The sequence below is a fragment of the Cucurbita pepo genome, chromosome 10, assembly GCF_057944985.1.
Source record: "Cucurbita pepo subsp. pepo isolate OVF chromosome 10, ASM5794498v1, whole genome shotgun sequence".
Classification (NCBI taxonomy): Eukaryota; Viridiplantae; Streptophyta; class Magnoliopsida; order Cucurbitales; family Cucurbitaceae; genus Cucurbita; species Cucurbita pepo.
In genome coordinates, this window is record NC_141807.1 from 8,091,058 (window position 1) to 8,163,146 (window position 72,089).

The 72,089-nt window shown below is 35.8% G+C and overlaps 5 non-coding genes across 5 annotated transcripts; 3 read left to right on the plus strand and 2 right to left on the minus strand.

The window, feature by feature from the left end:
- Window positions 1-6,060: 6,060 nt before the first annotated feature.
- On the minus strand, window positions 6,061-6,132 carry TRNAP-AGG (transfer RNA proline (anticodon AGG)). Its single transcript has one exon. It is a non-coding gene; the product is annotated as a tRNA-Pro (tRNA).
- Window positions 6,133-22,583: 16,451 nt separating this feature from the next.
- Window positions 22,584-22,655, plus strand: TRNAY-GUA (transfer RNA tyrosine (anticodon GUA)). Its single transcript has one exon. It is a non-coding gene; the product is annotated as a tRNA-Tyr (tRNA).
- A 12,462-nt stretch (window positions 22,656-35,117) lies between these two features.
- Window positions 35,118-35,190, minus strand: TRNAA-AGC (transfer RNA alanine (anticodon AGC)). The gene has a single exon. It is a non-coding gene; the product is annotated as a tRNA-Ala (tRNA).
- Window positions 35,191-44,093: 8,903 nt separating this feature from the next.
- Window positions 44,094-44,165, plus strand: TRNAC-GCA (transfer RNA cysteine (anticodon GCA)). The gene has a single exon. It is a non-coding gene; the product is annotated as a tRNA-Cys (tRNA).
- Window positions 44,166-45,915: 1,750 nt separating this feature from the next.
- Window positions 45,916-45,987, plus strand: TRNAQ-UUG (transfer RNA glutamine (anticodon UUG)). Its single transcript has one exon. It is a non-coding gene; the product is annotated as a tRNA-Gln (tRNA).
- Window positions 45,988-72,089: the final 26,102 nt, after the last annotated feature.

A 72,089-nucleotide genomic window follows, 5' to 3' on the forward strand; every position in this document is an offset into this window, starting at 1 on the left:
GAAAAATGCCTAGTAGTAACGGAGTCTAACCCAACGATCATTCAGACAAACATCCATCAACCAAGAGGGGTGAAAATGATGACGATAGTACAGTTGAGAAAGAATCTTAGCCATGATGAATCAACACTTGCTGCCATTGTTGTATTTGAAAAGGAGAGCTCAAGTGTGCCAACCTCAACAAAAACTTTATTGCCACTACATGAACACCACGACCCAAAACAAGAAGGTCAGATATTGGGTCTTAACCCTACCAAGAGAGATAAATCACAAGATTAGTTTTATGTCGCCTACCACAAATAGATGTCATGCGGCTCAGCCTGAGCTAGTTGAATTCTACAAATAGCAAAATGGCATGTTCACAGTCGGGTTTATTTGACCTGCAAAGGCTCTTGTCAGTGATCACTCAAATGCTTGGCAAAGCCACCAAGCCAACACCTCTACTGAAGAAGGGAGACCAAAACAAACCACTAAAGCAACACATGTTCACTCAAAAATACCATCCAAACGGATGTAGAGAAGGGTCGACCATGATAATTTCAAAGCAAATAGAGAGTTATGATAAGTTAAGGTCAGATCAACTTTGAGTTCAAAGCAACAAGAACCAAAGACTGGTGCGAAAATTCTATGGACTAGTCGAAGTTATCCACAAGATTAGGAACACATCATATAGGATCCAATTGCTCCTATAGACACAGACTAACCCTGTTGTCCACGTCAGTAACTTGATACGTTATTATTCCGACCAAGAAAACATCAAGTAAAAGCAGGTGGTATAACATCATGCAAAGAAGAAATTGTTTCAAGCGAAGAAAGTAGGATAAACACCAACAGAGAAGACTTGATGACTTAACAAACCGAGAAGTGATTTTCAATAGCTCCTAGTAGGTTGGAAAAGACTCCTTAATACTGTGATCAGCTAGAAGTGCGTCGGGAGACCTAAAGTCAGCCTCATCCTACAACGTTGAGTTTATGAAGAGCCGGTTGATAGAGATATTGACAAATTGTGTAAGGGCAGATGTCGCGGTCATGATTGGCCGAGGAATGTTGCCTGTGGCTGCATGTTAGATGTCTCAGCTATTCTTGTAAACGATTTGTGGTTCATGGTGGCATGCTCATTCCAAACTCCTTTTACTTGCTTTCATCTTAGATAGGCTTTTACTATTATTGTTGTGCCAATACGGGGTGTATGATTAGCCCTCAAAATCATATCTACACCCATCAGGACTAAAATGTCCCAAAATGTACTATTATGAGAACGTGACCAGTTGTTGTTTCTTCATTTTTAGCTTATAACATTGCTTTATTTGAAATTGTTTTTAACGTATTTTCTCGCTCACGTTTTCTAAAATATTTCTTCTAAATGTGATTCGAGCATACACTGCTATTGTTCGTTCAGTCTAAATTTTGCATGGTTGACTTGTTCATTGGATTAGAACAAATGTCACATAATCATTGTCTCACTACTGCAAGAGTGCGATGGTGACACTTGTCTTCCGTTCAGTTGTGGGCCGCATCTTCTAACTAGTTACATGAGTTTTGCCTGGAGCATACGTGTAGGTTGAAAAAGAAATGATTGGATGCGGATTGCAAATAAGGGTTGGGCCACGGAAGGTTTTTTTTTTTACCACATATGGACTTTGGGCTAGTGAGTCTTGAATTTGGGTTCGTTTGAAAAATTTGGTTAGTTTTTTAGTTCAATCGAACCCAAATTAAACCTACTAGTTCCTTCTTCATTGCACGACTCACTCCTATTCTCTGTTCTGCCTCTTCTTGCTCTCTGAAACTTCTTTAAAGACTATTGTTCACCGATTATTTAGGAGCATCTTCCTTAAAAGGATTGTGACCACAGATGACCTATGTAGAAAATTTATACCCCCTTTCTTAAAACCTTTAGAGGACAACATACCCAAAACAGATGCGCTGACAAGACTGCGCTACACCTCGTCTCACCCCCCCCCCCCCCCCCGGAGCAAATGGATCCACCCAATCGATGAACACTCAAACCAAACTCGCCCATTCTTTTTGGCACAGGGACGCGAGAACCAATTCGAGTAATCTACAGTGGGGAGACCCCTTAAAGCAACAAGCGAGAATGGCTAGGTTGATAGCAAGATTAAAGAAAAGGCGAGTATGAAAAGACGTATCGCATAACCGTCCCTGTAAGTAGCTTCATTCTTTCTTGATCAATGAACCGACTTTATGAAAAAAATCAGTCTTTCGGCTGAAAGTGTGACTGTTGGGTATAGATAAGTAGGACCTCTTGGTTCGAGGGATAGCAGGGCTAAGCAAGCAAGTACAGGACGGACAAAATGTACATACAAATTGATTGACATGATCCCTCTCCCTCTCTCTTTGGCTAGTTGGCTAGTTGCACGATAAGCGAAAAAAGCATACCAGGTAGGGAAAGAAAGGCTGCTCGATCTCCTGTAAGGCACACCCTCAACGGCGAGCTCACCAGGCAATGCTATAAGTCCGATAGAAGTCCAAGGTTTCGTCTACTACGGACCAGGAAGCTCTTGGAGGAGCTAACATGAAATGAGAAATACATTCGATTACGACAACTAATAGATAGCAAACTTTTTGGTAGAAACTGAATGATCCCTTGGCTCGGGCAAGAAAAGGAAAAGGTAGTCGTACTCCTACCTTTTCCGTCGGACGATAGGAAAGTTTGAGCTGAAAGATTGAATCACACCTGGTAAGAAAGGCGGGCTTAGCAGGTTTCTCCAAACGTATAAACAAAAAGAGGAAGCAACCGGTCCTAAAGAGGTCAATGCATACGTGCTTTTTCCTTTCGTTTAGCGAGATAGCTTACCAGCTCTTTCGGCTCATAGCAGCAGTATGAAAAACGAAATCCTCATCCTTAGTCAAGTTTGCATTGCCATACGAATCAACATCGGCCAAACTAAGAGCTACTATTTTTTCTTTTAACGAAAGCGGATCTAACAGTTTCGATAAAACCAACCTCTTTTAAAGAAGGAGTCGCTCTGCCTTCATCACCGTGGATATATGCAGCTCCCGCTTTACCTTTTCCTACCGTGAAAAGGAAAGTTCCCTCACGATAGGCCCTCCCAGCTCTTGAACGTCTTTCTATCAATCGAGAGAGGTATAGAATAGTACAACAAACCAACAAGACAAGAATGAACTCATAAGATGGGCGGTCAGGGAAACGATTTCATTTGTGTTATCCGCCAAGGAAATGATCAAGGAATTCTCTATACACGACTGAGAGATGATCGTATTGTTGCACATCCTGAATAAAGTACCGTAGGCAAGCGAAGCTTTTGAAAATGAAAGCGCGTAGAACTCAGATCCACTTTCTCTTCGATTCGTAAACTTCGGATCTGATCATCCTTTCGTCTCCGGGTGACTGAGAGAGAATTTAGGCCTGGCGTGCATCTGATTCGGTCAACAATAAGGTACAAAGCGGATTGATTAAATGGGCTTGAAGTTCCATTGTCGTTAGGTCGAAGATCTCTACTAGGTTTAGTGCACTTTGGTAGTTGCGAATGTTGCCGTAATCGAATGTCTTTCTCATTCGACATTCTCTCTTACCAAGCACTCATACTCGCCAGGGTTGAGGAGACAGTTCGTGAGCTAATTGGGTTTCGAGATTGCTACGCGAAAAGAGCTCGCTTTCAACTTTCTCCTCGGCGTTTTATGCCCAGTTCTGGTTCAGGAAAGGGTCTCATCTCTTTCATTGGAGCACATTGATGCCGAAGGAGTCTTCAGAACCGGTGGAGAGGCTATGATGACTTCAGGCTATTCAAATAGCATGACTGATACCACAAAGAAAGGGTATCTAAGTCACATTAGTGGAATAGATTTTTTATAATAATTATCTCGATATATGATACCAAAAACCTGCCTGATGATTGATACGGTAAGGGGTTTCAAAAGACAAAAGAATGACAATTCTACGTGTGATAGAAAAAGAGATCTTTTTTTTTTTTTTTTTTTTTTTTTTTTAGTGTGCGTGGTTCGCCTGCCTTCCTAACCACGAATAGGCTTTGGGGCTTTGCACTTCGGCCCCTTAGAATACCACATCAAGGTGACAGGATTCGAACCTATGGCTCTCTGAAACTTTTTCATCGGTTATTTGGGCGCATCTTTCTTAAAAGAATTGTGACGACAGATGATCTATGTGATGATAGCGGACAACATGCCTGCCTTCCTGACCACAGATAGACTACGGGGCTTTGCACTTCGGCCCCTGAGAATACCACATCAAGGTGACAAGATTCGAACCTATGGCTCTCTGAAACTCTTTATTCGGTTATTTGGGCGCATCTTCCTTAAAAGGATTGTGACAACCGATGATCTATTTGACGACAGCGGACAAGATAATGAAAAGTTCCTAGAAAGAATACAATAGAACAATTTGTGTAATGCTCTTTTTGAAGTCCTGCCCTTCCAAGAATATGTTTCATTCTCTATTCTCATCTTCTTGGTTCAATGTTTAAAAACCACATTTTAAAATCATATTATCTTGCATAATTCATTTTGATATAATATTGTTGGGGGCATTTTGAGAATCGAACTTGAGACCTCTCACACCCAAAACAATAATCATACCACTTAGACCAAATGCCTTTGCACTAGATTTATAATTCTTAGTTGCTAGTCTATATATTTTCCATGCCTCAATATATGAAAAAATAATACAGGTTAAAGGTGCATTGCCACGAATTCCTTTGGGTTAGGCCCCCATTGATAACTAATTTATATTTTTATATTTTTTTTGTTTTTTTTTTCTTTTGGAGGGGCACAATCCGAGAATCGAACTCAAGACCTCTTGCACCCAAAGCAAGAATCACATCACTAGACCAAATGCCTTTATTAACAATTATATATTAAGTTGTTTATGGAATGTATCATCATTATTTCATTTATTTTCTTTGTTAATGAAATCCATGAGCAATTATTATTATACTTTTAGATCTTTTAGATCTAGACCGCTGTTAAATTATTTACATAGGGTTTGCGATAATTACTGTAAAGAGAAGAAAAAAGAATAGAAGTTAATTACTGTAGAGAGAAGAAAAAAGAATAGAAGTTAATTACTGTAGAGAGAAGAAAAAAGAATAGAAGTTAGTTAATTACTGTAGAGAGAAGAAAAAAGAATAGAAGTTAATTACTGTAGAGAGAAGAAAAAAGAATAGAAGTTATTTACTGTAGAGAGAAGAAAAAAGAATAGAAGTTATTTTGGATATTTTATTTTTTATTTGGAGTTTTTATTTTTTATTTTCTAGTGTAAGTTTTAGTTTGATAGTTCCATTTTAATTACCGTAGAGAGAAGAAAAAATAATAGAAGTTAATTAATATAGAGAAAGTTATTTTGGATATTTTATTTTTTATTTGGAGTTTTTATTTTTTATTTTCTAGTGTAAGTTTTAGTTTGATAGTTCCATTTTAATTACGGTAGAGAGAAGAAAAAATAATAGAAGTTAATTACTATAGAGAGAAGAAAAAAAAATGTAGAGAGAAGAAAAAAGAATAGAAGTTATTTTGGATATTTTATTTTTTATTTGGAGTTTTTATTTTTTATTTTATAGTGTAAGTTATTTTGGATATTTTATTTTTTATTTGGAGTTTTTATTTTTTATTTTATAGTGTAAGTTATTTTGGATATTTTATTTTTTATTTGAAGTTTTTATTTTTTATTTTATAGTGTAAGTTTAGAGAGAAGAAAAAAGAAGTTATTTTGGATATTTTATTTTTTATTTGGAGTTTTTATTTTTTATTTTATAGTGTAAGTTATTTTGGATATTTTATTTTTTATTTGGAGTTTTTATTTTTTATTTTATAGTGTAAGTTATTTTGGATATTTTATTTTTTATTTGGAGTTTTTATTTTTTATTTTCTAGTGTAAGTTTTAGTTTGATAGTTCCATTTGAGACATATATTACACAAGTAAATGATATTAAGAGCATTATCATTAAATGATAATATACTTGGTTGAGACATATATCGTGGAGTACACAAGTAAATGATATTAAAAAAGAGAATTATCATTAAATGATAATACACTAGGTTGGCTCATCTTTTGATGACACGATCATAGGGGCATTCCGAGAATTGAACTCGAGACCTCTCGCACCCTAAGCGAGAATCATACCACTAGACCAAATGCCCTTTCTAAAAAAAATGCAACATTTTTAGCTCCTACTCAATATATTTCTTTCTCTCAAGTTTGAAATCTATTTTCTTGAGCGGTTGTTGGACTATAAAACAAAGAGTTGATGGTCTAGTATTTTACTTGTAAGTAAGGCTTGTAATATTGAATTGTTCTAATATGCAAGTGTTATCAAATAAACTACAACCCAACAAATGAATCAAACTATTCCGTTTGGGTTGGGTTGGATTTATTCGACTCAGTTCATCAGTTTGTTTGATTTAATTCTTCTATTTTGCTTCGTATGACAAGAAAATGAAGTTGTATTGATTGTACCATAGTTTGATTTATGACAAACTCATATGAAATATAATTGCATTAATAGTACTAAGAGTTGGAGTCTATAAACATTTCATGAACTTAAGTTGTATTGATTGTACCATAGTTTGATTTATGACAAACTCAAATGAAATATAATTGCATTAATAGTACTAAGAGTTGGAGTCTATAAACATTTCATGAACTTAAGTTGTATTGATTGTACCATAGTTTGATTTATGACAAACTCATATGAAATATAATTGCATTAATAGTACTAAGAGTTGGAGTCTATAAACATTTCATGAACTTAAGTGCAACTCATGCTTCATTAAAGACGAGATAAACTTTAGTTAAGTAACTGGAACTTTAAATTACTTCATGTGGAGCTTCAATTACTCTATGTTAGCTACTATCTTTAGGATTTATTGATTGGACAGAGTTCTTGGATTTAGGGGATTGTTTTATGTAATTTTCAACTACAACTTATGTTTTCAAATTTTTAGGTCATAATTTAGGTAGTGGTTGTATATTATGGATGAACACTAGAGTTTCTATCCTGTTCACCACAACTATTCTAGTTTTTGTTTGAAGGCTATAATTGTCATCTATGTTGTATGGCAATAAAATTTGTTTAGATGAAATTTTAGTTAAAGTTGCATATTTTACTTCTAGTAAAAAATTTGTTTCTTCGCATAATATGAATTTAGTTGCAAAGTTTTTAGGAATAAGATGGAGAAAGAAATTTTCTTTAAAATAATAAATAGACCCAAGTTCATCTTTGTTGTTGTCTAATTGTGATTTTGCAAAAAGCTTAACTAATATGAAATATCGAGGTAAATCAAGAATATATCCTACACGTCATTCAAGATGACAATAAAATTGAGTTAAATTGAACGCAGTTTTAGTTTCATGTTTAGTAGGTTCAAGATGAAGCATAATTGTATTAATGATATTAAAGAGAAATTCGTGTTTTAATAGAAGAGACCAACTTCATTTAAGGTACTAGGAGTTTAAACTACTTCCATTGTAATTTCAATCACTCCACAATGATTACAAATTTAGGGTTGGCTAATTGGACATCAATTATCAACTTTAGGTTATAATTTAGGTAGTAGCCATTATAATATTGATAACTCTCTAAAAGTAGAGTTATATCAAGTCTTTTTATAGTTAATATTGCACCCTTATTCACAATTTTCTCATTTATTACCCATTTATTCTACTTAGTGAGCATGAAATCGTTTATTGCGGTCTAACATGAAAAAAAAATTGATTTGGCATAAATCGATCTTAATTGTATATTTAGTTGAGTTATATGGTAAAATTTCAGACATTTATGCTAAACCATTTGGGAGTAGCAAATTTGGAAACAAATGGGGGATGACATGAAAATTTTAAATCCACATCATCAGTACAAGTGGGTCATTGACTACCCAATGAGGAACATCCTATGTGGACTACTTATTCCTTTTCGGCCCTAAAAGGGAACTCAAGCTCAATATAAAAGGAAAAGGAAGACCAAGAGGAGAGGAGCCACATTTTGGGGAGAAAATCGAATTACAGCAGCAGTCTCTACTGTGAAACCAGAGAAGAAGAAGAAAACACTAATCCAGCAACTGTTGACAGCAGAAAGAAAAGGAGACCAACAAGAATTGATTAGGGCAAAGAGGTGGACGTGAGAGCTCAAGAGAAGGGAACTTCCATTGACGAACGACAACAAACCGGGATAACTCTCTATTTCCTTATTCTCTTTCCTTATTCCATCAATCTTACATGATGAAGATGCGGATTCCTCTGTTTAATTCAGTTTGTATGGAGAGCTAAACTTAATAAGGGAGGCGAGAGAGTTTTATATAGTTTAAGTATGTTGACGGTATGATTTTAGTTTATTAAAGAGTTGTTGTTAATAGCCCTAAGCAATGCTCCTAACGTTCTATTAACCACCTTAGTTTGCTCGTTAATATGAAGATGACATGTAGTTGAAAACAATAATTTGTTACCCAATTTATGACTTAATATTCTTATAAATAATAGCCCTAAGCAATGCTCCTAATATTTTGTTACCCAATTTATAACTTAATATTCCAAAAGTGGCTTAAAAATTTAACATCCCTATCTTTTTTTGTGTGCAGCAAACATTAGCAACATTGACTACAAAACTTATAAACATCGTGCTTCATGGCAAAGGTCATATGGATCGTGATGAGCATTTTATCCCATATCTTGGTTTCGCTAACTAAAGTTTTCCAATAACTCCCAAACTTCATTACGTTATATAACCTCTTGGGATAAGGATTCATATAACATTTCATAAAATAAGATCTACCGATGAATTTCATAGCATTTGAAGGTCATCTAGGTCATGAACCGAAGGTAAATTACCTTAGGGGCACTATGGTCATTTTACACCGTTTCTTCGTTTACCTACTTATCCTTATCCAATGACCACCAAATTTCACTTCTGGCCTCAACATACTATAATATGCTCTGTATTAAAATTTGATAGGTAGCGGAGCTCATAGTGGGTTATTTTAACGTTACTTAAATCTCGAGCTATTTGATCGGTTCAGGGTCTTAACTCACGGTTCTTTGGGTTTTTCTTTCATATATCCTTAATTCATACTTGGTTTAGGGTTCATATGAAAATCCAAGCGATTTCTACAAGTGTTTCTTAACAAAAAGTCCAAGGTGGCTACTTGCCTCGTCATCGACGTTTGGGACGTCAATTCTTGAGCTTCCAATATCTAAATTACTTCAAAATTTCCTTCCACGTACTCCTTATTGTGTCTAGATTCTGAAACCATAAGATTTTCTATGAGAACCGGTCTGGAATGGGGTTAAAATTGAGAAAACTCGAGAAAATTTCAAATTTTGAGTTGACTTGGACAGTTTAGTTGAACTGGCCATATCATCATTTTCTTCCTCTGAACAGGAAGAAGATGCGCATTTTTCGCGTCGTCGCCATCTGAAACTCGGCCTGTATAGCCACATTTACAGCGTTTCTCTCTTTGATTTCTTCATGAAACTTAAAGATTGTTATTACAAGGAAGGGCTAGGGATTGATTTGATACCTTCTCGTGAATCGTAGCCTAAGATATTCGCTTCCAAAGTTCATCCAAAATCTGATTTATCGCTGGAGATAAAACAAAGGATTTCTTATTGGGTAGCCGATTCTAGGGGTTTCAAGGCCCTATTTCTTCATCGAACCTCTTCCATATCCTTTCTTCAGGCTAAAGGAATTGGTTTGGAGGAACGTCTTTGAATGTAAGACCTTAATTTCCAAAAATCGTTCTCGGTATGCAACTCACTCGAAACGCCAGAATTTTCGATCTCTTGGGTAGCTTGTTTTACGATGTTTCCTCTCTCGATTCCTTCATCTAGTTTACTCAACTTCTTCCTCTAAAGCTAGAGGATCCTTAATTTGAAGGAAAAGAGATCGTAGATAGGAATTCGACTCTTATCCCCAATTTAATTTTGAAACCTATTTCCTTCAATTCGACGCGCTCTCGAGGTTACTTTTCTTTGTGGTCTTCTATGGAAGCATTCCTTGGAGGTGTAGAAACTGATTGGAATCATTCTTGCAAGACGAATCATCATGTATCCTCAGATTGGATTTTCAAGTTTTTCTTGAAGTTCTTCAATGGTTGATTGAATTGGGGGAATGGTTTCTAGGCTCTTTCAGCACTATATTCCTCATAGAATTTGTGGGTAATCTTGTTGAGAAACGGTAGGAATAAGTTTGAAGAGAAATGGTGGAGGATTGTTCTCAAATTTGGAAGAAATCTGAGAGTAGGAGACCCATAATCTAAACGCTTATTACCCTCGATTGGGGGATCGACCTTTCTCAATTCTTATTCCGTATTGTTGCTCCTACTTAAGACTTTATAGGAGGAGCTTAAACCGACATTGAGAGCTCCAGATTCTTCGTTATTTAGAAGTTTGAAGAGAAATGGTGGAGGATTTCTCTCGAATTTGGAAGAAATCTGAGAGTAAGAGACCCACAATCTAAACGCTTATTGCCTTCGATTGGGGGATCGACCTTTCTCGATTCTTATTCCGTATTGTTGCTCCTACTTCTGACTTTATAAGAGGAGCTTAAACAGACATTGAGAGCTCCAGAATCTTCGTTATTTAGAGATCGAACTTTCTGGATAATTTTTCGGAGATATCAACTCCGATCATAGCCTTACCGACCTTGGCTTTGAATACTAGTCGTTGGATGTGATGATCCGTGCGTGTTCGTTCTAGATCATATCAAATTTTGGAGGAGATCCGACGATTGAAATTTGTGTTCGAAGGATTTTGCTCGGATTGTCACGGTAGATGCTCTGATTCTAATTAGAGTGGCATTTCTGTAATTATCCATTCTTCTAGGGGTATTTTGGTAATTTGCCACTTTTCGAATATTTTATTATTATTTTTCTTGAAAAATCTATAATTTTTCTACAAATTCCTCATCGCTTTTTTATCATTTTCCGCTTATTTTGAATCTAGAGAAGAACAAAAAATACTAGATTAAAAATAGAGGTTAGTCCATGGACCACACTCCGAAGTCCACTCTCATCCACGACCAACTCTTAGTTACTTGAAAGAAAATGATAAACATGGAGTGAGTAAAACTTAGTAAGTAGCCTACTCGTAGGTTCTTAATCGCGACCTTAAGCTAGGATATTACTTCTTGTTATGTTTTCAGGATATTAGAACTTAGAGGTCATCGTGTCATGTATCATATACTGATCCTGAAAACCTTCCGCTAAAATAACCTTCAATTTTCTCCCCATGAACACATGAGTGGTGTCGTCATAATCATGTAATCCTACTGGTAAATCGTGGTGCAGGACATCTCGTTTAGCTGATGGGAAAGGTAGGCCTATCATAACATCCAGCTCCTGATACATATTGTAGGACATCCTACCTAAAGAGGAATAGGGGCCTTTTAGTACACATCGTAATGCAGATAATGGTTACTTATGGGTATGGATCCTAGCAACTTATTTAACATGTTATTCATATAGTTCTAGGTACTTGATACATGGATTATTGATGAACCTAGGTTTATACATAATGTCATGGATTAGGCTTTAGGAGTTGAGGTTTTAGCTTAGGAAAACATTAAAGGGTAACCTAACGTGGACTAATTCGTGTGAAAACCTACTAGCACTTTGAGGACCTCTTTCCTTCACCAAACTTATGGGTAAACTTATTTAGAAGGTGCACGAACAAGTTTGGACATGAATAGTGGACTATAGTTCTCGAATTCTAGGTAAACCCATGAACACGATACCCCAAAACAAAAAACTTGTATCTCTCGATTGGGTACTCGATTAAGCTTGCTTCTTTCCCCTAATAGTCTACCCTTATTCATAATTTATAGACGGATTTTCCACTATCAATGAAACGTCTAGAATTTCTATAATTTCATTCTTGATTTTTCTGAATCTTCTACCAGAAAAGTCTTCTCCGATCGGAGCCTTCCTTTTTTAAGCAACTTGTAATTCTTATTCTATAAAAAATTTAATGATTCGGGAAGTTTATAAAAATTAGAAAAAGTACAATTTTCTCAATATTTTTTCAATTTTACTTGTTCTTTACTTCTAGATACAACCTAGTAGGGATTATACACTGTCTCTTATTGGAGACCTTGAGTGTTGCAAATTCTCCTCTCCTTTGAAAACTTTCAGTCATCGAAAGTGTTTATTCTCAAATAGGTCAAGGTACAAGGTTCTTATTTGCCTTCTGTTTCCCAAGTGGCTTCTTTTACTCTATGATTCTTCCATAGGACCTTAACAAGAGAGATTTCCTTGTTTCTCAATCATTTGACATTCTTGTCTATTATTTGAATCGGGTCTTCTTTATACGTTAGGTCATCTCTCAAGAAGAGAGTTTCATGAGCCAGTACGTGCGAACGATCTAGGGTATACTTCCGTAGTATGGATACATGAAAGATATTATGTATTGCAGACAAGTTTGGGCATTGCCCGATTCTATAGGCCACAGATCCAATCCTTTCTAATATCTCAAAGGGACGGATAAACCTAGGGCTTAGCTTCCCCTTTTTACCCTACCTGAGCACCCCTCTCATGGGGTGCTACCTTTAGGAATATATGATCCCCTACATACAATTCCATGTTCTTGCGCCTTAGGTCTGCATAGCTTTTCTCTCGGCTTTGTGTGGTTTGTATCCTAGCTTTAATCTTCTGGACTGCGGCGTGGTACTTTGCACCAACTGTGGCCCAATAGTTGTCGTTTGCCCCCCTTCTTCCCAAAAGATAAGGGATCAAAATCTTCGTCCATAGAGAACCTCGTATGTGGCCATTTGTATGGTGGCTTGACAAGTATTATTATAAGTGAATTTCATAAGGGGTAGGTAATTATCCGAGCTTCCTGCAAAATCCATCACATATACCCTCAACATGTCTTCCAATATTTGCTTGAGCATTTCTGTTTGACCATCTTTTTATGGGTGGAATGTCGTACTATAACTGCGTACTTAATGCCTTAGTTGAATTTTCCAGAAGCGAGATTTAAATCTGGCATCTCGATCTAATACTATTGCATTTTGTTGAATTTCCAGAAGCGTACCCGATACCTTTACTGATAAATATTAATTTTTAATGTTAGCAAGAGTATCTCAGTTGGGAGATTGTTAGACTGAAGATTTGAAGGTCACACGTGTTTTATCCACGTTCAACGCACCTAATACAAGTTTATTACCTGACTATACAATCTAAAAACATAACTTGCTTATTCAATCTAAAATTAGTGATTATTTCTTTTTTAAATATAATGAATTAGCGGAAATACCTTTACTTATGAATTTTCATTTATAATATTAGTAGGGATAACTCTGTTGGGAGAGCGTCAGACTGAAGATTTGAAGGTCACGTGTTTGATCTCCACGTTCACCGCACCTGATTCTAGTTGCATAACCCAACTATTCAATCTAAAATTAGTCATTATTCCTTTCTGAAATCTAAATGAATTATCGGAAATACCTAACGTGTTCTAGTTCACCGCACCTTATACAAGTTGGATAACTTGAATATCTTATTAAAAATTAGTGATTATTTCTATTTAAAATTTCAATGAATTAGCGAAAATACCTTTACTGATGAATTTTAATTTTTAATGTTAGTGTGAATAGCTCTGTTGAGATAACGTTAGATTGAAGATTTGAAGGTCTCGTGTTCGATCCATGTTCACCACACATGGTTCACGGTGCATAATTTGACTATTCAATCTAAAATTAGTGATTATTTCTTTCTAACATTTCAATTAATTAGTGGAAATACCTTTACTTAAAACTTAAAAACTTTCATTTTTAATGTTAGCGAAGATAGCTCAGTTTGGAGAGCGTTAGATTTAAGATTTGAAGGTCACGTGTTCTATCTCCACGTTCACCGCACCTGTTTCTTTTTGCATAACCTGACTATTCAATAAAAAAATTAGTCATTATTTCTTTTTAAAATCTCAATGAATCAGCGAAAATACCTTTACTGATAAATTTTCATTTTCAATGATTGCAGGGATAGCTCAGTTGGGAGAGCGTCATGCTGAAGATCTGTGAAAGTCATGTGTTCGATCCACGTTCACCGCACTTTGTTCAGGTTGTATAATTTGACTATTCTTTCAAAAATTAGTGATTATTTATGTTTAAAATATAATGAATTAGTGGAACTACCTTTACTTATGAATTTTCAATTTTAATATTAGCGTGGATAGCTTAGGGAGAGCGTCATATTGAAGATTTAAAGGTAACTCTTGATCCACATTAGCGATTATTTCTTTTTGAATTTTTAATTTTAATATTAGCGTGGATAGCTCAGGGAGAGCGTCATATTGAAGATTTAAAGGTAACTTTTGATCCACGTTCACTGCATTAGCGATTATTTCTTTTTAAAATCTCAATCTCAATGAATTAGTAGAAGGAAGATTTAAAGGTAACGTTTGATCCACGTTCACTACATTAGCGATTATTTCTTTTTAAAATCTCAATCTCAATGAATTAGATGAATATGGATTATTTCTTTTTAAAATCTCAATGAATTAGCAGAAGATCTGTCACGTTTTTTATCCAACTGGCATAAGTTGACTAAGTTGCATATCTTTACTATTCAATCTAAAACATGTGATTATTAGAAGGTCTTGTGTTCAATCTGCATCCATTGCACCTTATAGTTTTATGAATTTTTATTTTTAATGTTAGCGGGGATAGCTCAGTTGGGAGAGTGTCAAACTAAAGATTTGAAGGCATGTTTAATCTCCACGTTCACTGCACCTGTTTCCATTTGCATAAGCTGACTATTTAATAAAAAATAAACTAGTTATTATTTATTTTTAAAATTTCAATGAATAATGAATTAGCGGAAATACCTTTACACATGAATTTTGATTTTTAATGTTAGCGGGGATAGCTTAGTTCGGACTGAATATCTGAAGGTTACATGTTTAATCCACGTTCACCACACTTGGTTTACGTTGCATAAAAAATAAACTAGTTATTATTTATTTTTAAAATTTCAACGAATAATGAATTAGCAGAAATACCTTTACACATGAATTTTGATTTTTAGTGTTAGCGGGGATAGCTTAGTTCGGACTTAATATCTGAAGGTTACATGTTTAATCCACGTTCACCGCACTTGGTTTAAGTTGCATAAGTTCATTAAGTTGCATAACTTTATTCAATCTAAAATTAGTGATTATTTGTTTTTAAAATATAATGAATTTGCGGAAATACCTTTACTTATGATTTTTTTTTTTCAAATATTAGCAAAGATAACTTAGTTTTGAGAGTGTCAGACTGAAAATGGGAAGGTCACGTGTTCGATCCACGTTCACCGCACCTGAGTCAAGTCACATAACTTCACTCATGACTATTCAATTTAAAATTAGTGATTATTTCCTTTTAAAATATCAATGAATTAGCTAAATACTTTACTAATGAGTTTTCATTTTTAATGTTAGCCGGGATAGCTTCGTTGGGAGAGCGTCACTAAAGATCTCAAGGTCACGTGTTTGATCCACGTTCACTGCACCTGATTCAAGTTGACTAAGTTGTATAACCTCGCTATTCAATCTAAAATTAGTGATTATTTCTTTTTAAAATCTCAATGAAGTAGTGAAAATATCTTATTAACCGATGAATTTTTATTTTTAATGTTAGCGGGGATAGCTCAGTTTGGAGAGCGTTCAAGTTGACCAAGTTGCATAACCTGGCTATTCAATCTAAAATTAGTGATTATTTATTTTTAAAATCTCAATGAAGTAGTGAAAACATCTTAACCGATGAAATTTTTATTTTTAATGTTAGCGGGGATAGCTCAGTTTGGAGAGCGTCACTGAAGATCTGAATGTCAGGTGAGAGCATCACTAAAGATGTGAAAGTCACGTGTTTGATCCACGTTCACCGCACCTAATTCAAGTTGACTAACTTGCATAACCTAAATATTCAATCTAAAATTAGTGATTATTTCTTTTTAAAGTTACTTGACAATTTAATCTAAATTTAGTGATTATTTCTTTTTAAAATTTCAGAATTTTCATTTTCAATGTTATAGGGGATAGCTTAGTTGGGAGAGCTTAATATTGAAGATTTGAAGGTCAGGTGTTGTTGGACCTTCACCACACCTGATTCAAGTAATATAACTTACTATCTTATCTAAATTTAGAGATGATTTCTTTTTAAAATTTCAATGAGTTAGCGTAAATAATTTTACTGATGAATTTTCATTTTAACGTTAGCGTGGATAGCTCAATTGGGAGTGCGTTTGTAGATAGCGTGGATTCCTAATTCTTTATTTGACTATAAATGCTCTATAAGACATTTAGTAAAATGACTCATTTTATTGCATGGAACAATAAAATTGATCTTCCCTTAGAATTGTCAATACATTCTACTTTCAATGTTGCTAAGTTGAGTCCTTCTGATGTAGGTGATGATTTTTCTTATTCGAGGACCAATACTAAAGAGGGGGATGATGATAAGAATCACAGTGTACATTCTACTTTCAATGTTGCTGAGTTGAGTCCTTTTGACGTAGGTGATGATTTTTCTGATTCGAGGAAAAATCCTTTTGAATAGGGGGATGATGATAAGAATCACGGTGTTCCAACTAGACCTATTACACAACCCAAGGCCAAGAAGATTCAACAAGCATTCATACTTCATCTACAAAATTGGATAGGCTAGGTTCAACCATCATTTCATGTGTGACAAGCTGAGTCGTTTGAGTCAAGACCATTTGGAGATTCAAAAGTAAATATTTGCATGGTTGAAGTAGCGGATGAAGTTGCAAGCATCATTTCATGAGTCGTTAGAAAACTTTATTTCTTATTTTAATTTCATAAAGTTTGTAATGCTCAAATTGACTTCGTCTATTGTGGAGATCTAAAGGGATCGAGATTAAATCATGGCCACTAACTTCTTTTGTGGGGAGACTATAAATACCCACACATTATTATGTAAAAGCATATTTGTGATCAATGAAATTGATCTCTCAAGTTGAGATGACCCCTCCTGTAGAAATTCGAGCATATCTTTGTCATTTCTAAGTTTTATGCAATTCTTGTGGTAGATTGCATCTGAGTCATTCAATCAAAACTCGATGAAGTTCGATTGTGGAGTGACTCGATTTAGAAAAAGGTTCCATAATCTAATTCTAGCTTTATCTCTTGGTTGATCCAAATTTTCTATAAGAAGGAGCGTCGATTGCATCGATTCTATCAACAGTCTTCTCATGAGTTTATGGTGCATGACCAATTTTTTATACCATTCACCTTCGAGCGCCACCATAGTTTTGCATCGTCCATGAGATGCATTGCGACCAACGTAATTCTTAGGTGCTATGAGTAAGTTCAAGTAACCTTCAAGTATTTTTCTACGTCAAAAATAAAGCTTTTTAATTCCTTAGCATCCCGGTTTCCATTTAAGGGGTTGTGTTCTTGGATTTTAAGTTTGTTAAGCCCACATGAACGTGGCTTGAGGTGTGGTTCTCTACAGCCCAACTTGTCAAACTCACTCGGGTGCTCATCAACCATTTGAAATTAAACAAAATATCTATAAAATGAAATAAGAAAATAATATTCCATTGCTGGGAATCAAACCCGGGTCTCCTGGGTGAAAGCCAAATATCCTTACCGCTGGACAACAATGGATTTTTGGTGTAGATGTCCTGAAGTCTTTTGTCAGATCGCTGAAGAGTTTTAGCATGATCTTTTGCTTAATGTCTAACTCTTCGACACGTCCTTCCCTATGTGTGTTAGAGTTCTCAGGGCTACCACGACGTTTCAAGCTGTTCGATTGTGTGGCTCTTTCTTCAAAAGAGTCAATATAAAATGTTAGGTCTTTGATTGGCAACCCATCCAGGGGAGTGTCGATTGCATCAATTCCATCAACGATCTTCCCATGAGTTTATGGTTCATGACCCATTTTTTTATACCATTCACCTTCGAGAACTACCATAGTTTTGCATCGTCCATGAGATGCATTGCGGCTAACGTAACTCTCAGGTCGTATGAGAAAGTTCCTGTAGCCCTCAACTCTCAGGTCGTATGATAGAGTTCTTAGAGCTACCGCGACATTTCAAGATGTTCGATCGTGTGGCTTTTTCTTCAAAAGAGTCAACATCAAACGTCAGGTCTTTAATTAGCAACCCATCAAGGGGAGCGTCGATTGCATCGATTCCATCAACGGTCTTCCCATGAGTTTATGGTGCATGACCCATTTTTTATATCATCCACCTTCGAGCGCCACCGTCCATGAGATGCATTGTGGCCAACGTAACTCTTAGGTTCTATGAGCAAGTTCCTATAACCTTCAAGTATTGTTCTACGTCAAAAATAAAGTTTTTTAATTCCTTAGCATCCTGGTTCCCATTTAAGGGTTTGTGTTTTTGGATTTTTAGTTTGTTAAGCCCAACATGAGCTTGGCTTGGGGTGTGGTTCTCTACGACCCTCCTTGTCAAACTTACTCTGGTGTTCATCTCAGTCATCTCAGTCATCTCAGCCATGATGGCGTTCAACAAAAGAGACCTTGAAAATGACCGGATTATCACATTAACCATTTGAATAACCTCAACCTCACTTGTTGAAATTGAACCAAATATCTATGACATAACACTATTAAAGGTTCAAAGTTCATAAAAGTCTTTTTAATCTAAGATACTATTGAACTTGACCATTATAGTGCCTCTCAAACCAAGTTCATAAAAGTCTTTTGAATTTAAGATACTATTGAACTCATCCATTATAGTGCTTCTCAAACCTAGTAAAGTTTAAATATAATTGGTGACAAAAGATGAAACTATAAAATAAACGAAATAAGAAAATAAAATTTCATTTTCGAGAATCAAACTCGGGTCTCCTCGATGAAAGCCAGATCTTCTGTGTAATGTCTAACTCTTCGACATATTTTTTTTATGTGTGTGATAGAGTTCTTAGAGATACCGCCTCGTTTCTTGTTGTTTGATCATGTGACTCTTTCTTCAAAAGAGTCAACATCAAACATTAGGTCTTTGATTGGAAACCCATACAGGGGAGCGTCGATTGCTTCAATTCCATCAATGGTCTTCCCATGATTTTTTGGTGCATGACAAGTTTTTTATACAATTCACCTTCAAGCGCCACCATAGTTTTGCATCGTCCATGAGATGCATTGTAGGCCAATGTAACTCTCAGGTCCTCCGAGCAAGTTCCTATAGTCTTGAAGTATAATATCAAAACATATTAACGTATTTGATATGTTAAATATTAAAATAATTGATGTGTATCATAAACATTAAATAAAAATATATATTTGAAATTTGAATGAGATTCATATTAATTAAACATATATTATGATATTCTACGACATTTTAATATTATTGAAATAAGATATTATATCTTAATGTATTAGGTATTCAAATATATAATTTGACAAAAATTATCACAAGTTCACTTAAATAGAACCCTAGGGTTAAGTCAAAAAGCATCGAACACTAAATACTGTGACATTTTAGGTGATATTTTGCAGAGGAAGCTGATAAGGTCTTCAAAGAGCATGTGGTCATGTCTCGCATTTTAGGTTAACAACATGGTGAAAAGAAACTAGAAATTCTGATACTGGTAATTAATTATAAACCTTTGAATAAGGTTTTAGAATAAATAAGATATCCAATCCAAAACAAAAATGATTTGATAAAAAGAATTTAGAGTCAAATGTTTTTATAAAATTCAACATGAAATTGGGATTTTGGAAAATTCTAGTTTCCTAAAAGGACAAATATAAAATAGCATTTAATGTCCAATTTAGAAAATATGAGAGTAACGTCATGCCATTTAGGCTAAATAACGCTCCATCCGAATTTCATAAGATTATGAATGATATGTTCAATCCTTTCAAAAAAATTCGATAGTTTATATCGATGATGTGTTGATATTTTCTAAAACCATTAAGATCAACACTTTAAACATCTACATACATTCATTAATGTAATCAAAAGAAATCAGCTAGTTGTGTCCATACCCAAAATCAAATAATATCAAACTCAGATACGTTTTCTTGGATTTTAAATTTATTTGAGCCTTATTAAAACCCATCCAATGGTCTTTGTCTCAAACTTTCGTGATGACGTATCCTAGAAAAGCAAACTTCAAAAAAAATTTAGGTTCTCTCAATTACGGTGTCTTATATCCTTTATTTGAGCCTTATTTCCATGGTACTCTGTGTACAAAAATTTTAAAGAAAATTTAATTAACAAAACTATTGAAATCTACTCGAGAGTCAAATTTAGTTTTAGAAAAAGAAGGGAATAATCTTGTTTCAAACAAAAAAATAATTTTGCTAGATAGAAGTAAATTTTGTTGTGGTTTGATTTTAAAATTCGACCTATAAAAGAAGTTGAAAACACCTTGGGGGATTACCTATGGGAGAATTTCTAACAAAGTCTCTCTTCTCTCCTCTGTCTTCTTAAACTGATAGTAATCCAACCAATCATTTACATGGACTCAAAAGTTCAATTACCTATAAAAGAAGTTGAAAACACCTTGTGAAAGTATCTAAGGATACTACGACCTCTAGCTTTGCAAAATCCAGCGTTGTTGGCGCTTATCAAAATCGCTGCCAAAATAAAGTTTAACAAGTGGTTCTATGGTGTAGTGGTTAGCACTTTCGACTTAAAAACTCCGGCAGGAAATGATTGGACATTAAAGGATGTCAAATATATTCCTGGTCTCTGAAGAAACATGATCTCTATTGGCCAGTTGGACAGCACAAGTTATGCAACAAAGTTAGGGAAGAGTTCGTGGAAGATTATGAAGGGTGCTACGGTGGTAGCACGTGGCTCAAAATCTGGAACCTTATACACCACTGCAGGGTGTATGAACACAGCTGCTGTTGCTGAGAGTGCTTCAAATTCAAGTCTACAGCCCAATAGACTTGAACCTATGAGTGCGAAAGGAATGAAGAGGCTGGCTGCGAAAGAAGTTTTAGAAGGTCTGAAATCTGTTGATGTGGGTCGTTGTGAGAACTACGTTATGAGCAAGCAGAAACGAGTTAGCTTCACAAGAACCGCAAGAGAATTGAAGAAAGTGTGATTGGAAATGGAACCAGATGTGGAGCAAGGTTCCAAGACCACGAAGCAAGTGGGAGTTGAGCTTGAGTTGCAGGGAAACTCACCTAGTGATGTTGTAGCAGATACTCAAGAAACTCCTGAGACTACGGCTGAGGAACCATATGTGGAGCAAGGTTCCAAGACAACAAAGCAAGTGGGAGTTGAGGTTGAGTTGCGGAGAAAATCACCAAGTGATCTTGTAGCAGATACTCAACAAACTCCTAAGGTTGTTGCGGAGGAATCAGCAGTGGAGCAACTGACACCTGAACTAGTGTTGAGAAGATCATCCTATACTATCAGAGTACCAGATATGTATGTACCTTCATTACACTATCTGTTGCTGATGAAAGGGAACCACAACCCTTTGATGAGACCCTACAGTTGGAGGATACAACCAAGTAGGAGCAAGCCATGGATGATGGGACATCTAGGCTTCAAAAATGCGTTGTACTGAGATTGAGTACGTGGCAATAGTTGAAGCTGGAAAGAAGACGATATGGATGACTGACTATCTGGAAGAATGGGCAAGAAGCAGCACGAAGATTCTTAATAGAAATAGCCAGAGTGTCATATAGTTGGCGAAGGAACCCAGTCTATCATTTAAAGAGAAAACACATAAGACGATACCATTTCACTTGCAGGTTAGTGAAAGATGGTGATGTGTTTGGAGAAGATAGAGGGTGCAAAGAATCCAGCAAACATGTTGACAAAAATGTGTTGATGTTGGAATATTGAGGTTGTGCAAAGCCTCAATTGATATGGTGTTGACAAAAATGTGTTGATATTGGAATATTGAGGTTGTGCAAAGCCTCAATTGATTTGGTGCCATGAAGACCATGAAGATGCTCAGGGTCGTTTGAGAATGAAATTCTTGGTTGACTAGATCAATCTCCAAGTGGGAGAATTGTTAGGTTATAGAGCCTGCGGCTTATTTATAGCTTGGTCAACGATTATATCCGGTAAAGCTATATTTGGTAAAGCTATATCCAATACAGCTATATTTGGTAAAACTATATCCGGTAAACCTATATATGGTAAATAGCTATATATAGTAGATGGTTAAATCGGGTAAAGCTATATATAGTAAATGGCTATATATAGTAGATGGTTAAATCTGGTAAACCTATATATAGTAAACTGAACTATATATATATATCCCGTCCGCTAGAGCTTTGAAAAGTACTTTCTATTCTCTGTAATTCTCTCTGACTGTACATACGTGAAGTCATCAATAGAAAAATTCTTTTAACCAGAGTTCTCCTTGCACTTTTCTCTATCTTGTTCTTTGTGTTCATCTAGATCGAGCGTGTGCGTTGTTGTGCGATTCTAACAGGCCCTTCTATCTTGGATAGAAATTTGTTACACTTTTTGGACCGACACTATGTCTAAGGGGTCACTAAGGTTAAAATCCTACAAAATGGATCCATGGCTCAGTGGTAGAGAATTTGACCGGTCATCGTTTGAACTTGGTTGGGCCCTTTTATTTTGGAGAGACACTTTTTACACTTTTAGACTGACACTCTGTAGAAGGGGTCACTCAGGTTGAAATCATGCAAAATGGGTCCATAGCTCAGTGGTAAAGCATTTGACTGTAGATCAAGAGGTCACCTGTTCGAATTTGGTTGGGCCCTTTCATTTTACTTTGTTTTCCACTCTTTTAACTTGCAATCCGTGCTTGGAGAACCCACCAAAATGTGAGTTTGTAACCCATCCGTTAGGGTTCTTGGAATGATTCTCGGACCATGGTCTTGGGTGAAGGAACGGTTGGTTTTCTCATTGTCTTTGAGATAACAATTCTTTTCTATTTTATATAATTTTTTTAAATATGGGTTCATTTCCAAATGCATGCTAACACCCTTATTGTTGAATAAATGACATGAAACTAGTTTCACATAGTAACGTTGCCTTTTGCTCCTATTGGTGGAAGGATAATAGGTCGATTATACCTATAGGGTAGTTTTAAGCGTGACAACGAGACTATTTTTTTTTTTTAGTTAAAAATTAGAATTATAACAATCTGCCTAAAACCCTCAGACTAATTTTGCTTCATTTCTAAATGCAAGCAGACAAAGTAGAAAAATGAAAACATGTAAATTATAAACTCAAACATTTCAAAGAAATAAATAAGTTTTGATGGTACCCCAATGCTAACCAGAAAACAATCAACCAAATTTATTTCGAACATAGAAAACTTCATGTCTCCATCTTGTAAAGCCAATAAACCAAAGGGCCTAATATAGTAGAGAAATAAAAATAATGTTACCCTCATCTGTGTTGTGTTGTGCTGTGCCATAAGTGACCAATGGATGTTTACTTTGACCAATTCCTACTATTTTTTTTTTCTATATTTTGAAACTATTTTAAACACTTTTTTCTTGTACTCCTTATAATTTTACCTTTTAAGGTTGTAAATATTTGTGCACGGGTGACTATTATGATTATTAGTCATGAGTTAAGTGGAAATAAATTTTGAAGATGAAATTAAAGTATTAATTTTGATGTCATCTTTACCTATCCATTAGTAATTCACAATGATAATATTCAAAATACTTAGACAAAAAAGAATGGTCCACGTAAGATATTTGAAACAAATAAATATTTTATCCTCTGTGATATATCAAATCACTCATTTGAAATTAGTTAATAATAAACATGAAGTCTTACATCTTTTATAGTGAAAAGTTCCTTGAATAGAAGTCTTATTAGATACTTCTTCTAAGCATTTAGAGATCAACTACACACAAAGCTAAACATTCTAAAAAAGATTAGGGGTTAAACTTTTAAGTTAACTTAATTTAAGAAACTTATGATTTTTATATTATCAAGAGTTTAATTGAGCTACGTCAATTCAATCTAGTAGACCCAAGAATTGAACCAAACCAAACCAAATCAAACCAACTAGTTAGTAACACGATTTAGTGGAAGCATTTTCACGCAAAGTAGAAGCAATAATGGAGGGTTTAAAATAATATAGTTTTCACCCCTTGTTTCTCGAGTGAATATTGAAATAATATAGTTTTCATGTTAAGTTTTGCACGGAAGAAAGAAAGACGGGGATGTAAAGTATTATTTCAATTTGTTTGTAATATACAACATTATATAAATTAACTATAAGAAATATATAAAATTACATGTTCTCCAAGAGCTTCAATCAACACCGGAGGGTTACTTCTGCAACCACTCTAAAGATGCTCAAGATCACAACGAGTTAGATAAAATAGCTCTAGAACTTTGAATCCAATAACTTAAGTTTGACTCATGATAGGATCTCTCCCTTCTTGTGGAATCTGCATAAAATAGGAAACCCACTCCAAAATAAATTTTTACAAGGGGTTCTATGGTGTAGTGGTTAGCACTTTGGACTTTGAATGCAACGACTTCTTGGGTTCTACTCCCGGTAGGACCTTTGACAACACAAGACATTTTAAAACAAAATGGTGTTACCACTTCTCCCATGAGTGCATAGGTGGCATTGTCATAATCGTGGGATCCTGCTAGCAAATCGTGGTGCAGGCTCCTCATGGTACATAGGAGGTACCATAGGAGGTAAAGTCATATGGATCGTGATGAGCATTTTCTCCCATATCTTGGTTTCGCTAACTAAAGTTTTCCAATAACTCCCAAACTTCATTACCTTATATAACCTCTCGGGAAAAGGATTCATAGGATTCATACAACATCTCATAAAATATACAACATCTCATAAAATAAGATCTACTAAGAAAACCCGAGCAAAGGTCAAATTTTGAGTTGACTTGGACAGTTCAGTTGAACTGGCCGTATCATCGTTTTCTTCCTCTGAAAAGAAATAAGATGCACATTTTTTGCATCACCGCCATCTGAAACTCGGCCTGTACAGCCACATTGACAGTGTTTCTCTCCTTGATTTCTTCGTGAAACTTAAAGATGGATGTTACAAGAAAGGGCTTGGGATTTATTTGATAACTTCTCGTGGATCGTAGCCTAAGATATTCGCTACCAAAGTTCATCCAAAATCTGATTTATAGCTAGAGATAAAATAAAGGATTTCTTATTGGGTAGCCGATTCTAGGGGTTTCAAGGCTCTATTTCTTCATTAAACCTCTTCCATATCCTATCTTCAGGCTAAAGGAATTGGTTTGGAGGAACGTTTTTGAGTGTAGGACCTTAATTTCCAGAAATCGTTCTCGGTATGCAACTCACTCGAAACGCCCGATTTTTAATCTCGTGGGTAGCTTATTCTACGACGTTTTAGCTCTGGATTCCTTCATCAAGTTTACTCAACTTCTTCCTCTGAAGCTAGAGGAATCCTTAATCTGAAGGACAAGAGATCGGATATAGGAATTTTGACTCTTATCCCCAATTTAATTTTGAAACCTATTTCCTTCAATTTGGCACGCTCTCGAGGTTATTTTTCTTCGTGGTCTTTTATGGAAGCATTCCTTGGAGGTACAGAAACTGATTGGAATCATTCTTTCTCGACGAGTCATCAAGTATCCTCGGGTTGGATTTTCAAGTTTTTCTTGAAGTTCTTCAATGGCGGATTGAATTGGGGGAATGGTTTCTAGGCACTTTCAGCACTCTATTTCTTCATAGAACTTGTGGGTAATCTTGTTGAGAAATGGTAGGAATAAGTTTGAAGAGAAATGGTGGAGGATTGCTCTCGAATTTGGAAGAAATTTGAGAGTAGGAGACCCATAATCTAAACGCCTATTGCCTTCGATTGGGGGATCGACCTTTCTCGATTCTTATTCCATATTGTTGCTCCTACTTTAGACTTTATAGGAGGAGCTTAAACCAACATTGAGAGATCCAGATTATTTGTTATTTAGAAGTCTGAAAAGAAATGGTGGAGGATTGCTCTCGTATTTGGAAGAAATCTGAAAGTAGTTGAAACACAATCTAAACGTTTATTGCCTACAATTGGGGGATCGACCTTTCTCGATTTTTATTCCGTATTGTTGCTCCTACTTCCGACTTTATAGGAGGAGCTTGAACCGACATTGAGAGCTCCAGAATCTTCGTTATTTAGAGATCGATCTTTCTAGATAATTTTTTTGGTGATATCAACTCCGATCATGGCCTTTCGACCTTGGCTTTGCATACTAGTCGTTGGATGTGATGATCCGTGCGTGTTCGTTCTAGATCATATCAAATTTTGGAGGACATTCGACGGTTGAGATTTGCGTTCGAAAGATTTTGCTCGGATGGTCACGGTAGATGCTCTGATTCTAATTAGAGTGGCATTTCTGTAATTATCCATTCTTCTAGGGGTTTTTTTTGGTAATTTACCACTTTCCGAATATTTTATTATTTTTTTTCTTGAAAAATCCAAAATTTTTCTTCAAATTTCTTATGGCTTTTTTATCATTTTTCCCTTTTTTTTTTTTTTTTTTAATCTTGAGATTCCTTCTACATAAGGAATTACGAATCGGGAAAGATTTTTGATAATTGATAAAAATGACTTTTTTGCCCTTTTGATTTACTTTTTCGTTTCCAATCCTTTTCAAAAGGCCTTTAACTCCGTGAAATCACTTGTTAGGGTACACGAGTGACTTGACTAAGTCCTTTGTTCTTGCTTAATCCTTTAATTTTTTTCCTTTCTATCCATTGGGTCTTTCATGAGTGGCTTATTCTTATGGGAGATAATTTCCTTCATTTTTTGGGTGTTATATATACATACTCGTTACAAACACAAAATAAGAAGCAGACTTCAAAGAAGAACAAAAAATACTAGATTAAAAACAAAGGTTAGTCCATGGCCCACACTCCAAAGTCCACTCTCATCCACGACCAACTCTTAGTTACTTGAAAAAAAATGATAAACATGGAGTGAGTAAAACTTAGTAAGTAGTCTACTAGTAGATTCTTAATGGATATTACTTCTTGTTATGTTTTCAGGATCTTATGCTGATCTTGAAAACCTTCTCCTAAAATAATCTTCAATTTTCTCTCCATGAACACAATTTTCTCCCCATCAATCTTTTTTTAAACACTTTTGAAAGTTAACGAGTAGTTTTGAAGTTTTTTTTTTTTTTTTTTAGAAAATTCAACTGTATTTTTTTAAAAAACAAATTAATAGTTTCTATAGATTTTTTTTTTTTAAAGATTAAGTGTATTATTGAAACTTCTAAAAAAAAATATGAGTATTTTTTTTTAGATAAAATGCAAAGTTCAATGGTATTTTTATTAATTTAGCTTATAATTTTTAAAAAAATACAAATTTTTGTTGATTAAGTTAATATTGATTTTATTAAAATACATAACACCACATCAAAATTAATTTATTAGGAATAAAATTAAAACTAAAAAATCAATTTATTTTAAACTAAAAAATTAATTTATTTTAAAACTAAAAAGTATACTTAATTTGACTAAAACATCCCTTATCCCAACTATAAAGAATTTAATTCCAAGCTCTCTTCTAATAGACAAACGATTTATTAACATCTGTTGTAAAATTTCACTTCATCAATTTAAGTAGCGTTCAACTATAAATATCGAATTTTAAAGTATTCCTCGGCAAAGTAAATCTGTTGAAACTATCTATCATAGGTGTTCCAGAATGAGTTGTGGAGAAGCGTTTCCTTCAATTCTAATTTCCTTCAATTCTAATTTGTAGTGGAAGAAAATAACAAGAGTCATGGACATCGTTTTGTTTACAAAAAAGTGCAAAGTAAATATCGTGTGTCTTATTCATGGTTACTTAAATCTCGTTGAATTGGTGCGCCTTTCACATCAGAGACATTTGTGCCTTAAACCGAGCTCTTTGCAATAGCAAACTTATTAAAAACTCTTTGCTTGCTACAACATTTGCTTGACATAATTGGACCAAAGGACGTTATGGACGACCATAGCTCACTGTATTGGTCTCCAATCATGAAGTGTGACATCAGATCTTTGTGCATACCATATTCATTAACTATAACATGGCAAGAAATTTTTTATGTTTTGACTGGGCATGCCATATTCCGTTGTTCTTATATATATTTAGTTACGTGTGATTAAAGCAAAGAAGTATAGACATGGTTTCCAACCAACCCTTCCTTTATAGTTAGTTCGACGAATGGGTTTTTGTTATCATTTTATCGTTAACCCTTCCGCTCGATTTTGTGTTATGATATCATACAGGGAATGAAAAGCGACCTTACTTGGACAAAATTATATACCGTTTGATAATTATTGTTGATAACAAAGATATATTGAATTATAAGCATTTTAAGTTCAAAAGTAACAAATTACTTGTACATCTTTTACTTATAATCTTCATATTCTTTATATAGCGATAAGGAAGGGAGGGATAGAAAAGATACTCATAATATCATTATGACTATGCCATATTTCATTAATAAAAGAGAGTAATACATCCACAAACACATACATATATATTTCGAGAGAGAGAGGGCTTTATTTTAAGTAGAGATAGCATTCTAGTAGTTGTATGCTACTTGGGGACAAGGAACTCGAGAACTTCTTTAAAAGTTCTGCACCTTTGTAATAAAAGACCAAGGAATATCATCGTTATTTATAACTTCTATCACAATAATATAAATTCTGCGAGGACGACGTTCTCTAGTCATACCAACCAGACCGTTCACCACACGCTTGTAAATGAAACGATGTCCACTATTCTCGTTATTCTTTTCAACTACGAACCTTCCTGCATTCTGCACTACTAGGATATTGACATCCTTAATTGGTACTAAAGCATCTAAAGGCAACCCTTCCACACGACTCATTCTAACACCTTTGGTAAATAGTTCCAAGAGACATTGTTAGGCCGATTTTGTTCATGAATACTTAAGAATTTGATATTTATAGTTGTAGTTGAACGCTACTTAAATTGATGAAGTGAAATCTTACAATAGAGTCTAATAAAGCGTTTGTCCATTAGAATAGGTTGGAATTAAATTCTTTATAGTTCGAGATAATAGTTGTATTCTTTAAGTCATTGTGACTAGTGTTACTAGTACTTGTTAGTATCTTTGAGTATAAATATTAAAATGATTAGTTATTAAATATTGTATAAATTAAAGCGTTTATAATTCAAATGATCTTCATAACCTAATTCATAAAAAAAATAAATAAAATAATTAGGAAGCATTTATGTGCTAGATCAAAATAAGATGCATAAAAAGAACTTGCCGTAATTATTTTATTCATGGACCTTTAATCTTAAAAGTAACTTAAAATATTGCAATATTGTAATTCAATAGGGAAATTAGGCACGAACTAAAAAAATAATATTTTTAAAAGATGGAAAAATTCATGAGCCAACCAAAATTTGTATTTAAAGATGAAGAATTCACAACAACAATCACAAACAATATTAATTAGCATCTTGTCTTTTGGTTTGTCACATTTTCAAACATGAACAAACCTCAATTTCGAGGCGGTGAGTATTATGGATCATAATCAACAGTACTTTGCAAGTAGCTTTGAGCATTCACAAAAGGTCGAAAGTTGAATTTCTTTAGAATGGTAACCAAATAACCGATGATTATTGTTGAATTTCCAAAAAATACACCACAAATTTCATTTATAGATATAAATGGAATCATTGATATAAAACCCTGATTATATAATTGCATCATCACTAACAAACCCACCTCGGAGTGATCATCTTCACCAGAGGCTACAAATTAAGAAGCCTTCCAGGATTACTCAAAAGTGAATTTTTAAGACAAATGAAGCTATATTTGAGCAAGAAAAATCATGTTACATGTGTCTGGGATACCACGGAGACACCAATGCAAGCAATCGCTACCACCCGAAGTTTCTTTGATATTGTAGTTGGATCTTTGAGACTCATCCCTCCGATGTGAAAGAGTAGTTATATCCAACATTCTTAATTGTGTGCCTCTTACAGTACTCTCAACAAATGGATCGCTTGATCTATTCTACTCTACTTTACTTCCTCCTGATAACGGTGTGGTATTGACACAACTCATATTGCTGATAATCATCACTTACATCCAAAACAAGAGTATAGCGGTTGACTATCGTCAAGGACCCATTCACCATTTCCATTCCTACCGACGGAAAAGTTTTATTACATTCATTTCTTTCTCCTTTCTAAATTCTTCATTCTCACATTAAACTTTTTTTTATTTAAAAAAAAATAAACGTAAAAAGGGAGAAAGAAGGAAGAAGAAAAGAGAAAACCCTTCATTTTGAAAGCTTATCAAATACTCTTTGACCGATGTAAAGAAAGCTCGAGAATAATTTATTCTCACGTCCCTCTTAGACACTTGTTGGATATATATCCGTCCTTCACATGTCGTATCATAATCATATCATGTCGTAAAAACTTTGTGATTATATCCTTCCCTAATTTATCATAGCCTTAACGTTCTTAGACATATCATAGTTGTGTCGTTACCTGAACGTACCTTAGTCTTAACGTTACAGGAACGTATCCTAACGCTATCGTTCTATCAATCTATCATAATCCTATCCCTTTCTACCCATAACCTAATCGTATTGTTTTATGAATCCATCGTGACCATATCGTTGTTATCAATTTGTCATACCCATAACACTTCGATACGTAACCAAACCATAACGTTTCATGAACATGTCTTACTCCTATCGTTACATTACGTTTAGTGCATCCTTCTCGTATCCTATCTCAAATATACCATTGAACACATGGTACCGTAAGTATTATCATACAATTCACATATTATAACATATCATAAGCATATCGATTCACAAACATTTCACACATATCAATATATATGACACTTGCAGAACCACGAGCACAGTCAACATCAAATATAACCATATGGATGGTAAGGCAACCTACCTGATTAGCTTAGGCTGGTGTCCCCAATTTATCCTTAACAAAGTTCGATTTGTCTTTTGTATTAAAGTCAACCTATATGAACATGACATCAATTTCAATCATTTCTCTAAATTTTATGATGCTCTAGTGTTAGATTTCATGGGAAAATTGCACGAGTAAGATCTTGAAATGTCTATATATCAAAACTGTTTAACACTTTCCAAATCTTGATTTTTTGGCTGTTTGTGTGTTTTTTTTTTTTTACTTGTGTTCCTAATCTTACTTCGGTGCGTTTGTTACATTTTTTTTTTAATTATGTTAGCAATTAGCCAATTGAATCAATTCATCCTTTGTGTTTTTTTTTTTTTAATTATGTTAGTGGCTAATTTAATCTATTCTATTTATTTTATTTTTTTGCTATTGATGGACCTATCTTTCTAAAACATACTAAATAAAACTAAATAATTGGTTACGAGAGGATATGAGATATAACTTAAGGTTAAATCTCTTTCCCTATGAGAATAACTCATTCTCATGTCCATCTTTGCTACCATGTACTAAATTAAGGATTTTATTTCTCTTGGGTCAAAACCATCCTTAAAGCACAAAATTGAAGTTGTAGTTAGTCAATTATAATATTTGACGTGCTAGTTTTCAAACTACTTTAAATGGGTGTAAAGAGAGCATGAGAATAACTTAGTTTCACTAATCTGACACGTGTTGGGCATGTACTGAACACTTGTTAATACAATGGATACATTACAAATTTATAATCCATCGTATCAGATACTTGACTTTAAATATATTTTGAGAGTGAAACATACATTAAGCTTTTTTTTAAGTATACAAATATATAAACTTATTTATATGAATTTATTTCTAATATAAAATTGATAAATTTTTTGAAATAATTCTTTTTAATTAATGTATCATTGTCACATCGGTATCCTAGTTTTTTAAGAATGACATGTTACTGTTAGTAACAGAAAAAGAAATTTTTAATTAATGTATCATTGTCACATCGGTATCCTAGTTTTTTAAGAATGACATGTTACTGTTAGTAACAGAAAAAGAAAACGGTAAGATTAGAAGAATTGGGAGAAATCTCTCATCCAATGGAAGAATGACTAAATCAAATCTAATTCAAATAACTAGATCAAATCTAATCCAAATAACTCAATCAAATCTAATCCTAACAATCCCTCCCTTAAACTAAACACGAATAGTAATCAGTTTATATCTACGACCTCATACCAAACTTACACCAGGTAACTTCATCAACTCCCATGTGCCATTTCTGTTTATTGCTCCAGATCCCTGGCTTGCCTCAATTTCTCACTCTTCAATACTTCTTTAAAGTTTACAAAGTTTGCAGGTTCAGTAGGGGTAAACATGGCTGAGCTTCATCATCTTCTTTACAAAAAAAAAAAAACTTATCCTATTGCATAGTCTCTCATCCGGACTGGTGGTCTCTTATTCCTTGCCTTATTCGAGCTAGGAGAGCTTGCTTCAGCCAAAGAGCCAGATGAAATATTTTCCTCTACAGTATTTTCATCTGCCGCTTCTATATCATTATTTTCATCTGCCGCTTCTATATCCTTATTTTCATCTGCCGTTTCTATATCATAGAGTCTGTAAGCTTTTGACTCTTCACTAACTCCCAGCAAAACATAACTCAAACTCTTATCATCTAGCTTAGTTCTCTGAGCTGCCTCCTCTTTTTATCTCTGAATCAACTAAAGCTCACAATATTGTTCTTCTTCCTTCCGCTGCAGCTCCAGAACTAATCGTCGCTGTGCTTTTTCTACCCTTCTTCTATTCTCTTCCAGCATTTTATCTAGCTCTTCTCTCTCTTTTCGTGCTTGTTCTTCTTTTTGTCTTGTAGCAGTAAGAGCGGCTTCTTTCTCTTTCTCAAGCTGCACATCAACATCATCAAACAACTTCGTGCGACCTTCCTCTATTCGCCTCTGTATTTCTAATTTAGTCTCTTTAGAGTTTAGCCTTTCTTCAACATTCTTCTGAATTAGTTCTTCCATCCTCCTAGTTGCATCTTCTTCTAACTTCTTCAACTCTATTTCACGCCTTTTCTTCTCTTCTTCCTCTTTCTTAAGCTTCTCTATGGAATGATTCCGATCAGTGGATGCACGACTAGGACTGAAACTGGACGATTTGGGGAAGGGAGATAACGAGAAAGACCTACTTTTGCGTTGGCGGCTGAGGGAACTTGAACGGCTGCTTCTCCTGGAATTGGTAGTGGAATGATAGGGGGAAGAACTTGGGTTCCTTCTGCTTCTCTGACTATGGCGATAGGAATTGGAGCGGTGAGTGTACGACAGAGACCTTGAACCACTTTTCCCCATAAGTTTCAATTGAGTTTGAACGGCTGCTACAGGCTGAGATATAGCATGCAATACGAACATTCGATTCAAAAACATCTTTGTCTCCATGATTAAGCCTCTCTCAGGATGAAACACCTTGCATGTTCCATTTTAAAACAAAAAGGTAACCCCTTTGCTTGCAATTTACCAATACTCAACAAATTGTTCCTCAGGTCTGGCACATAGAACACTCCTGTGATTATCATTATAATTCCATTCACTTCCAGTAGTACATTACCCTTTCCTGTTACAACCATGCTTGAGTTGTTGCCCAGCTTCACTGAATCTCTGAAACTTCCATCAAAATCTGAAAAATATTCCTTCTTCCCACACTTATGATTGCTACATCCCGAGTCAAGGAACCACATATCTTCTCTATTGGCCTTATTCATATTCACGTAAGCCCCAGCGACATCTCTTCTTGACTCTCTGCATAGTTTGTCTCCTTCTCCTTGCTTTGACATTCCCATTGAAAATGTCCTAGCTTGTGACAGTTATAGCACTCCACTGTGGCCTTGTTGAAGGTTTGTCTGCCTCGTCTGGTATTGCTTTGACATTCCCATTGAAAATGTTCTAGCTTGTGACAGCTATAGCACTCCACTATGGCCTTGTTGAAGGTTTGTCTGCCTCGTCCCCTTCCTATGCCTCTAAAGCTTCCACGACCTTGACTCCTTCCTCCAGCAGACTGCACAAGTGGACTCTCCATCGACATACTTTTATTATGTCACACATAGAAGACTGTTGCTTCTAGTTTTAACTAGTTTAGGGCATGACTCTAATACCAAAATGTTAGGAACAGAAAAAGAAAACTGGAAAGATCAGAAGAATCGGGAGAAATCTCTCATCCAATTGAAGAATGACTAAATCAAATCTAATTCAAATAACTAGATAAAATCTAATCCAAATAACTCGGTCAAATCTAATCCTTACAGTTATCATATCTATTTGGTATAATATTTATGTCTCGTATCTATATCTCATTTTTATTTTTGTGACTCTGAGATATTTTGCTTTTATAAATAGATATCTTCACGAAAATAAGTTTAATTTATGTTGAGATGGAGAATAAAAATTGACACTCAAGGACGTTGATACTTGGGACTTTGATTTCTCTTGGTGTGAAGCTTGCATCTTGCAATTACTTGTGTAGAGAATGTGTTTCACTTAAAATTCACTCAAGAGAAAATAATCAAATAACGAACCATATTTGAGAGAGGATAACTTTTTTTTTTAATCTTCGAGAAATAAGAAAGAATAAAAATTAAAACATGGCCGGAATGACCTCTTCTTGAATCTTTGTTTTGTTCTCCTAAATGTATATAAAAAAAATAGAAAATAAAAATCTTATATATTTTTATATATAATTTAAGTACCTATTTAATAAAACTCCATCCAAACTTCTACTCATAAATTTAATTATTATTTGTATACAATTGTTAATATGTAAGAAAATACACGTACAAAATGTCTATACTATTGGTAATACACTAGTCTCGGTTGTTTGACTAAAACAATGCAACCATTGCCCAAACTAAAGAATTTGATTCGAGGCTATGACCATATCAATTTGAATAGCGTTCTCCAACTATAAATATTGAACTCCAAAGTATTCATTGGTCAGATAAAGTTCTGTCATATGCATCTACCGCCACCATCCTATAAGCTCTTATCTTTTGAGGAATTCATCAAACCATCCTATAAGCTCTTATCTTTTGAGGAATTCATTAAATTCCCTTCACAAGTAGCAGTATAACTACTAGATTGTTTTCTTTACTTACAAAGAGTCCTCTCTCTATATGTCCTTGTGGGACATTACTCTCTTTTATCTATAAAGGCATAGCCATAATGATATAATAATCTTTATATAAGTATCTTTTCTTTTTCTCTCGTACCCACGGATACATAACATGTTAAATTAACTCATACTTAAGAAAATAATTTCTCTCCTTTGGAGATGCGGGGTATCGATCCCCGTACCTCTCGCATGCTAAGCGAGCGCTCTACCATTTGAGCTACATCCCCACAATTTTTGCATCACAAAACCCTGAATTTCCCGTCATCAATAATAGTGAAAATGAAGAAATATTGCTACCCAATATGTCATGAATAAGGAAAATTGAAAAGAAATAATATATTTAATAATAGATAGTCCTATTTTTGGAGGTGCGGGGTATCAATCCTCGTACCTCTCGCATGCAAAGCGAGCGCTCTACCATTTGAGCTACATCCCCATGATTTTTACATCATAAACCCTAAATGTCCCATCATCAATAATAGTGAAAATAAAAAAAATATCAAAATATTAATAACAAATAGTTTGGATTGGTGATGCGGGGGATCGATAATTGTGAAAATGAAAAAATATAATAACAAATTAAATACTTTCTTCTGGAGATGCGGGTTATCAATCCCCGTACAACTCGCATGCAAAGCGAGCACTCTACCATCTAAGCTACATCTCCACAATTTTTACGTCACAAAACCCTAAACGTCTCGTCATGAATAATAGTGAAAATGAAAAATATCGCTACTCATTATGTCATAAATAAGGAAATATTGAATAGAAATAAAATAGTAATAACGAATAGTTTCTTTTGGAGATGCGAGGTATCGATCCCCGTATCTCTCGCATGCTACAATCCCACGATTTTACATTTTACATAAAAAAAACTCTAAACTTCCCGTCATCAATGATATTGAAAATGAAAAACTATCCCCGCTCATTATGTCATTAATATGGAAAAATTTAAAAGAACTAATATATTTAGTAATCGTTTCCTTTGTTGATGCATGGTATCGATCCCAGTAATTCTCACATGGGATGCAAACGCTCTACCATCTAAGCTATATCCTCAAGATTCTTACGTCACAAAATCCTAAACATCTCGTCATCAATAATAGTGAAAATAAAAAAATAACGCTATTCATTATGTCATAAATAAGGAAAAATTGAATAGAAATAAAATAGTAATAACGAATAGTTTCTTTTGGAGATATGGGGTATCGATCCGATCCCCGTACCTCTTGCATGCTAAGCAAGAAATCTACCATCTAAGCTACATTCCCACAATACTTATATCAAAAAACCCTAAATGTCCCGTCATCAATTCAAGTGAAAATGAAAAAATATCTCCGCTAATTATGTCACAAATAAGGAAAGGTTGAATAGAAATAAAATATTAATAATAAATAGTTTCTTTTGGAGATGCGAGGTATCGATCCTCGTACTTCTCGTATGCTAAGCGCAGCTACATCCCCACAATTCTTGCATCACAAAACCCTAAATTTTTCATCATCAATAATAGTGAAAATGAAGAAATATCGCTACTCAACCTGTCATGAATAAGGAAAATTTGAAAAGAAATAATTTTCAATAATATATTTAATATAGATAGTTTTATTTTGGAGATGCGTGGTATCTATCCCCGTACCTCTCGCATGCAAAGCAAGCGGTCTACCATTTGAGCTACATCCCCATGATTCTCACGTCACAAAATCCTAAACGTCTCGTCATCAATAATAGTGACATGAAAAACTATCCCTGCTCATTATGTCGTAAATAAGAAAAAATTGAAAAGAAATAATATATTAGTGATCGATTCATTTGGAGATGCAAGGTATCGATCTCCGTACTTTCCACATCGGAAGCGAGCGCTCTACCATCTGAGCTACATCCCCACGATTCTTACATTAAAAAATCCTAAACCTCCCGTCATCAGTAATTGGGAAAATGAAAAATATCTCCGATCATTATTTCATAAATAAGGAAAGATGTAATAGAATAAAATATTAATAACATAGTTTTCATATGTGTCACTTGTGTTATTTTAATGTATTTATTTACTTGGTAAATGTCTTTCATACTACAATCTCTTGAAGGGGCATTTTGATAATCGAACTTTCATAGCACTAGACCAAATGCCCTTGTTATACCACTTGAAACGTATGTATGAAGCCATGAAGCCTAATGCCCTTGTTATACCACTTGAAACGTATGTATGAAGCCTTAGGCCTAGGTATTATACCACTTGAAACGTATGTATGAAGCCTTAGGCCTAGGTATTATACCACTTGAAACGTATGTATGAAGCCTTAGGCCTAGGTATTATACCACTTGAAACGTATGTATGAAGCCTTAGGCCTAGGTATTATACCACTTGAAACGTATGTATGAAGCCTTAAGCCTAGGTATTATACCACTTGAAACGTATGTATGAAGCCTTAGGCCTAGGTATTAAGGCCGTATTGCAGGAAACACGTGAAGTCCTTGGATGTAGAATTTGTCTTCGAGAATACCTTGGATGTAGAATTTGTCTTGGAGAATAAAGCCTTGGGATGAGATGTTAAGACTATGAGTATTAAGAGCATGATGGTAAGTGTAAAATGTCGAATATGAAGTTAGGTTGATTTCGAATATGATGTCCTTAGATAAGAAAAGTTTTTAACATAGGGGCATTTTCAAGAATTGAACTCCAAACCTCTTGCACCCCAAGTGAGAATCATACCACTAAACCAAATGCCTTTTCTTGAACACCAAATATTTTTAGCTTCTACTTAAATATATTTTTCTCTTTGAATCGTTATAATATACAAGGGTTATCAAATAAACCAACAACCCAACAAAAGAAACAAACTAATCAATTTTGGTTGGATTGATTCCGTTCAGTTCATTAGTTTGTTTGATTAAATTTTTCTATGTGTCCATACCAAAAATCAAATAATATCAAACTCAGATACGTTTTGCTAGATAGAAGTAAATTTTGTTGTGGTTTAATTTTAAAATTCGACCTATAAAAGAAGTTGAAAACACTTTGTTACCTGGGAGAATTTCTAACAAAGTCTCTCTTCTCTCCTCTGTCTTCTTAAACTGATACTAATCCAACCAATCATTTACATGGACTCAAAAGTTCAATTACCTATAAAAGAAGTTGAAAACACCTTGTGAAAGTATCTAAGGATACTACGACCTCTAGCTTTGCAAAATCCAGCGTTGTTGGCGCTTATCAAAATCGCTGCCAAAATAAAGTTTAACAAGTGGTTCTATGGTGTAGTGGTTAGCACTTTCGACTTTGAATCTAATGACCTGTGTTTAATTCCCGATAGGTAATCCACCAATTTATACAAAATTGGTCGATAGCCGATTCAATAGGGTCACTTTTGGACCGATAATCTGTAGAATGGGTCACTAAGGTTGAGATCATACAAAATGGGACCATAGCTCAATGTTAGAGCATTTGATTGCAGATCAAGAGGTCACCAATTCAAACCTAGTTGGGCCCTGTTAGGTTATGGAGCCTGCTGCTTATTTATAGCTTGGTCAACGGTTATATCCGGTAAAGCTATATTTGGTAAAGCTATATCCGGTAAAACTATATTTTGTAAAGATATAACTTGTAAAGCTATATATTAAATAGCTATATATAGTAGACGGTTAAATCGGGTAAAGCTATATATAGTAAATGGCTATATATAGTAGATGGTTAAATCTGGTAAACCTATATATAGTAAACTGAACTATATATATATACCCTCCACTAAAGCTTTGAAAAGTACTTTCTATTCTCTGTAATTCTCTCTTACTGTACATACGTGAAGTCATCAATAGAAAAATCCTTTTAGCCAGAGTTCTCCTTACACTTTTCTCTATCCTGTTCTTTGTGTTCATCTAGATCGAGCGTTTGCGTTGTTGTGCGATCCCAACAATTGGTATCAGAGCTAGGCGAAATTCACCACGATCTGTGAAGATGGAAAGTTCAAAGATTGGAATTGAGAAGTTCGATGGATCCGATTTCGATTTCTGGATGATGCAGATTGAAGATTATCTGTACCAGAAAGATCTTCACGAACCTCTGTTGGGAGTGAAGCCGGAATCCATGACCATGGAACAGTGGAAGCTCAAGGATCGACAAGCCTTGGGGCTGATTCGGTTGACGCTATCCAGAAACGTGGCGTTCAACATTATCAAGTAGAAGACAACGTCAGATCTATTGAAGAAGCTGTCAAATATGTATGAAAAACCATCGGCTATGAACAAGGTGTATTTGATGTGGAGATTGTTCAATCTACAGATGTCTGAAGATGGACCTATTGCTGATCATATAAATGAATTCAATATGATCATGAGCCAACTGAGTTCGGTGGAAATTAATTTCGAAGATGAAATTAAAGCGTTGATTTTGATGTCATCCTTACCCGAGTCATGGGATACTATTGTTGCCGCAATCAGCAGTTCCCGAGGATCTGATAAACTGAAGTTTGATGAAATTCGAGATGTAGTTCTCAGCGAAAGTATTCGCAAACGGGAAACTGGAGATTCATCAGGCAATGCTCTCAGTTTTGATCGAAGTGGAAGAAGCAAATCAAAGAGCTCAAACAAACATGGGCTTTCAAAATCAAAGAACCGGGGAAAATCTCCAAACAAACCCAACGTAACGTGTTGGAGCTGTGGGAGAAAAGAACACTTTCGGACAGATTGTACAAAGCTAAAGAAGAAGCAGAATCATAAATCTGAAGATGATGATGATTATATATACACAACAGAAGATGCTGAGGACGTTTTAATCCTTAGTGTGGATAGCCCAGCTGAATCCTGGATTTTGGATTCAGGTGCATCGTTCCATTCGTCTCCAAGTAAGGAATTGTTTCGAAATTTCAAATCAGGAAATTTTGGGAAGGTGTATCTTGCCGACAATAAAACCTTGGAGATTGAAGGAAAGGGAGATGTCTCCATACAAACTTCAGCAGGAAATCAATGGACATTACAAGATGTCAGATACATTCCTGGTCTCAAGAAGAACCTGATCTCTATTGGTCAGTTGGATAGCACAGGCTATGCAGCAGAGTTTGGAAAGAGTTCCTGAAAGATTGTGAAGGGCGCCATGGTTGTTGCGCGTGGCACAAAATCCAGAACCTTATACACTACTGCAGAGTGTATAAACATGACTGCTGCTGCTGAGAGTGCTTCCAATTCAAGTCTATGGCACAATAGACTTGGACATATGAGCGTCAAAGGAATGAAGATGCTGACTGCGAAAGGAGCTTTAGAAGGCTTAAAATCTGTTGATATGGGTCTTTGTGAGAGCTGCGTTATGGGCAAACAGAAACGAGTTAGTTTCACAAAGGCTGCCAGAGAACCGAAGAAAGTGCGGTTGGAAATGGTCCATACAGACGTCTGGGGACCATCTCCAGTTTCATCACTTGGTGGATCAAGGTACTACGTCACCTTCATCGATGACTTCAGCAGGAAGGTATGGGTTTACTTTCTGAAACACAAGTCAGATGTGTTTACCACCTTCAAGAAGTGGAAAGCTGAAGTTGAAAATCAGACCGGCTTGAAGATCAAATGCTTGAGGTCTAACAATGGAGGAGAGTACAACAAATCAGAGTTTATAACATTTTGTGCAGCTGAGGGAATTAGATTAATAAGAACAATTCCCGGTAAGGCAAGACAAAATGGTATTGCAGAAAGGATGAACAGAACCTTGAATGAGCGAGGAAGAAGCATGAGGATTCATTCTGGATTGCCAAAGACATTGTGGGCTGATGCTCTGAACACAGCAGCATATTTGATTAATAGAGGGCCCTCAGTACCCTTGAAGTTCAAATTGCCCGAAGAAGTATGGACAGGAAAAGAACTCAAGTACTCTCACTTGAAAACCTTTGGCTGTACTGCGTATGTTCATGTTGATCTAGAGAAGAGAGATAAGCTTGATGCTAAGGCTGTAAAATGCTACTTCATAGGCTATGGCTCTGACATGTTCGGGTATAGGTTTTGGGATGAGAAAAATATGAAGATCCTAAGACACTGTGATGTGATCTTTGATGAAAATGTCATGTACAAGAACAGAGAGAAGATAAACTCTGAGACTACGAAGCAAGTGGGAGTTGAATTTGAGTGGCAAGAAAATTCACACAGTGATGGTACAATAGAAGCTCAAGAAACTCCTGATTCTATTGCTGAAGAACCAGACGTGGCTGATCCTATTGCTGAAGAACCAGACGTGGAGCAAGTTGCACCTGAGCAGGTGTTGAGAAGATCATCCAGAACTACCAGAGCACCAGATAGATATTCAACCTCATTACATTATCTGTTGCTGACTGACGAAGGAGAACCAGTGTCCTTTGATGAGGCCCTACAAGTGGAAGATTCAACTAAGTGGGAGCAAGCCATGAATGATGAGATGAGCTCACTTGAAAGGAATAATACGTGGGTGCTGACTGAGTTGCCTACAGGAAAGAGAGCTCTGTTGAACAAATGGGTGTTCAAAATCAAGGTTGAACCAGATGGCAGAAGGAGGTTTAAGGCTCGGTTAGTAGTTAAAGGATATTCACAAAGAAAAGACATTGATTATGCTGAGATCTTTTCTCCAGTTGTGAAATTAACTACTATCCGAATTCTACTGAGTATTGTTGCATCGGAGAATTTTCACCTTGAGCAAATGGATGTAAAAACGGCATTTTTACATGGAGATCTAGATGAGGAGATCTATATGCAACAACCAGAAGGATTTGCAGCTTCAGGCAAAGAGCACATGGTGTGTAAGCTCAATAAGAGCTTGTATGGACTGAAACAAGCACCGAGACAATGGTACAAGAAGTTTGACTCCTTCATGAGCAAGAGTGGTTTCCACAGAAGTGGAAAGGATCAGTGTTGCTACCTCAAGAAATACACTGATTCTTATGTGTTTCTACTCCTGTATGTGGATGATATACTAATTGCTGGATCAAGTATGAGGGAGATAAACCACCTGAAGGCAAGCTTGTCTTCAGTATTTGAGATGAAAGATTTAGGTGCAGCGAAGTAGATCCTTGGGATGAGGATTTCTCGAGATAGATCTGCTGGCACATTAAATCTATCCCAAGAGCAGTACATTGAGAAGATGTTGTCCAAATTCAAGATGAATAACGCTAAACCCAGGACTACCCCCTTGGCAAATCATATTAAATTGTCAAAGGGGCAATCTCCCAAGACAGTTGAGGAACGTGAGCACATGGCATCAGTTCCGTACGCTTCTGCAGTTGGGAGTTTGATGTATGCTATGGTCTGCACTAGACCTCGCATAACACATGCAGTGGGAGTTGTTAGCAAGTACATGGCAAATCCAGGGAAGGAACATTGGGAAGCTGTGAAGTGGCTTCTGAGATATCTGAGAGGTACATCCAATACTACACTTTGTTATGGCAATGGCAAAGTAGTTCTGCAAGGTTTTGTGGATGTTGATCTGAGTGGAGATGTAGACTCCAGCAAGAGCACATCAGGGTATATCTACACTATAGATGGAACAGCAGTGAGTTGGATGTCCAAGCTTCAGAAATGCGTTGCTCTTTCATCTACTGAAGCTGAGTACGTGGCCATAGCTGAAGCTGGAAAGGAGATGATATGGATGACAGACTATCTAGAAGAATTAGGCCGGAAGCAGTGCAAGAAGATCCTTTATACAGATAGTCAAAGTGCCATACAGTTGGTGAAAAACCCAGTCTATCATTCAAGGACAAAACACATTAGAAGACGGTACCATTTCACTCGCAGGTTAGTGGAAGAAGACGATATGTGTTTGGAGAAGATAGAGGGTGCAAAGAATCAAGCAGACATGTTGACAAAATGTGTTGATGTTGAAAAATTAAAGCTATGCAAAGCCCTAATTGGTATGGTGTAGGATCAGTCTCCAAGTGGGAGAATTGTTGAGTTATGGAGTCTGCTCCCTGTATTTATAGCTTGGGCTATATCCGGTAAAGCTATATTTGGTAAAGCCATATATGGTGAAGCTATATCCGGTAAAGCTATATATGGTACATAGCTATATATAGTAGATGGTTAAATCTGGTAAAGCTATATTTAGTAGACTGAACCATATATATATCCCGTTCAGTAAAGCTTTGAAATGTACTTTTCTATTCTCTATACTCTCTCGTGTTGTACATACCTGAAGTCATCAATACAAAATTCTTTTAGCCAGAGTTCTCCTTGAAACTTTTCTCTATCCTTTTTTTCTTTGTGTTCATCTAGATCGAGCGTGTGCGTTGTTGTGCGATCCTAACAACTGGTATCGATCCTAACAACTGGTATCAGAGCTAACGACTGATATCGATCCTAATAAGATGGTGATGTGTTTGGAGAAGATAGAGGGTGCAAAGAATCCAGCAAACATGTTGACAAAATGTGTTGATGTTGGAATATTGAGGTTGTGCAAAGCCTCAATTGATATGGTGCCATGAAGACCATGAAGATGCTCATGGTCGTTTGAGAATGAAATTCTTGGTTGACTAGATCAGTCTCCAAGTGGGAGAATTGTTAGGTTATGAAGCCTGCAGCTTATTTATAGCTTGGTCAACGGTTATATCCGGTAAAGCTATATCCGGTACAGCTATATTTGGTAAAACTGTATCCGGTAAACCTATATATGGTAAATAGCTATATATAGTAGATGGTTAAATCGGGTAAAGCTATATATAGTAAATGGTTATATATAGTAGATGGTTAAATCTGGTAAACCTATATATAGTAAACTGAACTATATATATAACGTCCGCTAGAGCTTTGAAAAGTACTTTCTATTCTCTGTAATTCTCTCTTACTGTACATACGTGAAGTCATCAATAGAAAAATCCTTTTAGCCAGAGTTCTCCTTGCACTTTTCTCTATCCTGTTCTTTGTGTTCATCTAGATCGAGTGTGTGCGTTGTTGTGCGATCCTAATAGGCCCTTCTATCTTGGATAGAAATTTGTTACACTTTTTGGACCGACAATGTGTCTAAGGGGTCATTAAGGTTAAAAACCTACAAAATGGATCCATGGCTTAGTGGTAGAGAATTTGACCGGTCACCCGTTTGAACTTGGTTGGGCCCTTTTATTTTGGAGAGACACTTTTTACACTTTTAGACTGACACTCTGTAGAAGGGGTCACTCAGGTTGAAATCATGCAAAATGGGTCCATAGCTCAGTGGTAAAGCATTTGATTGCAGATCAAGAGGTCACTCGTTCGAATTTGGTTGGGCCCTTTTATCATTTTACTTTGTTTTCAACCTCTTTTAACCTGCAATCCGTGCTTGCAGAACCCACCGAAATGTGAGTTTGTAACCCATCCGGTAGGGTTCTTGGAATGATTCTCTAGATTATCCCTTCCATGTTGGGAGTCGGGCCATAGGTCTTGGGTGAAGTAACCGTTGGTTTTCTCATTGTCTTTGAGATAACAATTCTTTTCTATTTTATATAAATTTTTTAAATAAGGGTTCATTTCCAAATGCATGCTAACACCCTTATTGTTTAATAAATGACATGAAACTAGTTTCACATAGTAACTTGGCCTTTTGCTCCTATTGGTGGAAGGATAATAGGTCGATTATACCTATAGGGTAGTTTTAAGCGTGACAACGAGACAAATTTTTTTTTTTTAGTTAAAAATTAGAATTATAACAATCTGCCTAAAACCCTCCGACTAATTTTGCTTCATTTCTAAATGCAAGCAGACAAAGTAGAAAAATGAAAACATGTAAATTGTAAACTCAAACATTTCAAAGAAATAAATAAGTTTTGATGGTACCAATGCTAACCAGAAAACAATCAACCAAATTTATTTTGAACATAGAAAACTTCATGTCTCCATCTTGTAAAGCCAATAAACCAAAGGGCCTAATATAGTAGAGAAATAAAAAAATGTTACCCTCATCTATGTTGTGTTGTTTCATAAGTGATCAATGGATGTTGACTTTGACCAATTCCTACTATTTTTTTTTTCTATATTTTGAAACTATTTTAAACACTTTTTTCTTGTACTCCTTATAATTTTACCTTTTAAAGTTGTAAATATTTGTGAACCGGTGACTATTATGATTATTAGTCAAATGAGTTAAGTGGAAATAAAATTTGAAGATGAAATTAAAGTATTAATTTTGATGTCATCTTTACCTGAGTTTTGGGATATTGTTATTAATGAGATTCAATCTAATGCCATTAGTAATTCACAATGATAATATTCAAAATACTTGACAAAAAAAAAATGGTCAACATAAGATATTTGAAATAAATAAATATTTTGTCCTCTGTGATATATCAAATCACTCATTTGAAATTCCTTAATAATAAACGTGAAGTCTTACATCTTTTATAGTGAAAAGTTTCTTAAATAGAAGTCTTATTAGATATTTCTAAGCATTTAGAGATCAACTAGACACAAAGCTAAACATTCTAAAAAAGATTAGGGGTTAAACTTTTAAGTTAACTTAATTTAAGAAACTTATGGTTTTTATATTATCAAGAGTTTAATTGAGCTACGTCAATTCAATCTAGTGGACCCAAGAATTGAACCAAACCAAACCAACTAGTTAGTAACATGATTTAGTGGAAGCATTTTGACGCAAAGTAGAAGCAATAATGGAGGGTTTGAAATAATATAGTTTTCACCCCTTGTTTCTCGAGTGAATATTGAAATAATATAGTTTTCATGTTAAGTTTTGCACGGAAGAAAGAAAGACGGGGATGTAAAGTATTATTTCAATTTGTTTGTAATATACAATAATATATAAATTAACTATAAGAAATATATAAAATTACATGTTCTCCAAGAGCTTCAATCAACACTGGAGGGTTACTTCTACAACCACTCTAAAGGTGCTCAAGATCACAACAAGTTGGATAAAACAGCTCTAGAACTTTGAATCCAATAACTTGAGTTTGACTCATGATAGGATCTCCCTTCGTGTGGAATCGGCATAAAATAGGAAAACCATTCCAAAATAAATTTGTACAAGGGGTTCTATGGTGTAGTGGTTAGCACTTTGGACTTTGAATCCAACGACCTGGGTTCAACTCCCGGTAGGACCTTTATGAAATGACCTTGATGTGAAAACACAGAATAAGGAACGAACATTTTAAAACAAAACGTTGTTACCACTTCCCATGAGTGCATAGGTGGCGTTGTCATAATCGTGGTGCAGGCTGCTCATGATATTGTGCACGTAGTATATGTATTAGAGACCAAGGGTATAAGCCCAGCATGATATTGTGCACGTCGTAGTATTTATTGGAGACCAAGGGTACATCTGGGGAATCTATTATTTTAGGGATACCACTTTAGTTATCACGTAGTATTTATTAGAGACCAAGGGTACATCTGGGGAATCTATTATTTTAGGGAGACCAAGGGTACATCTGGGGAAGACCAAGGGTACATCTGGGGAATCTATTATTTTAGGGAGACCAAGGGTACATCTGGGGAATCTATTATCTATTATTTTAGGGAGACCAAGGGTACATCTGGGGAAGACCAAGGGTACATCTGGGGAATCTATTATTTTAGGGAGACCAAGGGTACATCTGGGGAATCTATTATTTTAGGGATACCACTTTAGTTATCACGTAGTATTTATTAGAGACCAAGGGTACATCTGGGGAATCTATTATTTTAGGGAGACCAAGGGTACATCTGGGGAAGACCAAGGGTACATCTGGGGAATCTATTATTTTAGGGAGACCAAGGGTACATCTGGGGAATCTATTATTTTAGGGATACCACTTTAGTTATCACGTAGTATTTATTAGAGACCAAGGGTACATCTGGGGAATCTATTATTTTAGGGAGACCAAGGGTACATCTGGGGAAGACCAAGGGTACATCTGGGGAATCTATTATTTTAGGGAGACCAAGGGTACATCTGGGGAATCTATTATTTTAGGGATACCACTTTAGTTATCACGTAGTATTTATTAGAGACCAAGGGTACATCTGGGGAATCTATTATTTTAGGGAGACCAAGGGTACATCTGGGGAATCTATTATTTTAGGGAGACCAAGGGTACATCTGGGGAATCTATTATTTTAGGGAGACCAAGGGTACATCTGGGGAAGACCAAGGGTACATCTGGGGAATCTATTATTTTAGGGAGACCAAGGGTACATCTGGGGAATCTATTATTTTAGGGATACCACTTTAGTTATCACGTAGTATTTATTAGAGACCAAGGGTACATCTGGGGAATCTATTATTTTAGGGAGACCAAGGGTACATCTGGGGAATCTATTATTTTAGGGAGACCAAGGGTACATCTGGGGAATCTATTATTTTAGGGATACCACTTTATCTGGGGAATCTATTATTCTAGGGATACCACTCTATCTGGGGAATCTATTCTTTTAGGGAGACCAAGGGTACATCTGGGGAAGACCAAGGGTACATCTGGGGAATCTATTATTTTAGGGAGACCAAGGGTACATCTGGGGAATCTATCTGGGGAATCTATTATTTTAGGGATACCACTTTAGTTATCACGTAGTATTTATTAGAGACCAAGGGTACATCTGGGGAATCTATTATTTTAGGGAGACCAAGGGTACATCTGGGGAATCTATTATTTTAGGGAGACCAAGGGTACATCTGGGGAATCTATTATTTTAGGGATACCACTTTATCTGGGGAATCTATTATTCTAGGGATACCACTTTATCTGGGGAATCTATTATTTTAGGGATACCACTTTATCTGGGGAATCTATTATTTTAGGGATACCACTTTATCTGGGGAATCTATTATTTTAGGGATACCACTTTATCTGGGGAATCTATTATTGGGATACCACTTTATCTGGGGAATCTATTATTTCAGGGATACCACTTTATCTGGGGAATCTATTATTTTAGGGATACCACTTTATCTGGGGAATCTATTATTTTAGGGATACCACTTTATCTGGGGAATCTATTATTTTAGGGATACCACTTTATCTGGGGAATCTATTATTTTAGGGATACCACTTTATCTGGGGAATCTATCTATTATTTTAGGGATACCACTTTAGTTATCACGTAGTATTTATTAGAGACCAAGGGTACATCTGGGGAATCTATTATTTTAGGGATACCACTTTAGTTATCACGTAGTATTTATTAGAGACCAAGGGTACATCTGGGGAATCTATTATTTTAGGGATAGCACTTTAGTTATCCTAGGAGGTAAAGTCATATGGAGAGCATTTTCTCCCATATCTTGGTTTCACTAACTAAAGTTTTCCAATAACTCCCAAACTTCATTACCTTATATAACCTCCCGGGAAAAGGATTCATACAACATTTCATAAAATAAGATCTACTAAGAAAACACGAGAAAAGGTAAACTTTTTAGTTGACTTGGACAGTTCAGCTGAACTGGCCGTATCATCGTTTTCTTCCTCTGAACAGGAAGAAGATGCACTTTCTTCCTAGATGAATATATCAAGTTATCACGTAGTATTTATTAGAGACCAAGGGTACATCTGGGGAATCTATTATTTTAGGGATACCACTTTAGTTATCCTAGGAGGTAAAGTCATATGGAGAGCATTTTCTCCCATATCTTGGTTTCACTAACTAAAGTTTTCCAATAACTCCCAAACTTCATTACCTTATATAACCTCTCGGGAAAAGGATTCATACAACATTTCATAAAATAAGATCTACTAAGAAAACACGAGAAAAGGTAAACTTTTTAGTTGACTTGGACAGTTCAGCTGAACTGGCCGTATCATCGTTTTCTTCCTCTGAACAGGAAGAAGATGCACATTTTTTGCATCGCCGCCATCTGAAACTCGGCCTGTACAGCCACATTTACAGTGTTTCTCTCCTCGATTTCTTCGTGAAACTTAAAGATGGATGTTACAAGAAAGGGCTTGGGATTTATTTGATAACTTCTCGTGGATCGTAGCCTAAGATATTCGCTACAAAAGTTCATCCAAAATCTGATTTATCGCTCGAGATAAAACAAAGGATTTCTTATTGGGTAGCCGATTCTAGGGGTTTCAAGGCCCTATTTCTTCATTGAACCTCTTCCATATCCTATCTTCAGGCTCAAGGAATTGGTTTGGAGGAACGTCTTTGAGTGTAGGACCTTAATTTCAAGAAATCGTTCTCGGTATGCAACTCACTCGAAACACCAGATTTTCGATCTCGTGGGTAGCTTATTCTACGACGTTTCAGCACTGGATTCCTTCATCAAGTTTACTCAACTTCTTCCTCTCAAGCTAGAGGAATCCTTAATTTGAAGGAAAAGAGGTCGTAGATAGGAATTTTGACTCTTATCCCCAATTTAATTTTGAAACCTATTTCCTTCAATTTGGCACGCTCTCGAGGTTATTTTTCTTCGTGGTCTTCTATGGAAGCATTCCTTGGAGGTACAGAAACTGATTGGAATCATTCTTGCTCGACGAGTCATCATGTATCCTCAGGTTGGATTTTCAAGTTTTTCTTGAAGTTCTTCAATGGCGGATTGAATTGGGGGAATGGTTTCTAGGCACTTTCAGCACTATATTCCTTCATAGAACTTGTGGGTAATCTTGTTGAGAAATGGTAGGAATAAGTTTGAAGAGAAATGGTGGAGGATTGCTCTCGAATTTGGGAGAAATCTGAGAGTAGGAGACCCATAATCTAAACGCTTATTGCCTTCGATTGGGGGATCGACCTTTCTCGATTCTTATTCCATATTGTTGCTCCTACTTTAGACTTTATAGGAGGAGCTTAAACCGACATTGAGAGCTCCAGATTCTTCGTTATTTAGAAGTTTGAAGAGAAATGGTGGAGGATTGCTCTCGAATTTGGAAGAAATCTGAGAGTAGGAGAAACACAATCTAAACGTTTATTGCCTTCAATTGGGGGATCGACCTTTCTCGATTCTTATTCCGTATTGTTGCTCATACTTTCAACTTTATAGGAGGAGCTTAAACCGACATTGAGAGCTCCAGAATCTTCGTTATTTAGAGATCGATCTTTCTGGATAATTTTTTGGTGATATCAACTCCGATCATGGCCTTATCGACCTTGGCTTTGCATACTAGTCGTTGGATGCGATGATTCGTGCGTGTTCGTTCTAGATCATATCAAATTTTTGAGGACATCCGACGGTTGAGATTTGAGTTCGAAAGATTTTGTTCGGATGGTCACAGTAGATGCTCTGATTCTAATTGGAGTGACATTTGTGTAATTATCCATTCTTCTAGGGGTATTTTGGTAATTTACCACTTTACTAATATTTTATTATTATTTTTCTACAAATTTCTCATCCTTTTTTTTATCATTTTTCCCTTTTTTTTTTTTAATCTTGAGATTCCTTTTAGATAAGGAATTACAAATTCGGAAAGATTTTTTATAATTGATAAAATGACTTTTTTGCCCTTTTGATTTACTTTTTCGTTTCCAATCCTTTTCAAAAGGCCTTTAACTCCTTGAAATCACTTGTTAGGGTACACGAGTGACTTGACTAAGTCATTTGTTCTTGCTTAATCCTTTAATTTTTTTCCTTTCTATCCATTGGGTCTTTCATGAGTGGCTTATTCTTATGGGAGATAATTTCCTTCATTTTTTGGGTGTTACATATACATACTCGTTACATACACAAAATAAGAAGCAGACTTAAAAGAAGAATAAAAAATACTAAATTAAAAACAGAGGTTAGTCCATGTCCCACACTCCAAAGTCCGCTCTCACCCACGACCAACTCTTAGTTACTTGGAAAAAAAAATGATAAACATGGAGTGAGTAAAACTTAGAAAGTAGCCTACTAGTAGGTTCTTAATGGCTACCTTAAGCTAGAATATTACTTCTTGTTATGTTTTGAGGATCTTATACTGATCTTGAAAACCTTCTCCTAAAATAACCTTCAATTTTATCCCCATGAACACAATTTTCAACCATCTATTTTTTTTAAACACTTTTGAAAGTTAACAGTAGTTTTGAAGTTTTTTTTTTTTTTTTTTTGAAAATTCAACGGTATTTTTGTAAAAAACAAATTAATAGTTTCTATAGATTTTTTTTTTAAAGGTTAAGTGTATTATTGAAACTTCTAAAAAAATTATGAGTATTTTTTTTAGATAAAGTGCAAAGTTCAATGGTATTTTTATTAATTTAGCTTATAATTTTTAAAAAAATACAAATTTTTGTTGATTAAGTTAATATTAATTTTATTAAAATACATAACACCACATCAAAATTAATTTATTAGGAATAAAATTAAAACTAAAAAATCAATTTATTTTAAACTAAAAAATTAATTTATTTTAAAACTAAAAAGTATACTTAATTTGACTAAAACATCCCTTATCCCAACTATAAAGAATTTAATTCCAAGCTCTCTTCTAATAGACAAACGATCTATTAACATCTGTTGTAAAATTTCACTTCATCAATTTAAGTAGCGTTCAACTATAAATATCGAATTTTAAAGTATTCCTCGACAAAGTAAATCTGTTGAAACTATCTATCAAAGGTGTTCCGCAATGAGTTGTGGAGAAGTGTTTCCTTCAATTCTAATTTCAATTAAGGATGTCAATGACAAAAAAGTGCAAGAGGCTAGAAGGTTTGTAGTGGAAGAAAATAACAAGAGTCATGGACATCGTTTTGTTTACTAGCTGTATCATGTGTCTTATTCATGGTTACTTAAATCTGGTTGAATTGGTGCGCCTTTCACATTAGAGACATTTGTGCCTTAAACCGAGCTTTTTGCAATAGCAAACTTATTAAAAACTCTTTGCTTGCTACAACATTTGCTTGACATAATTGGACCAAAGGACGTTGTGGATGACCATAGCTCACTGTATTGGTCTCCAATCATGAAGTGTGACATCGGATCTTTGTGCATACCATATTCATTAACTATAACATGGCAAGAAATTTTTTATATTTTGACTGGGCATGCCATATTCTGTTGTTCTTATATACCTTTAGTTACCTGTGATTAAAGCAAAGAAGTATAGACATGGTTTCCAACCAACCCTTCCTTTATAGTTAGTTCAACGAATGGGTTTTTGTTATCATTTTATCGTTAACCTTTCCGCTCGATTTTGTGTTATGATATCATACAGAGAATGAGAAGCGACCTTGGACAAAATTATGTACCGTTTGATAATTATTGTTGATAACAAAGATATATTGAATTCTAAGCATTTTAAGTTCAAAAGTAACAAATTACTTGTACATCTTTTACTTATAATCTTCATATTCTTTATATAGCGATAAGGAAGGGAGGGATAGAAAAGATACTCATAATATCATTAATAAAAGAGAGTAATACATCCACAAACACACACATATATATTTCGAGAGAGAGAGGGCTTTATTATAAGTAGAGATAGCATTTTAGTAGTTGTATTGCTACTTGCGGACAAGAAACTCGAGAACTTCTTTAAAAAGTCTGCACCTTTGTAATAAAAGACCAAGGAATATCATCGTTATTTATAACTTCTATCACAATAATATAAATTCTGTGAGGACGGCGTTCTCTAGTCATACTAACCAGACCGTTCACCACACGCTTGTAGATGAAACGATGTCCACTATTCTCGTTATTCTTTTCAACTATGAACCTTCCTGCATTCTACACTACTAGGATATTGACATCCTTAATTGGTACTAAAGCATCTAAAGGCAACCCTTCCACACGGCTCATTCTAACACCTTTGGTAAATAGTTCCAAGAGACATTGTTAGGCCGATTTTGTTCATGAATACTTAAGAATTTGATATTTATAGTTGTAGTTGAACGCTACTTAAATTGATGAAGTGAAATCTTACAATAGAGTCTAATAAAGCGTTTGTCCATTAGAATAGGTTGGAATTAAATTCTTTATAGTTCGAGATAATAGTTGTATTCTTTAAGTCATTGAGACTAGTGTTACTAGTACTTGTTAGTATATTTGAGTATAAATATTAAAATGATTAGTTATTAAATATTGTATAAATTAAAGCGTTTATAATTCAAATGATCTTCATAACCTAATTCATAAAAAAATAAATAAAATAATTAGGAAGCATTTATGTGCTAGATTAAAATAAGATGCATAAAAAGAACTTGCCGTAATTACTATATTCATGGACCTTTAATCTTAAAAGTAACTTAAAATATTGCAATATTGTGATTCAATAGCCTATTATGAAATTAGGCCCGAACTAAAAAAATAATATTTTTAAAAGTTTGAAAAATTCATGAGCCAACCAAAATATGTATTCAAAGATGAAGAATTCACAACAACAATCACAAACAATATTAATTAGCATCTTAAACAATATTAATTAGCATCTTAAACAATATTAATTAGCATCTTGTCTTTTGGTTTGTCACATTTTCAAACATGAACAAACCTCAATTTCGAGTCGGTGAGTATTATGGATCATAATCAACAGTACTTTGCAAGTAGCTTTGAGCATTCACAAAAGGTCGAAAGTTGAATTTCTTTAGAATGGTAACCAAATAACCGATGATTATTATTGAATTTCTAAAAAATACACCACAAATTTCATTTATAGATATAAATGGAACCATTGATATAAAACCCTGATTATATAATTGCATCATCACTAACAAACCCACCTCGGAGTGATCATCTTCACCAGAGGCAAATTAAGAAGCCTTCCAGGATTACTCAAAAGTGAACTTTTAAGACAAATGAAGCTATATTTGAGCAAGAAAAATCATGTTACATGTGTCTGGGATACCACGGAGACACCAATGCAAGCAATCGCTACCACCCGAAGTTTCTTTGATATTGTAGTTGGATCTTTGAGACTCATCCCTCAGATGTTGAAGAGTAGTTATATCCAACATTCTTAATTGTGTGCCTCTTACAATACTCTCAACAAATGGATCGCTTGATCTATTCTACTCTACTTTACTTCCTCTTGATAACGGTGTGGTATTGACACAACTCATATTGCTGATAATCATCACTTACATCCAAAACAAGAGTATAGCGGTCGACTATCGTCAAGGACCCATTCACCATTTCCATTCCTACCGACGGAAAAGTTTTATTACATTCATTTCTTTCTCCTTTCTAACTTCTTCATTCTCACATTAAACTTTTTTTTATTTAAAAAAAAAACGTGAAAAGGGAGAAAGAAGGAAGAAGAAAAGAGAAAACCCTTCATTTTGAAAGCTTATCAAATACTCTTTGACCGATGTAAAGAAAGCTCGAGAATAATTTATTCTCACGTCCCTCTTAGACACTTGTTGGATATATATCCGTCCTTCACATGTCGTATCATAATCATATCATGTTGTAAAAACTTTGTGATTATATCCTTCCCTAATTTATCATAGCCTTAATGTCCTTAGACATATCATAGTTGTGTCGTTACCTGAACGTACCTTAGTCTTAACGTTACAGGAACGTATCCTAACGCTATCGTTCTATCAATCTATCATAATCCCATCCCTTTCTACCCATAACCTAATCGTATTGTTTTATGAATCCATCATGACCATATCGTTGTTATCGATCTGTCATACCCATAACACTTCGATACGTAACCAAACCATAACGTTTCATGAACATGTCTTACTCCTATCGTTACATTACGTTTAGTGCATCCTTCTCGTATCCTATCTCAAATATACCATTGAACACATGGTACCGTAAGTATTATCATACAATTCACATATTATAACATATCATAAGCATATCGATTCACAAACATTTCACATATATCAATATATATGACACTTGCAGAACCATGAGCACAGTCAACATCAAATATAACCATACGGATGGTAAGGCCACCTACCTGATTAGCTTAGACTGGTGTCCCCAATTTATCCTTAAGAAAGTTCGATTTGTCTTTTGTATTAAAGTCAACCTATATGAACATGACATCAATTTCAATCATTTCTCTAAATTTTATGATGCTCTAGTGTTAGATTTCATGGGAAAATTGCACGAGTAAGGTCTTGAAATGTCTATATATCAAAACTGTTTAACACTTTCCAAATCTTGATTTTTTGGCTGTTTTTTTTTTTTTTTTTTTACTTGTGTTCCTAATCTTACTTCAGTGTGTTTGTTACATTTTTCTTTTTTAATTATGTTAGCAATTGGCCAATTTAATCAATTCATCCTTTACGTTTTTTTTTAATTATGTTAGTCATTATTTTTGGCTAATTTAATCTATTCTATTTATTATTTTATTTTATTTTTTTTTGCTATTGATGGACGTATATTTCTAAAACATACTAAATAAAACTAAATAATTAGTTAAGAGAGGATATGAGATATAACTTAATGTTAAATCTCTTTCCCTATCAGAATAACTCATTCTCATTTCCATCTTTGCTACCATGTACTAAATTAAGGATTTTATTTCTCTTGGATCAAAACAATCCTTAAAGCACAAAATTGAAGTTGTAGTTAGTCAATTATAATATTTGACGTGCTAGTTTTCAAACTACTTTAAATGGGTGTAAAGAGAGCATGAGAATAACTTAGTTTCACTAATCTGACACGTGTTGGGCATGTACTGAACACTTGTTAATACAATGGATACATTACAAATTTATAATCCATCGTATCAGACACTTGACTTTGAATATATTTTGAGAGTGAAACATACATTAAGCTTTTTTTTAAGTATACAAATATATAAACTTATTTATATGAATTTATTTCTAATATAAAATTGATAAATTTTTTGAAATAATTCTTTTTAATTAATGTATCATTGTCACATCGGTATCCTACTTTTTTAAGAATGACATGTTACTGTTAGTAACAGAAAAAGAAAACGGTAAGATCAGAAGAATTGGGAGAAATCTCTCATCCAATTGAAGAATGACTAAATCAAATCTAATTCAAATAACTAGATCAAATCTAATCCAAATAACTCAATCAAATCTAATCCTAACAATCCCTCCCTTAAACTGAACACGAATAGTAATCAGTTTATATCTACAACCTCATACCAAACTTCCACTAGGTAACTTCATCAATTCCCATGTGCCATTTCTGTTTATTGCTCCAGATCCCTGGCTTGCCTCCATTTCTCACTCTTCAATACTTCTTTAAAGTTTACAAAGTTTGCAGGTTCAGTAGGGGTAAACATGGCAGAGCTTCATCATCTTCTTTACAAAAAAAAAACTTCTCCTATTGCATAGTCTCTCATCCGGACTGGTGGTCTCTTATTCCTTGCCTTATTCGAGCTAGGAGAGCTTGCTTCAGCCAAAGAGCCAGATGAAATATTTTCCTCTGCAGTATTTTTATCTGCTGCTTCTATATCATTATTTTCATCTGCCGCTTCTATATCCTTATTTTCATATGTCGTTTCTATATAATAGAGTTTGTAAGCTTTTGACTCTTCACTAACTCTCAGCAAAACATAACTCAAACTCTTATCATCTAGCTTAGTTCTCTGAGCTGCCTCCTCTTTTTATCTCTGAATCAACTCGAGCTCACAATATTGTTCTTCTTCCTTCCGCTGCAGCTCCAAAACTAATCGTTGCTGTGCTTTTTCTACCCTTCTTCTATTCTCTTCCAGCATTTTATCTAGCTCTTCTCTCTCTTTTCGTGCTTGTTCTTCTTTTTGTCTTGTAGCAGTAAGAGCGGCTTCTTTCTCTTTCTCAAGCTGCACATCAACATCATCAAACAACTTCGTGCGACCTTCCTCTATTCGCCTCTGTATTTCTAATTTAGTCTCTTTAGAGTTTAGCCTTTCTTCAACATTCTTCTGAATTAGTTCTTCCATCCTCCTAGTTGCATCTTCTTCTAACTTCTTCAATTCTGTTTCATGCCTTTTCTTTTCTTCTTCCTCTTTCTTAAGCTGCTCTATGGAATGATTCCGATCAGTGGATGCACGACTAGGACTGGAACTGGACGATTTGGGGAAAGGAGATAACGAGGAAGACCTACTTCTGCGTTGGCAGCTGAGGGAACTTGAACGGCTGCTTCTCCTGGAATTGGTAGTGGAATGATAGGGGGAAGAACTTGGGTCCCTTCTGCTTCTCTGACTATGGCGATAGGAATTGGAGCGGTGAGTGTACGACAGAGACCTTGAACCACTTTTCTCCATAAGTTTCAATTGAGTTTGAACGGCTGCTACAGGCTGAGATATAGCATGCAATACGAACATTCGATTCAAAAACATCTTTGTCTCCATGATTAAGCCTCTCTCAGGATGAAACACCTTGCATGTTCCATTTTGAAACAAAAAGGTAACGCCTTTGCTTGCAATTTACCAATACTCAACAAATTGTTCCTCAGGTCTGGCACATAGAACACTCATGTGATTATCATTATGGTTCCATTCACTTTTAGCAGTACATTACCCTTTCCAGTTACAACCATGCTTGAGTTGTTGCCCAGCTTCACTGAATCTCTGAAACTTCCATCAAAATCTGAAAAATATTCCTTCTTCCCACACTTATGATTGCTACATCCCGAGTCAAGAAACCACATATCTTCTCTATTGGCCTTATTCATATTCACGTAAGCCTCAGCGACATCTCTTCTTGACGCTCTGCATAGTTTGTCTCCTTCTGCTTGCTTTGACATTCCCATTGAAAATGTCCTAGCTTGTGATAGTTATAGCACTCCACTGTGGCCTTGTTGAAGGTTTGTCTGCCTCGTCTGGTATTGCTTTGACATTCCCATTGAAAATGTCCTAGCTTGTGACAGTTATAGCACTCCACTATGGCCTTGTTGAAGGTTTGTCTGCCTCGTCCCCTTCCTCTGCCTCTAAAGCTTCCACGACCTTGTCTCCTTCCTCCAGCAGACTGCACAAGTGGACTCTCCATCGACATACTTTTATTATGACACACGTAGAAGACTTCTGCTTTTAGTTTTAACTAGTTTAGGGCATGACTCTAATACCAAAATGTTAGGAACAAAAAAAGAAAACTGGAAAGATTAGAAGAATCGGGAGAAATCTCTCATCCAATTGAAGAATGACTAAATCAAATCTAATTCAAATAACTACATAAAATCTAATCCAAATAACTCGATCAAATCTAATCCTTACAGTTATCATATCTATTTGGTATAATATTTATGTATCGTTTCTATATCTCATTTTTATTTTTGTTACTCTGAGATATTTTGCTTTTATAAATAGATATCTTCACAAAAATAAGTTTAATTTATGTTGAGATGGAGAATAAAAATTGACACTTAAGGACGTTGATACTTGAGACTTTGATTTCTCTTGGTGTGAAGCTTGCATCTTGCAATTACTTGGGTAGAGAATGTGTTTCACTTAAAATTCACTCAAGAGAAAATAATCAAATAACGAACCATATTTGAGAGAGGATAACTTTTTTTTTTTTTTAATCTTCGAGAAATAAGAAAGAATAAAAATTAAAACATGATAGGAATGACATCTTCTTGAATCTTTGTTTTGTTCTCCTAAATGTATATAAAAAAAATAAAAAAAATAAAAATCTTATATATTTTTATATATAATTTAAGTACCTATTTAATAAAACTCCATCCAAACTTCTACTCATAAATTTAATTATTATTTGTATACAATTGTTAATATGTAAGAAAATACACGTACAAAATGTCTATACTATTGGTAATACACTAGTCTCGGTTGTTTGACTAAAACAATGCAACCATTGTCCAAACTAAAGAATTTGATTCGAGGCTATCTCCTAATAGAGTGAGACTCAATTAGACTTTGTTGTAAGATTCGACCATATCAATTTGAATAGCGTTCTCCAACTATAAATATTGAACTCCAAAGTATTCACGAGCAAAGTAAGTTTGTTGAAACTATCTATAAAAGTTTTCAAAAGTGAGTCGTGGAGAAGATTTGCCTTAAAATCTAATTCCAATTAAGGATTTCATTAAAGAGGAGATAAACTTTAGTTAGGTAAGGGGAACTTTAAATTACTTCATGTGGAGCTTCAATTACTATATGCTAGTTACAAGCTTTAGGATTGACTAATTCGACACGAATTCATGGATTTAGGGAAATTTTTGTGTAATTATCAACTACAACTTATGTTTTCAAATTTTTAGGACATAATTTAGGTAGTTGTTTTTATGAGTCGTAAACTTGTTTCATTGCATAATATGGATTTAGTTGAATTATTATTATCGATAAGATGGAGAAAGAAATTGTCTTTGAATTGACTAATAGACCTAGGTTCATCGTTGTTGTCTTTTAACTTGTGATTTTGCAAAAAGCTTAACTAATATGAACTGTCATGTCACAAGAATATACCCTACACATCATTCAAGATGGCAATAAAATGGAGTTAAATTGAACGCACTTTAGTTTCATGTCTGGCGTGTTCAAGATAAAACATAATTGTATTAATGATATTGAGCCTGAAGTCTATAAGGATTTAATGATCTTAAGAGAAATTCCTGTTTTATTAGAGGATACCAACTTTATTTATGGTACGAGGAGTTGAAGAATCTAGATTTGAATCTGGTTAAGTAACGGTAAGATTTGAAAGTTTTGAATTCTAGACCAAATTTGTACCTAATTATATATTTTTATGACTAATTATAAATTAAGAGAAAAATATTTTTGTAAACATAGATTTATCTCTAAAGGTTTCATGACCAAACCATGTTCAGACTAGCAGTTTAAAGTCAGGAGATGCGGTCACAGGTGTGATTATTTTGGATGGGTTTGTAATAGAACTTACCGTTGAGATGAGGGAGCCTTCAAAGGTTGTGCACTCACAGATGGTGTTGTTATGTAGCGTTAGTCTGTCTTTGTGTTTGAGCTTTTTTGTATTTGTTTTTTTTTTTGTAATTGTATCCCAAACACTTTTTTTTTTGTTTGGATAAATTTGATCAACTGTCTTATAATTTAATTTTATATTTAATGTTGTGTTGTTTTCTCAATCTCATTTTAATTTTACAACATTTTCTTATTTTATATTAATTTACTTTTATTTTTATTTGTTTTCCCTCTCAATTTTAGTTTCTATTTGAGTTTTGAACCCTTTAAAGTTGGGTTGTGACAGATTGGTATCAGAGCAGCCAGATTTTAAATTATATAGATTTTTTCTTAGGATAAATAGTCGTATATCTCTATGACTCAGCTCGATGACACGTCTCTCCGCGACCAAGTAAGCAGTATATGATATGTTGTAAAACTTGTATGAATTTATTGTATGTTTTGATTTTCGTGGTAGTTATAAAATGTCCTCGGACGTTAAAGAGTGAACGTTAACTATATAAGACAATACTGGATCAACGTTAGTGTCTAGATATGGTGAGGAGGAAAAGAGTGGTTATGAGATATCTGACTAGCCTTACGAAAACAGAGAGTTGTCGTTGCAAGGGCGAGATCTCTAATCCATGAAATTTTGGTACTAGAAATGAAGAAACTGGAGATGGTCCCCAAACGTCTGTATGGACCATTTCCAATCGCACTTTCTTTGGTTCCCTGGCAGCGTTAACCAGATTAACCCTACGGCGTGACAATCCTTGAACTTCCACTCCTCCGTGGTCATGGTATCCAGCTTCACCCCCAAAATGGGTTCCTGAATATCTTTCTCGTACAGATAATCTTCAATCTGCATCTTCTAGAAACTGATATCGAATCCATCAAACTTTTCAATTCCAGTCTTTGAACTTTCCATCTTCACAGATCGTGGTGAATCTCTCCTCGCTCTGATACCAGTTATTAGAATCACACAACAACGCACACACTTGATCTAAATGAACACAAAGAACGTGATAGAGAAAATGTAAGAAGAAATATTGACTAATGGTTTTGTATTAATGACTTCTGGTATGCAAAGAGAGGATATGGAGAATGAGAAATATACATTTAGGAAGCACTGACTAATGGGTATACATATGATTTCAGTTTATTATATATAGCTTAACTACATGTAACCGCCTACTATATATAATTATTTAGTATATATATCTCTATCAGATTTTTACTATAAATAGTCAGCCTTCATATCCAACCTTCTAGAGCCCAAATAGTCAGGGATTGACATCCTGCTAGAACACAAAGCCATGTACATGCCCCTAGAAAAATGCCTAGTAGTAACGGAGTCTAACCCAACGATCATTCAGACAAACATCCTGTTAGGATCGATACCAGTTGTTAGGATCGCACAACAACGCACACGCTCGATCTAGATGAACACAAAGAGAAGGATAGAGAGAAGTTGCAAGGAGAACTCTGGCTAAAAGGATTTTTTATTGATGACTTCAGGCATGTACAACAAGAGAGTACAGAGAATAGAAAAGTACATTTTCAAAGCTCTACCGGACCAGATATATATATGGTATAGTTTACTATATATAGCTTTACCAGATTTAGCCATCTACTATATATAGCTATTTACCATATATAGCTTTACCGGATATAGCTTTACCATATATAGCTTTACTATATATAGCTTTACGAAATATAGCTTTACCGGATATAACCGTTGACCAAGCTATAAATAAGTATCAGGCTCCATAAGCCTAACAATTCTCCCACTTGGAGACTGATCTAGTCAACCAAGAATTTCACTCTCAAACGACCATGAGAATCTTCACTGCACCATACCAATTGAGATTTTGCACAACCTCAATATTCCAACATCAACACATTTTGTCAACATGTTTGCTGGATTCTTTGCACCCTCTATCTTCTCAAAACACATCACCATCTTCAACTAACCTCCGAGTGAAATGGTATCGCCTTTTGTGTTTTGAATGATAGACCGGGTTTCTCGCCAACAGCATGAGTCTCAGGAGTTTCTTCAGTATCTGCTACAACATCACTATGTGAATCTTTTAGCAACTCAACCTCAACTCCCACTTGCTTCCCTCTGGTTTCTCAGCAAGAGTCTCAGGAGTTTCATGAGTATCCGCTACAACATCACTCTGTGAATCTTTGAGCAACTCAACCTCAACTCCCACTTGCTTCACCTCTGGTTTCTCAGCAAGAGTCTCAGGAGTTTCATGAGTATCCGCTACAACATCACTCTGTGAATCTTTGAGCAACTCAACCTCAACTCCCACTTGCTTCACCTCTGGTGTTAAAGCAAGAGTCTTCCGACCCATGCAACCTCCTCTGGAGTTTCAGCGACGCTTCCAGCCGACCCAACCTCCTCTGGAGTTTCAGCGACGCTTCTGAACGACGCAACCCCCTCTGGGGCTTCAGCGACACTTCCGGTCGACGCAACCCCCTCTGGAGCTTCAACGACGCTTCCGAAGGATGCAACCCCCTCTGGAGCTTCAACGACACTTCCGAAGGACGCAACCCCCTCTGGAGCTTCAACGACGCTTTCGAACGATGCAACCCCCTCTGGAGCTTCAGCGACGCTTCCGGACGACGTAACCCCCTCTAGAGCTTTAGCGACGCTTCCGGACGACGCAACCCCCTCTAGAGCTTCAGCGACGCTTCCGAACGACGCAACCCCCTCTGGAGCTTCAGCGATGCTTCCGGACGACGCAACCCCCTCTAGAGCTTCTGCGACGCTTCCGAACGACGCAACCCCCTCTAGAGCTTCAGCGACGCTTCTGGACGACGCAACCCCCTCTGGAGCTTTAGCGACGCTTCTGGACGACGCAACCCCCTCTGGAGCTTCAGCGACGCTACCGGCCGATGCAACTCCCTCTGGAGCTTCAGCGACGCAACCCCCTCTGGAGCTTCAGCGACGCTTCCGGACGACGCAACCTCCTCTGGAGCTTCAGCGACGCTTCCGGACGACGCAACCCCCTCTGGAGCTTCAGCAACGCTTCCGGACGACGCAACCCCCTCTAGAGCTTCAGCGACACTTCCGGCCGACGCAACCCCCTCTGGAGCTTCAGCGACGCTTCTGGCCGAAGCAACTCCCTCTGGAGCTTCAGCGACGCTTCCGGGCAACGCAACCCCCTCTGGAGCTTCAGCGACGCTTCCGGACGACACAACCTCCTCTGGAGCTTCAGCGACGCTTCTTCCTGTACTTTTCTTCAATTCTCTAACAGTCTTTGTGAAGCTAACTCGTTTATATTTGCTCATAACAAAGTTTTCACAAGGACTCATAACAATCTCCGCATCAAATACACCTTGTTCATAGCCGACGGTTTTTCGTACATATTCGACAGCGTCTTCAACAGACCTGACGTTGTCTTCTCCTTGATAATGTTGAACGCCACGTTTCTTGATAGCGTCAACCAGATCAGCCCCAAGGCTTGTCTATCCTTGAGCTTCCATTGTTCCGTGGTCATGGTATCCGGCTTCACCCCCAACAGAGGTTCGTGAAGATCTTTCTGGTACAGATAATCTTCAATCTGCATCTTCCAGAAACCGAAATCGGATCCATCGAACTTCTCAGTTCCAATCTTTGATCTTTCCATCTTCACAGATCGTGGTGACTTCCGCCTGGCTCTGACTTTCGCCTGGCTCTGACTTCCGCCTGGCTCTGATACCAGTTGTTAGGATCGATACCAGTTGTTAGGATCGCACAACAACGCACACGCTCGATCTAGATGAACACAAAGAGAAGGATAGAGAGAAGTTGCAAGGAGAACTCTGGCTAAAAGGATTTTTTATTGATGACTTCAGGCATGTACAACAAGAGAGTACAGAGAATAGAAAAGTACATTTTCAAAGCTCTACCGGACCAGATATATATATGGTATAGTTTACTATATATAGCTTTACCAGATTTAGCCATCTACTATATATAGCTATTTACCATATATAGCTTTACCATATATAGCTTTACTATATATAGCTTTACGAAATATAGCTTTACCGGATATAACCGTTGACCAAGCTATAAATAAGTATCAGGCTCCATAAGCCTAACACATCCATCAACCAAGAGGGGTGAAAATGATGACGATAGTACAGTTGAGAAAGAATCTTAGCCATGATGAATCTACACTTGCTGCCATTGTTGTATTTGAAAAGGGGAGCTCAAGTGTGCCAACCTCAACAAAAACTTTATTGCCACTACATGAACACCACGACCCAAAACAAGAAGGTCAGATATTGGGTTTTAACCCTACCAAGAGAGATAAATCACAAGATTAGTTTTATGTCGCCTACCACAAATAGAGGTCATGCGGCTCAGCCTGAGCTAGTTGAATTCTACAAATAGCAAAATGTCATGTTCACAGTCGGGTTTATTTGACCTGCAAAGGCTCTTGTCAATGATTACTCAAATGCTTGGCAAAGCCACCAAGCCAACACCTCTACTGAAGAAGGGAGACAAAAACAAACCACTAAAGCAACACATGTTCACGCAAAAATACCATCCAGACGGATGTAGAGAAGGGTCGACCACCATCCAGACGGATGTAGAGATATTGACAAATTGTGTAAGGGCAGATGTCGCTGTCATGATTGGCCGAGGCATGTTGCCTGTGGCTGCATGTTAGATGTCTCAGCTATTCTTGTAAACGATTTGTGGTTCATGGTGGCATGCTCATTCCAAACACCTTTTACTTGCTTTCATCTTAGATAGGCATTTACTATTATTGTTGTGCCAATACGGGGTGTATGATTAGCCCTCAAAATCATATCTACACCCATCAAGACTAAAATGTCCCAAAATGTACTATAGAAGAACGTGACCAGTTGTTGTTTCTTCACTTTTAGCTTATAACATTGCTTTATTTGAAATTGTTTTTAACGTATTTTCTCGCTCATGTTTTCTAAAATATTTCTTCTAAATTTGATTCGAGCAGACACTACTATTGTTCGTTCAGTCTAAATTTTGCATGGTTGACTTGTTCATTGGATTAGAACAAATGTCACATAATCATTGTCTCACTACTGCAAGAGTGCGATTGTGACACTTGTCTTCCGTTCAGTTGTGGGCCACATCTTCTGACTAGTTACGTGATTTTGGCCTGGAGCATACGTGTAGGTTGAAAAAGAAATGGTTGGATGCTGATTGCAAATAAGGGTTGGGCCACGGAAGGTTTTTTTTTACCACATATGGACTATGGGCTAGTGAGTCTTGAATTTGGGTTCGATTGAAAAAATTTGGTTCGTTTTTTAGTTCAAACGAACCCAAATTAAACCTACTAGTTCCTTCTTCCTTGCACGACTCACTCCTATTCTCTGTTCTGCCTCTTCTTGCTCTCTGAAACTTCTTTAAAGGCTATTGTTCACCGATTATTTGGGAGCATCTTTCTTAAAAGGATTGTGACCACAGATGACTTATGTAGAAAATTTGTACCCCATTTCCTAAAAAATTTAGCGGATAACATACCCAAAACAGATGCGTTGACCAGACTGCGCTACACCTCGTCTCACCCCCCCCCCCGGAGCAAATGGATCCACCCAATCGATGAACACTCAAATCAAACTCGCCCATCCTTTTTGGCACAGGGACGCGAGAACCAATCCGAGTAATCTACAGTGGGGAGACCCCTTAAAGAGACAAGCGAGAATGGCTAGGTTGATAGCAGGGTTAAAGAAAAGGCGAGTACGAAAAGACGTATCGCATAACCGTCCCTGTAAGCAGCTTCATTCTTTCTTGATCTATGAACCGACTTTATGAAAAAAATTAGTCATTCGGCTGAAAGTGTGACTGTTGGGTATAGATAAGCAGGACCTCTTCGTTCGAGGGAAACCGGAGATGTTGGTTAAGAAAGCTAAGCAAGCAAGTACAGGACGGACAAAATGCACATACAAATTGATTGACATGATCCCTCTCCCTCTCTCTTTGGCTAGTTGGCTAGTTGCACGATAAGCGGAAAAGCATACCAGGTAGGAAAAGAAAGGCTGCTCGATCTCCTGTAAGGCACACCCTAGAAGTCCAAGATTTCGTCTACTACTGACCAGGAAGCTCTTGGAGGAGCTAACATGAAATGAGAAATACATTCGATTATGGCAACTAATAGATAGCGAACTTTTTGGTAGAAACTGAATGATCCCTTGGCTCGGGCAAGAAAAGGAAACGGTAGTCGTACTCCTACCTTTTCCGTCGGATGATAGAAAAGTTTGAGCTAAAAGATTGAATCACACCTGGTAAGAAAGGCGGGCTTCGCAGGTTTCTCCAAACGTTTAAACAAAAAGAGGAAGCAACCGGTCCTAAAGAGGTCAACGCATACATGCTTTTTCCTTTCGTTTAGCGAGATAGCTTACCAGCTCTTTCGGCTCATAGCAGCAGTATGAAAAGCGAAATCCTCATCCTGAGTCGAGTCCGCATTGCCATACGAATCAACATCGGCCAAACCAAGAGCTACTATTTTTTCTTTAACGAAAGCGGATCTAACAGTTTCGATAAAACCAACCTCTTTTAAAGAAGGAGTCGCTCTGCCTTGATCACCCTGGATATATGCAGCTCCCGCTTTACCTTTGCCTACCGTGAAAAGGAAAGTTCCCTCACGATAGGCCCTCCCAGCTCCCGAACATCTTTCTATCAATCGAGAGAGGTATAGAATAGTACAACAAACCAACAAGACAAGAATGAACTCATAAGATGGGCGGTCAGGGAAACGATTTCATTTGTGTTATCCGCCAAGGAAATGATCAAGGAATTCTCTATACACGGCTGAGAGATGACCGTATTGTTGCACATCCTGAATAAAGTACCGTAGGCAAGCGAAGCTTTTGAAAATGAAAGCGTGTAGAACTCAGATCCACTTTCTCTTCGACTCGTAAACTTCGGATCTGATTATCCTTTCGTCTCCAGGTGACTGAGAGAGAATTTAGGCCTGGCGTGCATCCGATTTGTTCAACAATAAGGTACAAAGCGGATTGATAAAATGGGCTTGAAGATCCATTGTCGTTAGGTCGAAGATCTCTACTAGGTTTAGTGCACTTTGGTAGTTGCGAATGTTGCCGTAATCGAATGTCTTTCTCATTCGACATTCTCTCTTACCAAGCACTCATACTCGCCAGGGTTGAGGAGACAGTCCATGAGCTAATTGGGTTTCGAGATTGCGTATACGCGAAAAGAGCTCGCTTTCGACTTTCTCCTCGGCGTTTTATGCCCTGTTCTGGTTCAGGAAAGGGTCTCATCTCTTTCATTGGAGCACATTGATGCCGAAGGAGTCTTCGGAACAGGTGGAGAGGCTATGATGACTTCAGGCTATTCAAATAGCATGGCTGATACCACAAAGAAAGGGTATCTAAGTCACACTAGTGGAATAGATTTTTCATAATAATTATCTCGATATATGATACCAAAAACCTGCCTGATGACTAATAAGGTAAGGGGTTTCAAAAGATAAAAGAATGACAATTCTACGTGTGATAGAAAAGGAGATCTTTTTTTTTCAGTGTGCGTGGTTCGCCTGCCTTCCTGACCACGGATAGGCTTTGGGGATTTGCACTTCGGCCCCTTAGAATACCACATCAAGGTGACAGGATTCGAACACATGGCTCTCTGAAACTTCTTCATCGGTTATTTTGGCTCATCTTTCTTAAATAGATTGTGACGACAGATGACCTATGTGACAACAGCGGACAACATGCCTGCCTTCCTGACCACGGATAGATTATGGGGCTTTTCACCTTCGCCCCTGAGAATACCACATCAAGGTGACAGGATTCGAACCTATGGCTCTCTGAAACTTCTTCATCGGTTATTTGGGCGCATCTTTCTTAAAAGAATTGTGACGACAGATGACCTATGTGACGACAGCGGACAACATGTCTGCCTTCCTGACCACGGATGGACTACGGGGCTTTGCACTTAGGCCCCTGAGAATATACCACATCAAGGTGACAGGATTCGAACCTATGGCTCTCTGAAAATTCTTCATCGGTTATTTGGGTGCATCTTTCTTAAAAGGATTGTGATGACAGATGACCTATGTGACGACAGCGGACAACATGCCTGCCTTCCTGACAAGAGATAGACTACGGGGCTTTGCACTTCGGCCCCTGAGAATACCACATCAAGGTGACATGATTCGAACCTATGGCTCTCGGAAACTTCTTTATCGGTTATTTGGGCGCATCTTCCTTAAAAGGATTGTGACAACAGATGATCTATTTGACGACAGCGGACAACATAATGAAAAATTTCTAGAAAGAATACAATAGAACAAATGATCAATTTGACGACAGGACAACATAATGAAAAGTTCCTAGAAAGAATACAATAGAACGATTTATGTAATGCTCTTTTTGAAGTCGGGCCCTTCCAAGAATATGTTTCATTCTGTATTCTCATCTTCTTGGTTCAATGTTTAAAAACCACATTTTAAATCATATTATCTTGCATAATTCATTTTGATATAATATTGTTGGGGGCATTTTGAGAATCGAACTTGAGACCTCTCACACCCAAAACGATAATCATACCACTTAGACCAAATGCCTTTGTAATAGATTTATAATTCTTAGTTGGTAGTCTATATATTTTCCGTGCCTCAATATATGAAAAATTTATAGAAGTTGAAGGTGCATTGACACGCATTCCTTTGGGTTAGGCCCCATTGATAACTATTTTATTTTTTTTTGTTTTTTTTTTCCTTTCAAAATTGTGTTTTTTTTCTTTTTGAGGGGCATTTCGAGAATCGAACTCGAGACCTCTTGCACCCAAAGTTTTTTATGGAATGACTAGACCAAATACCATTATTAATGACTATATATTAGTTTTTTATGGAATGTATCATCATTATTTCATTTATTTTCTTTGTTAATGAAATCCATGAGCAATTATTATTATATCTTTTAGATCTAGACCGCTGTTAAATTATTTACATAGGGTTTGTGATAATTACTGTTGTAGAGAGAAGAAAAAAGAATAGAAGTTATTTAAAGAATCGAAGTTAATTAAAGAATAGAAGTTAATTACTGTAGAGAGAAGAAAAACTAATAGAATTACTACAGACTGTAGAAAGAAGAAAAAGGAATAGAAGTTATTTTGGAGTTCAGAGAACAAAAAAGAATAATAGAATTACTGTAGGAAGAAAAAAGAATAGAAGTTATTTTGGAGTTCAGAGAAGAAAAAAGAATAGAAGTTATTTTTATTTTCTAGAATAAAATGAAGTTATTTTTATTTTCTAGAATAAAATTACTGTAGAGAGAGAAAAAAGAATAGAAGTTATTTTGGAGTTCTTATGTTTTATTTTTTTATTTTCTGTAAGTTTTAGTTTGATAATTCCATTTGAGACATATATCCTGGAGTACACAAGTAAATGATATTAAAAGAGCATTATCATTAAATGATAATACATTAGGTTGAGACATATATCGTGGAGTACACAAGTAAATGATATTAAAAAAGAGAATTATCATTAAATGATAATACACTAGGTTGGCTCATCTTTTGATGACATGAAAATAGGGGCATTTCGAGAATTGAACCCGAGACCTCTCGCACCCTAAGCGAGAATCATACCACTAGACCGAATGCCCTTTCTAAAACCAATGCAACATTTTTAACTCCTACTCAATATATTTTTTTCTCTCAAGTTTGAAATTTATTTTCTTGAGCGGTTGTTGGACTATAAAACAAAAAGTTGATAGTCTAGTATTTTACTTGTAAGTAAGGCTTGTAATATTGAATTGTTCTAATATGCAAGTGTTATCAAATAAACTACAACCCAACAAATGAATCAAACTAATCAGTTTGGGTTGGGTTGGATTTATTCGGCTCAGTTCATCAGTTTGTTTGATTTAATTCTTCTATTTCGCTTCGTATGACAAGAAAATAAAGTTGTATTGAATGTACCATAGTTTGATTTATGACAAACTCATATGAAATATAATTGCATTAATAGTACTAAGAGTTGGAGTCTATAAACATTTCATGAACTTAAGTGCAACTCATGCTTCACTAAAGACGAGATAAACTTTAGTTAACTAACTGGAACTTTAAATTACTCATGTTAGCTCCTATCTTTAGGATTTACTAATTGGACAGAGTTCTTGGATTTAGGAGATTGTTTTATGTAATTTTCAACTACAACTTATGTTTTCAAATTTTTAGGTCATAATTTAGGTAGTGGTTGTATATTATGGATGAACACTAGAGTTTCTATCCCGTTCACCACAACTACTCTAGTTTTTGTTTGAAGGCTATAATTGTCATCTATGTTGTATGGCAGTAAAATTTGTTTAGATGAAATTTTAGTTAAAGTTGCATATTTTACTTCTAGTAAAAAATTTGTTTCTTCGCATAATATGAATTTAGTTGCAAAGTTTTTAGGAATAAGATGGAGAAAGAAATTTTCTTTAAAATAATAAATAGACCCAAGTTCATCTTTGTTGTTGCCTAATTGTGATTTTGCAAAAAGCTTAACGAATATGAAATATCGAGGTAAATCAAGAATATATCCTTCACGTCATTCAAGATGACAATAAAATTTAGTTAAATTGAACGCAGTTTTAGTTTCATGTTTAGTAGGTTCAAGATGAAGCATAATTGTATTAATGATATTAAAGAGAAATTCGTGTTTTATTAGAAGAGACCAACTTCATTTAAGGTACTAGGAGTTTAAACTACTTCCATTGTAATTTCAATCACTCCATAATGATTACAAATTTAGGGTTGGCTAATTGGACATCAATTATCAACTTTATCAACTTTAGGTTATAATTTAGGTAGTAGCCATTATAATATTGATCTCTCTCTAAAAGTAGAGTTATATCAAGTCTTTTTATAGTTAATATTGCACCCTTATTCACAATTTTCTCATTTATTACCCATTTATTCTACTTAGTGAGCATGAAATCGTTTACTGCGGTCTAACATGAAAAAAAAATATGATTTGGCATAAATCGATCTTAATTCTATATTTAGTTTAGTTGAGTTATATTTAGCCCTAAGCAATGCTCCTAATATTTTGTTACCCAATTTATGACTTAATATTCTAAAAGTGGCTTAAAAATTTAACATCCCTATCTTTTTTTGTGTGCAGCAAACATTGGCAACATTGACTACAAAACTTATAAACATCATGCTTCATGGCAAAGGTCATATGGATCGTGATGAGCATTTTATCCCATATCTTGGTTTCACTAACTAAAGTTTTCCAATAACTCCCAAACTTCATTACGTTATATAACCTCTTGGGATAAGGATTCATATAACATTTCATAAAATAAGATCTACCGATGAATTTCATAGCATTTGAAGGTCATCTAGGTCATGAACCAAAGGTAAATTACCTTAGGGGCACTATAGTCATTTTACACCGTTTCTTCGTTTACCTACTTATCTTTATCCAATGACCACCAAATTTCACTTCTGACCTCAACATACTATAATATGCTCTGTATTAAAATTTGATAGGCAGCGGAGCTCATAGTGGGTTATTTTAACGTTACTTAAATCTCGAGCTATTTGATCGGTTCAGGGTCTTAACTCACGGTTCTTTGGGTTTTCTTTCATATATCCTTAATACATACTTGGTTTAGGGTTCATATGAAAATCCAAGCGATTTCTACAAGTGTTTCTTGACAAAAAGTCCAAGGTGGCTACTTGCCTCGTCATCGACGTTTGGGACGTCCATTCTTGAGCTTCCAATATCTAAATTACTTCAAAATTTCCTTCCACGTACTCCTTATTTTGTCTAGTTTCTGAAACCATAAGATTTTCTATGAGAATCGGTCTGGAATGGGGTTAAAATTGAGAAAACTCGAGAAAAGGTCAAATTTTGAGTTGACTTGGACAGTTTAGTTGAACTGGCCATATCATCAATTTCTTCCTCTGAACAGGAAGAAGATGCGCATTTTTCGCGTCGTCGCCATCTGAAACTCGGCCTGTACAGCCACATTTACAGCGTTTCTCTCCTCGATTTCTTCATGAAACTTAAAGATTGTTATTACAAGGAAGGGCTAGGGATTGATTTGATACCTTCTCGTGGATTGTAGCCTAAGATATTCGCTTCCAAAGTTCATCCAAAATCTGATTTATCGCTAAGATATTCGCTTCCAAAGTTCATCCAAAATCTGATTTATCGCTGGAGATAAAACAAAGGATTTCTTATTGGGTAGCCGATTCTAGGGGTTTCAAGGCCCTATTTCTTCATCGAACCTCTTCCATATCCTTTCTTCAGGCTAAAGGAATTGGTTTGGAGGAACGTCTTTGAATGTTAGACCTTAGTTTCCAAAAATCGTTCTCGGTATGCAACTCACTCGAAACGCAAGAATTTTCGATCTCTTGGGTAGCTTGTTTTACGATGTTTCCTCTCTCGATTCCTTCATCAAGTTTACTCAACTTCTTCCTCTGAAGCTAGAGGATCCTTAATTTGAAGGAAAAGAGATCGTAGATAGGAATTCGACTCTTATCCCCAATTTAATTTTGAAACCTATTTCCTTCAATTCGA